At 41.2% G+C, this 72089-nt stretch overlaps 3 protein-coding genes across 3 annotated transcripts; 1 reads left to right on the forward strand and 2 right to left on the reverse strand.

The window, feature by feature from the left end:
• Positions 1-1200: 1200 nt before the first annotated feature.
• Positions 1201-38174, reverse strand: LOC124122349. Its single transcript, XM_048395629.1, has 12 exons — positions 38062-38174; positions 19486-19542; positions 18892-19176; positions 12960-13103; positions 11609-11723; positions 11162-11182; positions 9577-9590; positions 7173-7223; positions 6544-6597; positions 5228-6352; positions 4953-5024; positions 1201-3573 (listed from the first exon to the last, which is right to left on the reverse strand). Exons 2-12 carry the CDS (start codon positions 19517-19519, stop codon positions 2417-2419), a joined length of 3072 nt encoding a protein of 1023 aa, XP_048251586.1. The 5' UTR covers positions 19520-19542; positions 38062-38174; the 3' UTR covers positions 1201-2416.
• On the forward strand, positions 23048-28407 carry LOC124122350 (multiple epidermal growth factor-like domains protein 11). Its single transcript, XM_046485381.2, has 4 exons — positions 23048-23204; positions 25136-26134; positions 26316-26436; positions 26798-28407. The coding sequence occupies exons 1-4, from the start codon at positions 23153-23155 to the stop codon at positions 27105-27107; spliced, it is 1482 nt and encodes a 493-aa protein (XP_046341337.2). The 5' UTR covers positions 23048-23152; the 3' UTR covers positions 27108-28407.
• Positions 38175-39793: 1619 nt separating the features above from the next.
• On the reverse strand, positions 39794-58527 carry LOC124122357 (multiple epidermal growth factor-like domains protein 10). Its single transcript, XM_048395547.1, has 4 exons — positions 58230-58527; positions 41047-42045; positions 40820-40931; positions 39794-40214 (listed from the first exon to the last, which is right to left on the reverse strand). Exons 1-4 carry the CDS (start codon positions 58525-58527, stop codon positions 40082-40084), a joined length of 1542 nt encoding a protein of 513 aa, XP_048251504.1. The 3' UTR covers positions 39794-40081.
• Positions 58528-72089: the final 13562 nt, after the last annotated feature.

Below are 72089 nucleotides of genomic sequence, written 5' to 3' on the forward strand. Positions count from 1 at the left end.
CCATTGTGTGGACGGACTGTTCTAGTCTGGTAACTTGTTTAACGTTGGTACTTCAAAATTATGTGCATGTTCCTTCTACCTTGTACAGCAACACAATAAGTTATGTAAAATCACGACACTCATCAACCAAGTCAGTCTGCCTGATCCTGCTACTCGTCTTTTACGACAAGCATGGGTTGCTTCACGGGTCGTAAATACCTGCATGTTTCGTAACTATGGTATGAATTGTACAAATGGATGAAGAGCGGACTGTTGTTTCCTTGTTTACGTGGTCAGTGTCATCCCGCGAATCTCTGTGTTGCATGTATCATGTGAATAGTATCAATGGACGCCAAGTGCTCTGTGAAGATCGGCCATCTTGTTTATTACACGTGTTTGGCGTGACAATTGTCAATTGTCCGTGTGAGACATTGTGGTATGTGAATAAACATGTGTGTGCTGACATTCCTCTTGTGTAGGGTATTTAGTACTTTATTATCAAAAAGTCAACGTGGGTTTAAAACAGAACCACTGCCACGCAATTGTCTGGTCACAATACTGGGCCCGTAGACTCTGATATCTTCCAGTGACTGCAGAAAGTAGGGCTTACAGTATATCATATAAACATATCACTGACAATCAGTAAGGAGACCAGGTTTCGTGAAAGGACAGAGATCATGTCAGCTGATTCAGTATTAGCTGACATATTAACAAGGCTCAGGTCGTATGATACAATTTGTATTTGTATTTGTCTTGTATTGGCGCTATGCAAATATTCATTAAGATATGGGCCAGGTGGGATCTGTTTCGATGGATGAAAGGAGCCTGATTGCAATTGTTCCCTTACGTTGGCGATTTATTTTAGGTTTAGACATTACGTTCGTGAGTGGGTGAATATTTATAGTCACATCGGTAATATTTCAATCATGTCATGACTAACATTTATTTGACATAAATTGAATTGACCGACGTAGTTTTCTGTGGGTGTTCAATATAAGCTCTGTATCTCCAGTCAACATTTCACATTAAAAAGTAGCCCTCGTTGTTGTAACACATTGTAAATTTACGTATTTTATGATGGTTATCGCAAGAACATTAGAGATGACAATCAATGCCACAAGACCTTGAATGGTAAAGAAGACATATTAAAAAAAGAAAGCACTTATCTATCGTAGCCAACAGGATTAAATACAACATTAGTTTTAAAGAAAACATACACCCTTGTGGAAAACAATTTCTGGTTTATTGTATGTAGTGACGTTTCCATGTAGATTCTTACACAGTTATCACGCAAAGTAATGATGGGTATATGCATGATATGGCGTGACAAGCAGAAGATTGACATTAACAATAATGCGTAATTGATAACAAGAAACACACAGATAATAAGATATAGCCAGATGTACATACAGAATAACGATCAAACAGGTTACATTCATTGACATTGCTCTTTAATTGTATAGAGATCAGTCTGACTCAGGACAGACAATTACGTTAGATGCTGGTAGTTGAATATTGAGTGAGTGACTGAGTTGGGCTTAACGCTGCTTTGAGCATTTTTCCAGTTACATCACGGCGTGTCAGCGTAAAATGGGTGGAAACGCCTACATAATGCAGGTCTCAAATGAAACCCACGAGCAAGTTAATGGTGTTTAAAACCTAGAAACCAGTAAGTACAGGTTTCTGTCGTGGAAAAGGTTTGCAAAATCGCACAGCTAATTGCGCGCCTCAGACGCGCGGGACCACCCGTGCCTCAGTCTGTTGACAGCTAAGCACAATAAAATGTTTGAGATATTGTTATGGTGCAGTACAGGTTACAAATTCGTTTATAAGACCATGCCTCTTTTGAGAACCGATTCATCTAATTCCCCGGATATTACCGTTCATGTTTGTTCGTGGTGTCAGAAATATAAAAACTCGTCACCCCGATTACAAGTGACAGAATACAACATATAGTCCTGTTATGATAGTGAATTGCATATTGACTTCAATCGATTATGTATTTAGATACATGCTAATTCTTAACTTTACCCAACTCTTAAACTCCTTGATTTATACCTTATTGTATCGTACACCTTTTCGGTCACATTAGGTCGTGTATGACTAAGAGTGTCCCATGTAAGCACGAATAATTGTACCGTTCCTCCAATATTATGTTGGTGCTAGGTTTTTGGTTTTAGACAGAAAATATGTTTCAGTCTGCACTTCAGGATACCCACACCTTTTTAACGCAAATCTACAGCTATAAAAACGGATAAATTTAAACCTGAATTTATTTTAAGAAAAACACCTTGCAACATGTTAATTCTGTGGCAGGCAATGTCTTTCTTTTTAACAGTCTGAAACACTATTTTTCAAACATCACAGTTATCAGACCGTTAGCAACATAGTTAATGACTTTCAAATATCTTTGCTTGTAATCATTGCTACACTCAGCCTATTTTGCCTGGATCACTTTCTTAAGGGTGTTGTATAAAGGATGCTGGGGAGTCATTTTTTCCAAACGATTTTGAATTTCAACAACATAGGCTTTTGAGACAAAGATCATTGGTTGACGCTCATCATCAACAGTGGAATCCGTCTGCACATGTTCACAAAGGAACTTGACACTGCAGTATTTCAGCACGAACGCTCTGTGGTTCGTATACAAGGCACAAGCACACGCATCATAGATGGCAGGATGTGCAAATCCTGTTATATCTCCTTTTGTGAAGAAGCTACCACGAAGCTTCCTGATAGCCATAGCAACAGCTGTACGCGTTGTAATACGTGCAGTGTCTTTTATTGTCGTGAACTGATCCTCTAAAGCCCTGTTGTCAGATGGCAGTTCCACTTGGTGCAAGTTCAGAGAACCTTCACACAGAAACATCAGGGCAAGTGCGGCTGACTGATCATTCTCACCGTCAAGAATTGAGACGATTTCTTCCTTTAAATAATTGAAAGGTTTCTCAAAAAACTTTTCCCGATGGGTTTGAAAATTTGGAAAACAAACAAAAAATTGGCATGCTTGAGGAAAGCCTAATATAGACTGTTCGAAACTACAAATCCTTTCCACGTCGAGATCGTTGTGAACATATTTACATAGATTGGCAAATATCTGCTTCTTCTCCTTGCGTGTGTACTGACAAGCCAACTTGTTGAAGTCGAGGAAAGACGGACCACTAAAGAAAAAGGCTCCTTCTTCCCCAAGCTGTGATATTTCATCCTTTTCATTGTAAGTGTTTGCAGCGAATATCACATACAGTTTCTTTTTCTTTTCATTCTGCAGTTTGTGCTGCTTCAGTTGTTGCAAAACGGTTCTCAGATTAGAACTATCTCTCGTTCTAAGGATGTCGTGAAATATGAAACACATGTTCGTTTCATTGATTGCATAATCGTCCACGCTGAATTTAGAAATATCAACAACATAAACTATGTCAAAGCCTTCCTTTTGATAGTGTCTCCCCAAGGTTAACCCTATAGCTGTCTTGCCTCCACCTGCGGCACCACTCATCGTCACATGTCCGTGTTTCTCCAATGTCTCCTTCACTTTCCTGTATATGTCAGTTTTCACAAAGTCCTTTGCAGTGTTACCCATCTCTTTGTCAAGCAAAGCTGAAAATATAGCAAGAGGTATATATTAAAGATATAGGAAAGATAGTCAGATGTGGCTTACTTGTTTCAGTAATATTTAATTCCAAACGAAATAATGTGAAACCCTATTGCTTCCAGAGATTTATATAATCTACTCGAATCATCATATAGTTATCTTAAGACAAACCTTTATGCTAGCAAAGACACATAACAGATATGCGATATGAAATTGAAACTGAGTGATGACACACTTGTTCACGAAAAGAGTAAGCGTGTCCACTCCTGCCCTTCCAGAAACACGTGTCACATAAAAAAAGTAAGTGTTTGTTTCTTCAATTCAACTGAGGAAGGGGTTTCACTGAATATGTAATAGTCCAGCAAGTCAACATTATGATAATTGCAAAGCATTTGATAACTGCTAGTTACATTCAATAGTTTTACTTGACTCTAAAATGTCCATTCTTCTAATATACTGGATTCTAGAGCTCCATAAGAATCAAACAAAGATATTTATATTTTTTGGTCCAACAAATATACCACCAAACCTCTGTCTCAAAGATTAACAATAGGCCTGAAGACAATCAAAGAATGACCTTCTACAGGAGACCAGTGAGGCCACCTAATCTGTTTCATATCGAGATCTATGCACAAGAATTCAGAGTGAGAAAACACTCTCCGCAAGTCAGTATGAAAAGACTTTATGACTTCAACTATCTAATAGGGTTCTTTCCTTTGTGTTGCAATGTCTCTACTTTTGAAGCACAATCGAGCATGCTCTTTCCACCAAGACAAGAGGGATGACTTCAACTTTCAAATAGTCAACTTTCGAGCAGCTCTATTCTTTGGTGTTAACATTTTATATAACTTTTGAGATACAATCGATCATGCTCTTTCTACCAAGAGTTCAAAGAGTGTCATAAGAATTTTGCTCAGAAATTATTTGATCAAGTTTAGAACATTCAAAGCCTCAGTTTTATATAAGATGTGTGGAGAGCATTTCCAACTTTGACGCAACATTCACAAAAAATAAGAAAGATGCAATTCCTTATTGGACTGACTTGCTTTTGCACATGTTTTTGACGGGAACACCTGGTATCATCACTATTTAGTCATAAAAAACACATGCTCACGATATTGTCGTGGATGCACAATCAACTCTTTATTCAGCAGTGCTTTCTAATGAATATGGGAAAGGTTTTGCTGCTTTCACTAATTTGATAAATCTGTTCCTGGAATTTGCCAGCTTAAACGAGAATGAGGTGAAGGTTACTGCCTAGTGATAGCGATGATGCAGGTGATAGATGAAGTTCAGATATTCAACGTGATGTGAAGCGAACAGTCAAAATGTCTGATTTTCAACAGACATCAAACCTTTCCAAAATGTATTATTATATATCGACCTTTACTCATGACACCAGATGTAGTGTCTCCATTTTGTAGCATCTTCGTCATTGAATCGTCATTGATCCTATCTGAAGAATAAAATGTGAAATCAGTTTGTTAAAAATTGTTTTTTTTTATGTATTAAAGGGGCCTGGCTCTCATGTTTATACCATTTTAAAGATGAGGCCATATTTTGAAGAAAGAACATGCCAGAATTGTATGTATACATATATTCTTTTTATAGGTTTTCAATATAAGGTTTACAACTATGAAAAAGCTGTAGATTTATTACCTAATCTTTTAGCAATGACGTCAGTGTAGACGTCTGATACGTGAATAATGGGTCGATAACTGTCCACAGTGGAAGTGTCAAGATGTTGATCATACTGCACGTTCTCACGAAGAAACTTTAAATGACAATGTTCCAAGACTAAGGATGGATTGAGGCTGAATAAGGCACAAGCACAGGCATCATAGATGGTTGGGTGTGCAAATCCTGTGATGTCTCCTTTGATTAAGAAAACACCACCAAACTCTCTGGCAGCATTGGCGACTGCTGTCCGTGTTGAAAAGGTTACAACATCTTGCATTCTTGTAAACTGACACTCCAAAACTTTGTTTTTAGAAGGTTGTTCTACTTGCTGCAAATTAAGTGAATCTTCGCACAGAAACATGAGGATAAGTGCTGATGAGTGATTGTCCATTTGCTCAAGACTTGTTTTCATTTCTTGTTGAAGAAACTGAAAGGGTTTCTCAAAAAAATCTTCACGATACTTTCGAAAAGGTTTCCAGCCCCAAAAAAGTTTACACGTTTGAGGAAAACCTAACGTTGATTGTTCAAATTCACAAATCTTTTTCAAATCGAGAGTGTTGTCAACACCTTGACAACAGCTTTCAAATATCTGCTTCTTCTCCTCGGGTGTGTACTGACATGACAATTTGTTGAAGTCGTGGAAAGACGGACCAGTAAAGAAATAAACTCCTTCTTCCCCAAGCTTTGATATGTCAACTTTAACATTGTAGGTATTTGCAGTTACTATCACATATATTTTCTTATCTTGTTCTGCAATAGATGTGTTGACCTTTTGTTTGAGTTGATGCAAACTGCTTTGAAGATTGGACATGTCTCTTGTCAAATCCACCGTCTTGAATATGTCATGAAATATGAAACACATGCTTTTTCCTTCAACTAAGTTATCATGCACCATAAATTTACAAACATCAGTTACATGAACAATCAGAAATCCTCTCTTCTTGCAGTGTTTCAATAACTGTGAAGCAATAGCAGTCTTTCCTCCACCTGCAAACCCACTCAATGTCACATGTCCATGTTCTTTCAACGTTTGCTTCACTCGCCTGTATGTTTCAGTTTTGACGAAGGCTTCTCCTGCCTTTGACATCTCCATGTCCATTATATCTGTCAATGTACATACTTCATTATATATTTGAGATAAATACTTTTCTCTACACCTTCAATATCATTCATGCTATTATGATATTATTTGTTAGAAAGAGCATATTTTACTTGTGTTAATTGTTAAACATACTAAAGCAATTGTTATATCCACTTTTCATTTTTTATCTATTGTATTCTACTGTTGTATTTACCTTCACTCATGACGCCAGAGTTTATCAGCGGCTCCATCTCCACTGCATCTCCTTCTGATTAAAGAAACAAAATACGGTGTGTTTTTTTAATATGATATTTAACATTTTTTAAATATTTTATCTGCAGTATGCTTTATGTCACCAAGTGTATCAGATTCTGGGTTTAAGAAACACACCTAGTATTGCCTACCTAATACTAATATAATTCCATTTTCATAACTAGATGTTCGAAGTAGCTACATGCCATTGACGTTCAATGTAATTAAGGGCAGCTCTTCAAAAGTGGTTGAGTGATTGAGTGTGTTTTCGAATAGTGAGTGCGTGAAAACGTTGCTTTATACATAATATCAGTTATATTGTGAGTGTGTAAGTTAGGTATATACGCAACTTGTTGACGAACACGATAAATACGTGTTCCTGTGGAAACGTATTGTCATTTCTACTGTTTCAATGCAGCTTTACCTTAGATAAATCACATTCAACCTCAAGAAACGAAGGAAAGACTGTGTAAGTCAATGGACAACATTATATTCTGCTCGAACCCATCCTTATGGTTACATCTATTTAAGCAGTGTTTTGTATTGAATATTTATAGATGCATCATCCCTTGAAAAGTATTCTATATTTACCTTCATCTGTGTCTCCACTGGTTGCCTGAGGTTGCCTGATGAATGCATCACCTTTGAATGGAAAAGTAAATAGCTTCAGATAGTGTTTGCCTTGTTTGTTGTCTAAGCAATATTCCATCTATATGACGGCGGTCTGTAAGTAATCGAGTCTGGACCAGACAACCCAGTGATTGACATCATGAGCATCGATCCTCGCAATTGGGATACGATGACATGCATCAACCAGGTGAGCGAGCCCGACAATCAGATCCCATTAGTTGCCTCCTAGGAAAAGTGTTGGATATTAATACTTTATGGGCGACGAATAGACAACCTTGTGGATTGCTGAAACAGGTTTTGCGTAAAAGGCAAAATATGAACAGATCAATGAAAACCAGTAGTGTGAAGGTCAAAGTTCAGGCCAGGATATAAACAAGTCTCCAAAAACAAAACACATAGCATCATATATACATGGAGAAGTAATAGGACAGATTGACATGACCAATATGGTTGCCATCTATCATACTTGCCATGACGCCAAACGTCATGTACCTCAGAAATATCCACCAAGTGGCAGTAAAATCTACCCAGCCTCATACCATTTTTCACAACAGCTTAAAATGCAAAACACTGAGGATGAAACAATAATATGTTCAGAACGTTGACTCACAAATATATACACAACAAAATGCCTCGACACTGTAGCTCACCTGGAAATGTAGATACATCTCAAACCCAATTGATTTAATAATTGTGATTTCACATATAAATTAGCATAATCATCATTCCTGATAATATTTGTGATCGTGTTCGTGATCATGTAGACGTTTTTATTATTATTCATACATGTACAATTTCTGCACAGTCCGAATATAGCTCTAATCATCAATACCGGGCTGCAAGCGACAAATTCATGCAATGTCTAATGGTTTATTGTTTCCTTCTTTCTTTCTTCAACGCCGCACTAATATCGAGTATGAACCAAACAATCCAGTGATCGATATTGTGAGCAACGATCCATACAAAGCTACCAAGACTGCTCATCCGATCCAGATTGTCGGGGACCTATTTAAATTCAAATCACTGTTTTTGTTTTATATATATATATTGGACCCACCTGGTATATACATGCTTTTTTAAAGCATCACGTTAGCCATACGGAAGACAAACTCACTAAAAATCGCTCACTAAGCATAATGTTTATTTGTTTTTCTTCAATCATCGCCGGTTTCGCAACGCTATTCCGCAAAACAAAAACAAAGATATCCGTATTACTCTGAGTCAGTTTGCTGACTTCATTAGGACTTTAAAGCAGAAGGTCCCACTGTTTTGATTCAATACTGTGCATTATACAAAATGAGGAAGCTATCGGCCCGGAAGCTTCGGAGATATATGGTGTTTCATAGAGTTAGTTATGAGACAATTCACTCAGACGGTAACTTCAATTCGATGTGACTTTTGACATGCGACTGAGAACTTGAAATGTTAACGCCTAATTTGGATGTTTCATATTAACTGTTAATGTTTCCTATACAGAACATGGGAAGACAGTATTTTCTTTCAAATCAAAATGTAAAAGAAATATAGATTGAAGTTAAAACACAATATGGCCGCCACCAAAAGACATTTTGAACATATTAACTGAGATTTGCTGAACCAATTCACCTATGCGCAGACGTGCCGACCATCCGACGTTGCTGAAATATTTTCGAACGAATGATCGAGGAAGCAACAAGAGGAAAAACAACTGATCCCCCGTGAAGATACAGGTTAGTGAGTGAGTGAATTTAATTTTAAGTAACGTCGGCAATATTTCAGCCATAATGTGACTTGAACAAGTTATACAATATTTACCAAAAATACTGCCGACAAAGGACAGTATAATAACTAACAATATAGAAGATACAGGTTAGAATTGGGTTGACTTGATCGATGGCCTACGGATTTCGGGTTAGTATAGTTCCTCAGTAACTTGGACCTGGTGGTCGGAGTCGAAAGCTTGTATAAAGAGTGGGTCCTTATACCCGAACGCATGAAGTTTCCCAATAAAATCACTGGAATATTACTGCGACGTTAAACAACAAACAAACATTGGAAAAAAAATATGTTCTTGGAAATTAATTATTTTTAAATTATCAGTCCCATATTCAACATTGGGATTATTGTGCAGAAAAGTCTACATCCTGGTTCTTGAATTGGTTCAACAATGTTGGGACAGTTGGTACGGCAATGGCGTATTATTAATATTTATGACAAGAATAATAATTCAGAACCCCCAACCTCTCTCTCCGCTGCAGTTTACTTTTAATCTGAACATATCATAAAAGTATCGCATAGAAAACATTTAAACAGCTGATCCAGTGCCAGTGACTTCAACAAGTTCAGTTAGAAAGGTTGCAAAGAAAACGTGAAATATATAACTTACTCGTATCTTGCGGTCTGAAACAAAGTAACAATAACATATCAAGGAAGTTTATATAATAATGTTACTGGTAGTGAATAATGTGCCTCTAAGTTAATGCAACCGATTTTATCCCACTAGTCTTAGACATGTACATTAACAAATTTGTATTAGTAAACAAACCATATTATCGTTTAACAACGTACATATAAATGCTGTTCATCCGTCTCCGTTTTCAGTAAATAGAAGATAATAAGATATTGTGAAACTATGTTCTTGTAAGATGTAATTTGTGTTATCAGTGGTGTAATAACACTGACATGTACATTTAATTCAAATGCAGAAAATTTGAACAAATTACATGGTTACTACAATATGCCAAAGGTATCTGACAAAGATTCTGAATCCATCGAAGGCAAATTACAATATGATGAAGTCGTAATGCGTAAAATGGATGAAGTTTGAAAAAGGTCCCTGACCATCAAGATTTACAACAGAATTTTATGACATGACATTTATAAATAATACTTATTTAATTCATTAAACTCTGCATACCGACACGGTGGACTTTCGGTCAGTCAAAAACAAGGTCTTACAACATGCATTACAAAAACAGGGAAGTCAAAAGAACAAATACTTATTAATTATAGACCGATATCACTAATTAACACATCTTACAAAATAGCATCGGCCTCATATGATCTTGGACTTGCAACAATAGCTGCCCAAAAACTCCCTCCTATTATAAGCGAAGATCAAAAAGGTTTTATGAAAGGTGGATGCATTGGCGAACGTACGAGGCTAGTATTCGACATAATGGATTAAAAAGAACTTCTAGACATGCTAGGATTAGTGACATTAATCGATTTCGAAAAGGCATCATTGACTTGGTACAATGCCTTAAAACCTTTTGTAATGAAATTACATCAAGTGTTCGTGTAGATGGTTTTGCTTTAGAATTCTTCCATATTACAAAAGGCTGTAGGCAAGGTGATCCTCTTTCTCCTGACATTTTTCTCCTGTGTGCTAAAGTTTTCGCCTAAATGTTATGCAAAAATAGACAAGCGAAATTTGATTATACCCACGTTAAACCATGTTTTTACAACAGTTACTAATCCTACTAAAGATATAACAACTAATCTTCAAAGCAAGTGTTTCTCTTTTATTTGGTAGGGTAAACCCGACAGGATTAAAATAACTGTAATGATAAAACAATACAAAGATTACCATTGTACCATTTATCTTAGAAACAATTCAAACAAAATAAATGTCACGGATAAGAAGAACTTACAGAAAACATATAATTTCATTGTTTTTCGGGCAACGAAGTGGTACAACAACATCGGTTTGTACACGCCATTTAATACAGGGTTTAACGCAACAGGTACAGATCGGTTCAGATGCTAGTCTTTAACATGAAATAGGTATAATGACACCATTGCCTTCTACGTTTTGTAACTTCAGCCTACACAGTCGTTATATTTTTATGAGATGAGCAAAACTTTTAGATATATGTATGCAAGTTATCAGATACGTTTATATATGTTTGGTCTGCATACCACGAGCATGTGCACATGGTTGACAGTGTGGCTGCTGAATGTTGTGTTACCTTTTATTCCGTCTTCGCCATCTGCAAAAAGACACACAAAACGAATTCGTTATTGAAGTTTGAGTTACAGTAAACTACGGTTATAATGGACCCAAAGGGACCACTATTTTATTTCGTTATAACTGTAGTTCGTTATAACCATAGGTAAGGAATATATACAGCAAATGGACAGGACTAAGACATGGTTCGTTAAATCCGTCAATTCGTTATAAACGTAGTCTACTGTAGTATATGTTGATCAATATTCCAAACAGATGAGCAGCAGATCGCGGATATTTTAGCCCATAAACCCATGTTTTAGTTGGTCCCTACATTTCACGACTTTTGAGGCACAATTTAGCATGCTCTTTCAACAAACATTTCAAAGAGCATCGTATGACCCTTGCCGAAAAGCGTTATATCATACACGGCCTTAGTAAAGTTTAAAAATGGAGCATGTCGACGTACATTAGGAGCACAATGACTGTGACGAAGACTGCGATAATGGCAATCAGGAACACAGGAACCAGTATGACAGCCAGTCTCTTTGCTTTTTCATTGTTGTGTATATCCATTTGTGATCCTACAAATAGACAAATCATAATTGTTAATACACGGTTACGTCTCACCTTTGAAAACATTCAGGAGTATTTGCCATAATTTGGATAAACCTAATTGCCATGATAAAATTTGTATCGTCAGCTAGGTCCTGTCATTTCATCACTTTATTTCACATTGAAGAATCAAAACTATATAAAACATGTCAATTATAGATATTAACCACACCTATCTACTTTTAATGTACAATGACTTTATTCGTCATTATTTCAATATACATGAACCAAAATGATCAACATTTCTACATTATTTTATCATATCAAATCAATTGACAAACCGTTAGCTGTAAGCAGAAGACAGCGTCACGCCCTACAATAACAATTATATTTGTAATGTCCATGGGTATGGCCACAATGAAGACAATAGCTGCTTGAAAAAAAGCCTGGGGAAGTTTGGTCCAATTGAGCAAGCGATACAGGCTGGTTATTGTAATGTAATTGTAGGCTTCGTTTCATCTGATCCCAGATGTTTTATAGAGGAGAGGTCTAAAGGAACAGACGGGCACGGCATTGCAACAATTTTATACTTCCTCAAACAGTCTGTAGCACTTAGTGCAACACGTGGGCAGGCTTTATGTTGCTGCAACGGGACCTTATGTCACATTTGTACAAAGGGTAGAGCATGATCTCCACCGAAGTCGTCCCGGAAGCATACACAATGATGGCGGTCTACACTAATCTAGGCAGTCTCACGGTGACATGGAAGCAAACTTAGGCATATTTCTGTACGTCGGGGTCGGATGTTTCGACTGTTTCATATCGATGACACAGATGCACCAACCCAATATGGTTGTTGACGAGACGTCACACAGGGACGACCCATTGCAAGTGTGGCCCTGATCATATATTTCAATGAACATTACAATGTCTGGTAACTTCGATTTGCTTCATTCCTGTTTCCAGCACATCGACGTCGCGTGGACGTTGATTTTTTAGTAAGCCATGGCACTACGCATTTTATTGGCTTAACAATCATTGTGTGCTGTTCACATTTAAGAACAATATGTGTGAGCATCATACTCCCAACAAATACCCAAACTTCCAAATTGTTCACCGCACATTATCATGCAAACCACGACCTCAGAGTAGAGGAGATGTATTGAAAGATGCATTATTTATTTATTTATTTTTACTGAACTGTTTTTGAAGCACAGTTACAGGTTTTTTCCGTTGGTATACACTAACCACATACACCTTCGTACCTTTCGTAATGTTGCAAAAGTCTCCAGGATTAGTCTCATTGCAGCTAAGTATACAGACTCCAGTTGTGTGGTGGCATCTTTCCTCCACACAGTTGATGCTGCAGGGGTGTTGACACAGATCGCCATACCAGCCACGACCACAGCCTGGACCAAAAATCAACGAATGGATACAAAAGCCGATATACAGGTATATAAATAATAATGACAAAATCTTTTCCATAACCATAAGAAATAACTGCTGAAAGGAGAGTCGGTTGTACGTTTGTAAGACAAAACAACGAGCAATGTAATAGTGATGATACCAGGTGTTCACGAAATCGTGAGCGTATCCTGTCCCATAAATGGCGTCCCTCACAAACTCATAAAAAGGCAAGTCAATTATTCACCTTAAATAAACATATATCATAAAGTCAAAATAGCAAAATGCATTGGACATCATTCATGTGTCTGATGCGGCAAATTTGAAATATCCTCTACATTGCTTCCCTAATACGTTTTGAAAGCTCTACCCCTCATGCGTTTAGTTTCATATCTTAATGAAATGAACAAAAGTAGAATGACGCTTATTGAAAACTAGTGTCTGTTTGACGCATCTTTATTCACCTTTTAATGATTGGCCAGTTGATCAATGATGACGTACACATGTAACCGCCACACGTTCATTAACAACTTCGGAAATATCTCCCGTCACGTTTATCGTGTCGGCCATTTTGACGTCTTGTACTTGATGTAAATGTATTACGACGCGCTGTCATTGTGACTGACATACTGAGGTAGTTCTTTACAGACCTTTCTCATCTAATGAGGATATGATTTGAACACATGTGCTGCTTAAGATGTTTCTGAAGAGCAAGTTGTGCATCAATACGCCCATGTCACCTCTCTTTTTGAGGAACTATAGCTGGTTGTTGTATGGCTGTCAGTATAAACATGAAGTCACACGTATGTAAATGAAATTGTGTTTAGATCTTGGCCTACATCGTTTGAGGTAAGAAATTGTGATGAAAATATTATAAGAATTGACTTTCACTTTGTGTGAGTTCATTGGAGTATGAACCTTCGCAAGCTCCGACGTTCATACAGTTTACTCTATGAAGGTTCATACTCCAATGAACTCACACAAAGTGAAGGTCAATTCTTAAATATTCACCCTTGGGTGACAGTGGTCAAGTTTTCGAGATGATGAGTGATCCTCACATGAAACCTGATTCCGATTAATGAAATGCGTGAGAGATGCGTAAATACGCTCGTGTCTTCTTACAACCTACCTAGCAACTAGAAATGTTTACAGAGTGCCCTCATAGCAAAGAATATTCCACGTGTTTCCAATTACACACTATAAACGTCTACGATATACCGGACCAGAAGGCTACACACCACACTAGCATATAAATATAGTAACTTCCTGACGTCTGCTTACATTAAATAGTACGACACTCCTGACAATAATCACTGTCCAACCCCAGTGCAATGAGCACTACAGAATCCCCACAGAAACAACGTAACACAGATACTATCATTGTTAAACAATAAAATAGACTAGCAGAGAACATAACACACGCCTTTCAGTATGGAAGTTATGAATACGTTAAATGTTTGGAATACCAGATGTTCAGAACAGTTGTCCGTGTTAATGAAATAATTATCCTCACAAAATGGGACTATATCAACTGAACAGGACACATTAGAAGTTAAAATACTTTCCTTTCACTTATTCTGAAGGAAAATTATGACAAAATAATATGGATGTTTTTGAAGAAATAAACGACGAGTGGGAGTTGTTTTTCTTATAATAAGACACTGCAGGGAAAATAAACCATGATTTGTTCAAAACTTATGTTTATGTCAATTATGTTGTTAAGTACATAATAGATTCTATTTTCTTATTTGTTTTATCATGATTCGATCATGCCCTTACATTCTCACAACATGTTAGCCCTTACCATCTGAAGTTGCCCGAAGAAAGAGGCACAACCTTAAGAGCAGCCAGTCTTGTCAAAATATGTAGAGTGTGGTTCTTGTTTAAAAGTCCTCAGTATTTTACATTTCCAAGAACTATTTGAATATCAATGCAGACAGCAAATTGTGTCTGTGGTCATCATGGACTACATATTTAACTGCTCCCTTCATATGGAGTACATTGCCACAGCATTTGTTTTTACTATACGGTATTTGACTACGAGCTCGGATTTTAAAAATCTGTTCACGCGCAAGAGAAAGCAGTTAGGGGACATGTCGAGTTGCCTCCCTTTAGCTGCAGTCCAACCAGCACAAGACCTGTATTCAGACACCAGGCTCATATTGTCTCGCCTGGACTATTGCACAAGCCCACTTGTGGGAATATCAGGAGTTCAGCTGACCAAACTGCAGAAGGTACACAAAAAGTAACAAGGACAAAGCGTCGGTAACTTATCTTCCCCATCTTAAAGCCATTACATTGGCTGTGAATACTCGAGAGGATTGGTTTCAAAATCCTCTGTCTTGTCCGTCAGTTCCTTCATAGCATTAGCCAAGCCTATATCTCCAATGCAAACATGCTAATAAAATCGCTAATCAAATGACCAAATTCACAAAATATAAACTCAAGTCATTCGATTATCGATCCCTCTCTCGTACATGTGTTTCACTAGGGAATTCAGCCACAACAACGCGACTAGTGTTTAAATCTGGACTCAAAAGGTACCTTTTCAAATGCTACAAATGAATCCAATTGGAATAAAATCAGTTGTCCTAAGGTCGATGTGAAATGTGTGGTCACATCACAATCACACCACAGAGCAGGCCCAATATAAATCAGTTGTATTTATTAGACTTGCGGTTTTGGCAACAGCAATTTGTCATTATGGTAAATAGTTATTTTGAAGTTTCGATCTTGTTGCAACAAAAGAGTTTTGTACTGCCAGTATCTATATTGGACATTTTCGATAGTTATTTGGATGTGTTTAAATTATTTGTAAAACATGTGATTTATACTGTTTAGATGTTCATGTCATAATGTGGAACAATGTCAAACATGTGATTTATACTGTTTAGGTGTTCACGTCAGAATGTGGATCAATGTCAAACATAGGATTTATACTGTTTAGGTGTTCACGTCAGAATGTGGATCAATGTCAAACATGTGATTTATACTGTTGAGGTGTTCACGTCAGAATGTGGATCAATGTCAAACATAGGATTTATACTGTTTAGGTGTTCACGTCAGAATGTGGATCAATGTCAAACATAGGATTTATACTGTTTAGGTGTTCACGTCAGAATGTGGATCAATGTCAAACATAGGATTTATACTGTTTAGGTGTTCACGGAAGAATGTGGATCAATGTCAAACATGTGATTGATACTGTTTAGGTGTTCACGTCAGAATGTGGATCAATGTCAAACATAGGATTTATACTGTTTAGGTGTTCACGTCAGAATGTGGATCAATGTCAAACATAGGATTTATACTGTTTAGGTGTTCACGTCAGAATGTGGATCAATGTCAAACATAGGATTTATACTGTTTAGGTGTTCACGGTAGAATGTGGATCAATGTCAAACATGTGATTTATACTGCTTAGGTGTTCACGTCAGAATGTGGATCAATGTCAAACATAGGATAATTACTGTTTAGGTGTTCACGTCAGAATGTGGATCAATGTCAAACATAGGATTTATACTGTTTAGGTGTTCACGTCAGAATGTGGATCAATGTCAAACAGAGGATTTATACTGTTGAGGTGTTCACGTCAGAATGTGAATCAATGTCAAAGATAGGATTTATACTGTTTAGGTGTTCACATCAGAATGTGGATCAATGTCAAACAGAGGATTTATACTGTTTAGGTGTTCACGTCAGAATGTGGATCAATGTCAAACATAGGATTTATACTGTTTAGGTGTTCACGTCAGAATGTGGATCAATGTCAAACATAGGATTTATACTGTTTAGGTGTTCACGGTAGAATGTGGATCAATGTCAAACATGTGATTTATACTGCTTAGGTGTTCACGTCAGAATGTGGATCAATGTCAAACATAGGATAATTACTGTTTAGGTGTTCACGTCAGAATGTGGATCAATGTCAAACATAGGATTTATACTGTTTAGGTGTTCACGGTAGAATGTGGATGAATGTCAAACAGAGGATTTATACCGTTGAGGTGTTCACGTCAGAATGTGGATCAATGTCAAACATAGGATTTATACTGTTTAGGTGTTCACGTCAGAATGTGGATCAATGTCAAACAGAGGATTTATACTGTTTAGGTGTTCACGGTAGAATGTGGATCAATGTCAAACATAGGATTTATACTGTTTAGGTGTTCACGTCAGAATGTGGATCACTGCAAGTCATGTGATCATGCCTTCTGATCGTGTTTACATTTCCCTTTGATGAACTATACAGGCAGTGAACCAAACATGTATTGATAATTTATATTGCGTTACCATTACAGTTATATTTCCTGTATCATATTTAATGTTAATATAGAAACAAGTTTTGTCCGACTGTTATTTTTCATTTTCTGAACAGTACATCTTGACAGTCAATACTCATGTGTATTTGATAAGCTGATATTTGAGCCAGTCCATTCCTTTACAAAATGGAGCCAGGTTAAGATATATAAACGAACTTACACATATGTATGTCACATGTGACATGTTTTCAATCAAGTTGTTCGTTTTCTTAGTCAAAATGTTGGCGACGGCAAGGTTACAAGGGACGGCCATTGCAAACATCATACCAATTGACAAAACGCAATCGAACACATTTTTAATATATCTTCTTCCTAATAACATGAATTTGCAAATTGGAAACACAGGCACATGGAGTTTACCGTGTTTAACGTATCTACCAAGCGAAAGCAAAATACGTTTTGAAATACACGTTTATAACACACTGAACTTTATTGATATTCATTCTTGACAAAAGACGTTGTTGGTGTAAGGCTGGCTGGTGATTCGACCATACACTGTCCACTTAAGGTGCAAGCTGGCAATAAAGTGTCCTGCTTTCTCCGAGACGATTATAAGAAACAGGCTCTAAAATCAGGTGATTCGACCATACACTGTCCACTTAAGGTGCAAGCTGGCAATAAAGTGTCCTGCTTTCTCCGAGACGATTATAAGAAACAGGCTCTAAAATCAGGTTCATGAAGGCATGTGCATACCCAGACGTCCATTTAAATATTTGAAATCAATGCAAAATCTATCTTCAAACACGTTTCAGAAAAGGCGAGAGGAGCCTTGGAAACGAGCCACTCATGTCATGCTGGCGAAGACCTTTTTGTGATGTCATACGAGTCAGTCGATTTTTACTATGTCATGACATTGGTTGTGATTACAGATGCATTACTCAACCTGATTTCCTAAGGAGATATAGATACACTCATTAGATATACAGTTTATCTTTTGTAGCGGACTTGCACATAAAGAGATATTGTCGCTTGAAATATCAGTCTGTTAAACTCATTTTACCCATCCTGTTTAGCTCAGGTCAGAAGTCCAAACATGGTTTTAAGGGATGGCCGGCTGTTGGGCAGGATATGCTCGACCGTTTGCGAATACCTGGTATCAGCATTGATAGTGATTCATGAACACGGACTTACCGCAAAATCGCAAATGTACATGGACTTCCAATAGTATTATGAACATTTTCATTTTCGCTTCTATTTGTATATTAAGAAAACACATTCTGATTCTACAGTTAGATGATATGACACAATGGTGTACATGTCAAACTTGTAAATGCAAAGTCGAATTTCGAAAGTGATGCCTTCTTCAAAACGACCCGGTTCCGACTATGAACAGAATAACAAAAACATGAACATGAGCGGGGTTTATGTTTAGAGAGGAGAGCCTTGGTCACATTTCAAGTTTCCATTATCATAATGATAATGCGGAAAGTGGTAATTGCCATATATGGCCAATTCGTTAAAACCATCTTACCTCCAGTAATGTTGCAAAAATCTCCCCTATTTTGACCATTGCAGCCGTGTGTACAGTGCCCAGTTTGCTGGTTACATGTCGTGTTTAGACAGTTGACGCTGCAGTTTTGATTACACAGATATCCATGCCAACCACGCTGGCATCCCTCAGAACACTTCCCTGTGTGTCTAGTACAGAACTGAAGATTACTTGGTTGAACAAGTGCACAGTTCTGTGGACAAGTTAGGTTGCAGTGCTCGCCATACTTCCCCCTCTCACAATCTATGTTGCCTTGGACAGCCATGACTGATAAAATAAATAAAAGGGTTATCTTATCATGCCATCTTCGTGAATGAAAACATGTACATAATACACTGACACGGCATCAAATCGGTTGTTTCAATCAAAATTGAAATTCATATGAATCGTTTACAGATCAAGAAAACGCCTTTAAAGTCAAATGTGGATACCTGTATAACGGCAAGTGGTACATACTTTAGATAAATTCTTTTTCAATTTATGTCTCAATGCAGTGTATTTTACTGGTAAAAGGGCTTATGAATTATAAGATCAGATGTTTTGATTTAGAGTTATTTGTTGACATAAGGTACTCACAGGTTGTCACCAGCAGTGCACAGAGTCTCAGCATTGTTCAACCATCACCCAGGTTGCCTGCAATGGAAGGAATGCTTATTGTCACACACATTTGGAATCTCATCATACATTTTCAAGACATCAAAAGTCAATGTGAAGCAACATCCCTACCCTTATTTCTAGAGAACCCTAAACTTCAAAAACGTTCACCATGCAAACTTTCATTTGATACCATTTCGTTTGGTTTAACGCTTTTGACAGCATTCCAGATATATCACGGCGTGTCAGCTTAATGTGGAAGGAGTCACCACAGGAGAATAATTAGCCTTGATTATCTGCCGAAACAGATCAAATCGTGTGTAAAAGGTAATATCGTGATGGAAATTTTATGAATGCATTTTAGTCAAGCTACTTAAGGTTATTATGCTACCAATGTCAATGTAATGAAGATAAAAGTACATCTTTTCCATTCTTAGAAACACGTGCTTAATGCAGTACAATTAAGTTTCTTAGTTTTTTGTTCAATGCCATCAATACAGAGCAGCTTTAATTTTTTAACATAGAAAGTTCCGTGCCTGAATGAATAGATTTTTTCGTATCTGTCCCTGTCATATAATACGGACAAATGATAATAAGAAATACAGAACACTCATAGTTTCTAATAATTAAGGCACAGTTCGACTAACTTCATGCATACATGTCATTCTAGTGTGAACATAATTAGTAAACCGAAAAAACAGGCTTTTTATTCTTACAGATACTGTTCTTGCTAAAAAAACGTGGTGTACTTGTCAAGGACGTTTGGTTTCAGTATCGAAATAAATTGTATTCTTTCTTCTAAGGAAAATGAAAACAAAACAGAAAATGTCGTTTCGCACTGGTGAGAAGGGCGAGTTGACCCAATGTCACAACATTATTTGGAAAACATACAAATACATTGCAGATATGAAAGGTGACACATGAGTGTCAAAGGTTATCTCTCTGGGAAATCTTCCGCAACGGACCAACATGGTCGATCAATCTGCTCTGTGTAATCAAAATTATAAAAATAGCTTTAATATCAACAACATGTGTAGAGTATCACATTGGGACAATGTCCTTACAGTAACTCACAGAATTGCCTTCTTATCTATAAGGGTGAGTGAGTGAGTGAGTTTGGGTTTTACGCCGCTGGTAGCAATTTCCAACAATATCACGGCGGGGAGACACCAGAAAAGGGCTTCCCACATTGTACTGTGCCCATGTGGGGGATAGAGCCCGGGTCTTCGTTGTGGCAAGCAAACGCTTTAACCACCACCCCTTCTCTATTTGGAAATACCAATGAAGTAATATATATTCCTGTAGTAGATGTATTAAATACTAAAATAATGAGCGATTTCGTAGTGATTGTTTCACAGGGAAGATTATTTCACTTATAGCTGGATTTCTCGGACATTTACCATTTTGTTGAAAACAATGAGCAGGGTTATCTATTATCCATGAAATTAATGACTCCTTTTATGTCTGAGTGTTTTTAACTCCATAGAATAGTGTTTCAGTTATAGCACTGCTTTATGTAGGGTGAAAATCTAGATTGTGTTGTGATGAGAAACTAAGGATCATATCTGGAATTTAATTCATACTCAACTCGACGACAGGGCATTGATCGCAGTAGTATTTTGTTAGATCAAAATATTAGACTTCAGATAGCACATATGTGATTTCTGTTTTGTGTCCGTTCTGTGCTTTCGTCTGTCTTGATTTTGTTGTATATTATGTGGATTAAACAAACAACATATAAATATGACATAGTGAATATGAAACTGTGTTTCATGTAAAGTTTAGTAATTTTAATGTGAAATTAGATATACTCTTCAAAAAGGAAACGCAACACATCTTTGGCCATACAAGGACCAAGAGGTGCAAAATGAAGATGTTTAATGTGTTATAGCGTCAGTGACAAATTTCCCGGAAAAAAATGATCACAACAAGGATTTGCAAACCGTTAGTCGGGAAACACGAACGATTCGGAATAACGGACGTCCTGTTCGACGCATCATATTGAGTCGACAACGTCTTCAACAACGACTGCATTGGTGTCGTCAACACGGTTACTGTTACCTTAACTTAGCTAACTACAATCACCAAGTGCTCTCTCCACAACATTTTGGCTCAATAACTTGTACGGTTCCTCGTCTACATGTAGTTTCCTACCTCACACAAATCTGGCTTTGCATTTCTTTTTTTGATGAGTATGCATAAAGCGAAAAACCCTTTCTATATCCAAACGAAAGTTCTACTAAAATCAGAGTCGAATGTGCCAGTCCAACTTGATCATGAGCACGTGTTTATGAATCACTATCAAGTAGGGATGATACCAAATTGTGAGCGTATCCTGCCCAACCGGTGGCATCTGTGACAAACACACACAAAGGCAAGTTTCTGAAGACGGGAACATATGGTACAAGTGAAAATAGGGAGTTGCATCGGGCATAATTTTTTTCACTGATGCGTCAAACTTGGAAATGTCCTCCACGTGCAAATCTCTACCATAAAACATTTTGAAAGCTTTACTAAGGCATTGAATGTTGTTTCCTTGAGCAAGAGTCGTATAAAAAACCATGCAAGATTATATCTCAAAAGTTGTGAAATGTAAACACCAAAGGCTGGAGCTGCTTCACTATTGCTCGACATTCAGTCTTATGCATTTTCAATACATATTCATGAAGACGCCCCCTGGACTGTAAGGTCGTGATTCACGGGAGTGTTAGTGGACGCGGCACAGTTTTGGAAGTTTGCTGTTTCTTGGGGGCATGATACTCACACAGGTGGATTAGCGTACAATGATTGTTTAGTTATCATGTGCTTATTAAAAACACTTGCGATTAACCTTACATGGCATGCTTACACAACGTCTACAGGAATGACAGGCAGCACAATGTTCATCGAAACACAATATCAACTCTAAAGCGACGTTATTTACAGCAGGGCGACACAGATGACTGGCCACGGACCAGTCGTCCACGTGTGACATCACGTAAAGAAGACAACCATATTCGGTGGGTGCATCTACGGAATCGATACCAAACTGCCACATCAACGGCTTGGTAATTACTGGGTTGAAACCAATTCGTGGCAGAACCGCACGGAACCGGTTTAAGGAGCACCACTCCAGGCCCTGACGTCCAGCGATACGCCCAATGTTCCACATCACCGTCAGCAAAAGCATCTGAGGTTTCACAGAATGTGAGTGAAATAAATCAATTGCTGTTTTGGAAATATTCTTATGGTCAAAGCACAAGATGTGTATTGAGTGAGTAAGTGAGTATTGTTTTTCGACGCTTTTAGCAATATTCCAGAAATACCACGATGGGGGACATCAGAAATGTGCTTCACACATTGCACCCATGTTGGGAATCGAACCCGGGTCTTCCCCCTTTAACCCGACCGCCCAGATGTGTATTGATAGAGGAAGATATAAGTGAGACAGATGATCTCAACCATCCTACCATGATTTCTTTTTGTCCGGCTCAGGAGGAAAACGAAAACCATTGCCTTAAACTAATTTGCAAGCAAGTGCGACTGCTTATAAGGACAAACAAACTTCAAACACACAAACACAGCTTTACACTGGACAGTGTGGCACAGCTTACAGTAACAACACACAACTGTATGTATTCCAGTTGGCGTTGAGCTTTCAGAACACATCATGACACTGTTGAAGGTCATGTGTATGGCATATCTGATAACGTTTTCTGAAGGTGAGATTTTTTCTAATTATTATTTTCTCCTATATCGTCTCATAGGGGGGAAATGAGATTACACTCATATCAAACAGATTCACAATCCGGGAAGGACATGCATACCCATTTCTCGAACACCTGGTGTCATCAAGTTTCAGTGATCCATTCATATAATATTCACCACTATTTTGCCTTTTACGCGCAATGAAATTTGTTTTGACATATATCCGAGACGAAGGCATTTCCTGGCGTTGACGTTCAACGTTTACAAATAACGTATAGTTTGATATTCATTTCAAGTCGGTCATGTTTCCGCTGGAGGACTGAAGTCCCCGAGTTTCTTCTTCAGCTCAGCATTTTTCTATAATGTTGAGTCAACTACACTATTTGAAAAGACATTATAAAACCGCTCCTAAAAATGGAACATATTTCTTAAACGTTTTTCTTGCACTTGCACAAAGAGATTCCAAATTAAGATATTGAACAAAATAAGTAATTCGCTATCGTGTCACTGGATGTTCTGGTCTACTGATCACTTGACAGTCAGGCTTGTTTACAGGCCACCGTCGCCTCACAACAGTGGAGCTGTGGAGATATACAACATATACTCAACAACAAAAGTTCCTGTGTTTTCAATATTGTAGTACATGTATGGAATCAAGTCATAAAAACGCAACTGCTACAGAAAAGCATTCATTTCATGCAAAAGTTTTTATGCAAGCCCCATGCATTTCACTACCCATGAATGGGTATAAAAACATGTGCGTTAACGGATTCCATATGCATTGTTTAGCATCGTGCTGAAAACAACCACTCAGAAAAACAACACAATTACGCAAATATTCAACATTACGAAAGCCACGCCTGTCCGAAAATGAGCGTCTGTGAGCCATTGGTATGCATGAAGCAGGATCGAGTCAACGTGATGTTGCAAGACAATTTGACGTCCACAGAAACACCATTTGGTGTTTATGGCAACGTTGGCAACAGACGAATGCAGTCAGAGACCATCCTCGGAGTGGTAGGCCATGCACAAAAGGTAATCGACAAGATAACTGGATTCGAATAACACACTTGCGAAATCAATTCCAGCCAGCAACAGTAACTGCAAGAAGCATCTCTGGCCTTCGACGAATATCTTCATAAACCGTACGTCGTCGCCTCAGATGTGTCAGACGTCCCGCCAGACGTCCCATTTTGACAGTAAACCACCGTCAAGAACGTCTACAGTGGTGCAGACAGCGTCTACGCTTGACGGCCATGCAGTGGGGACAAGCTCTAGTCACTGACGTGTCTCGTTTTCACCTCAGTCACAGCGATGGACGGATTCGAGTGTACCGACGTCGATGTGAACGTTACGCCAACCATAGTGTCATGGAAGAAGATCGATTCGGGGGCGGCTGCATTATGGTATGGGTTGGGATTACAGCAAGACAGAGGACCTGTTTGATAGTGGTAGAGGGAAATCTCAATGGACAGCGCTACCGCGACAAGATCATCCGCCCTGTTGTTCTTACGTTTTTGCGTCGTCATGGCCCAGGCATTACCTTTCACCATGACACAGCCCGGCCTCATATTACTAGACTTGGTCAGGATTCTCATCAGCAAACATCGTTAATGTCAACCCATGGCCGGCTCGCTCCCCTGATCACTCACCAATTGAGCACATGTGGGATGAGAAATATCGGCGGCTTCCACGACAGCCACGTGTTCCACAGACACTCCAGAAATTTCGAAACATGCTCCAGCAGATATGGACAAATTGGCAAATTTAACCATTTGAACACTTACAGAAATCTTTTATCTGTTGCAAACCGAAATTATTTCATATTTGGTACAAAACATATCTTTGCATTAAATCTTATTCAGTGTCAAAGGAACTTTTGTTGTTACATATAGTATATGTTTGCTCTCAATACACAAGTATAACACTCTTAGTTCCTTTTTAGGTGACAAGTGCAAGGACAACCAGCACTGCTCAGACTGTGACAGAAGTACAGGACGTTGTCTCACAGACTGTGACACTGGCTATTTTGATAGGAAATGTAGGTCCATGTGTAACAAGAACTGCAGAAACCGCTCATGCCAGTTGTCAAGCTCTGGCTCAGGTGCTTGCACTGAGGGTTGTGTCCCTGGATATCAAGGTCCTGGGTGCAGCATACGCTGTGGCAGTCCAGGAGGTACCTGTGTAGCATGTCCAGGTGGGTGTGATGGAGGATATTGTCAGCTGGGCTCCTCCTGTGTGTCTGGGTGTGTAGACTCCTACTATGGGACTGACTGTAAGACTTGTTCAAGTAGATGTAAGTCCTGCAACAGGATGACAGGATTGTGCAAGGAGTGCCGCCCAGGATATTTTGGTCCGAACTGTGCATATTTCTGTGATCATTGCCTAGGATCGTGTGCACATGGATGCGCAGAGGGCTGTCTTCCTGGATTCTATGGCACTTTCTGCGACAAGAAGTGCAGTGAACAATGCGGACTTGACTCCAACATTTCTACTAGCAAGCCTCTACAGACATCCAAGGCTGGTTTACGTGACTGCCACAGAGACAGTGGGGCTTGTATCCACGGGTGTGAAGAGGGCTGGCATGGTCAACAGTGCTCTTCTCCATGCAGTCTTAACTGTGTCAACAGACGATGCAAGTCTACAGGTGACTGTGTAGATGGTTGTGTACCTGGACATTTCAGTAGAGAATGTAAACACTGCCCTGTCAACTGCCTTCACAGCACGTGTCACTCGGACAGCAGGAAGTGTACAGACGGATGTACACGTGGCTTCTATGGTGGACTCTGCCAGCACACGTGTGAAGTTTGCATGGATGGTGTCTGTGATCAGAAGACTGGTTCCTGCACCAAAGGCTGCCACCTGACTGGACCGAAGTGTGATTCTACTTGTACATTCAACTGTTCTATTGTGGAATGCCTGAGAATGGAATACTGCAACCAAGGTAATACCTTAGATTTATCATTCAAATCAGGATTCACAGGAGATATCTCACCATTGATACCACATTGCAATGCTATGCAGAGTATTTTGAAGACATCAGTTGTTTGATAAATAACATGTGACAACTCTTACTTCTCTTACTCTAATAAGTTGAAATAATTATCATAACTTCTACATTTCAGGTGATAGTGACAGCGGCATTGTTGACTTGAAGATCGGATTATCAACAGCCTTTTCACTTTTTGTAGTGGCCATCCTGTTGGCCCTGTTACTGTTCTACTGCAAACATTTAAGAACTGGCAAGTGAGTACTTCTAACATATAATCATTGAATATTTTAATTAATCTCAAGAGATATGTGTATGGTTTTAACTAACATCTGATCAACTTTAAACTTCTTCTTTTTTAAACGTGTTACCTTTACCACTCGTGTACGTACTTATGCTCTTCTCCCATGGGGATTATCCAGCAACAAATGCTTATCAGGTGACTTTTCTAAGTGACATGGCTGAATGCAAGTCATCGTACCCCACCGGTGTGGGATGTCGTTTAGAATTGTTGGTGCAGGCTAGACCATTTAGAGGGCTCATCACATATCTGAAATGTTACTCAGCATGATGTTGAACAGCAAACAGAGGGACTTATGCATTTATTCTCTTCCACAGAGATCACAAAGTACAGGGTATCATTCCAAGTGAAGCACCAAGTCATGACGACCAGGTATTGCCTGACTACTGTGAAATCCTTGACGAAGATGTGGACATCATGTGTCATCTACCAGGGATAAGCCAAAAAGAATCGGTACAAGCAACTGCCCCAGCCATGTCTGTCCTGGCTGAATGCTTTGCGCCAGACTCAGATAGCGCAGTCAATGGTGTTGCTTCATCAAATCTGTCAGCTGCTGACGATAACACATACTCCCACCTCAAGCGGTCCAAAACAGTAGAGGACTATGTATCTCCAATCGATGAGTGATGCGATGTAAATAAAATCAACAAAACCCTTTTCCAAATTCAACATAAATTTTACTAAAAGTTAAGTTCATTGTAGGATTGCGACTATATCAAAAGCATGTGTTTATGAATCATTATAAAATAGTGATGACACCGGGTATTCGCGAAAAAGTGAGCGTATCCTGCCCCACCGATGGCATCCATCACAAACACATTCATTCAAAGGCAAGTCAATTGTTCACCTAAACAAACACGGGAACATATGGTACAATCAAAATAGGTAATTGCATTGGACATCATTTTATCACTGATGCTTCAAAGTTTAAAAATGACCGCCACATGTCAACCATAAAACCTTTAGAAATCTTCATTGAGACTTCTGAGCAAGAATCGTATGCTGCTGTTTGAAATCCGTGATGAAGGAACATGCTTGTATCTCAAAAATTGGAAAATGCAGACACCAAATGCTTGAGTCATGTGGAAGGCTTTGTAACTCTGAATCTCTATACAAATATCTGAACATGAAACCGACGAGGCAGTTTAACTTATCTCTTATGTTTCTCGTTCAGGTGTATATATATCAAAACTTATTTTCCGGTGGCCACTGGCAGGAAGGGTCTAGTTGCTCAAACATTCAGCATGTGACTCTGTACATCGATCAGTGTAACTGAGAAGGTCACGTGCTGCAGAGAATGTGTTTGAAGGACTACTGTCTGCCCGCCTCTTTTGTGTGAATGTTGCTTGCTGTCCATACATTGCCTCATTGTTGATATTAAGGAAGTTTATGTCCCGGTTGGAGTTGTTTCATATCAATATTAACGTAACCTCGTGTGTACCTCGTATATTAGTACTTAATGAGGTTTTGTCAATACAATAATTTGAGTGAGCTGTTGACATGAAGGGTTACCCTTGACCAACAATGGTTTTCACCGCTTTTTGCCAACTTCGTTACACAACAAAGAGTTATTTGTTTGTTTTTTTTTAACAAGTGTACACTTTTTTTTAATATTCTGAGCAGTTAATACATGTATATATGATATATCAGTGAATGTACATGCTTATTGACTTTAAACAGGAAAGCAACATTACACTAGCTAAATAACTTAGCTACCTAGCAGTGGGATGTTCATGGGATATCAAGCTGGTAATCAAACACCGGATGAGAGTTTCATTCCATTTTCTGTAATTTGTTTAAATACATGTATGTATCAGAGTTAAAACGTTTGTTTATTAATGTATAAGCTTAAGAATACATCAAAGCAATGTTTATGTCAAGTTGTACTGACCTGGACTGCTGGACTTTTACTTGTTACATTGTTACACCAGAGTTGCTTATTTTCATCATTACCTAATAAAGCTTTGCTTTTACTATGAGTGATATCTTTATATTTGATACCCATCAATTTAATGTGAATCTGTCAAACCATAACACACCCAGCAATTTGTTAAGACATAAGCACCTGTATGGATTTGGTTCAAAGTCAGGACAACATGTTATCTTTATCAACATAATAATACATCCCTCTTGAAATATTGCATCGGCAATTGTAACATAACCATTCTTTGATTACAGTGAGAATAGAAGGGATTTGTAAGATGCAGATAGCCACACCTGTTATATAGAGAATATAACTAGCGTTTTATATCAAATATTCAAACACTGTGATATGCAGATTTTCAAAACGGTTGACCAACGGTCCTGGCATGGTGACACAGTGCGGTCAACAATTATAAAATTGCCACAGAGCTACGAGGAATTATGGATGTTTATTCCGGAGTAAATTAATAGTTTAAGGCCCTATATATCACGAATAACTCGGAGTTTCGTGTCGGTGATTCATTAAGTGAAATCAGTGCTTGAAATTGCCGGGTTTGAGAAAAATTAAACAAACAATTGTTTCATTGTGAGGTGATCACCAAAGTTTAACTTCCATGTAGTTTCAAAACCACTTCCGGACTGATCAGAATGAAGCATGATACATTCTGTTTCATAGTCAATCCCTAAATGTTTCAAATGAATCAGATGAACCACATGTGCAAGTTTCGACTCTCTAGTAGTGTGTGTGGTTAACATGTGTTAAAATATTTCCTGTTTTGTTTAGTCTTTGCTCATATCATATTCTGTTGAAACATAGCATACACACAAACCTTGTAAGCAAGCGCCTCTCTTTTCTTTTTCCAATCGTTTGTTTATCTGTGAAATTAGGATTTAATTCGTTTTAATTCACAAGGAACGCATTTTGCTAAAGTAAATACATACTGCAGAAAACAATACCAGGCATATAACTGGGTCCTGTTCACCGAAACCACAATTGACATTCCTGTTGAAATTCATCATAATATTCATCTTTTGAAAATATATAAGACATTGTTGATAGAAAATGTTTCCAAAATCTTATACCCTAGACTGTGGTGTTTGTGGATTGATGAGAGCAATTTAAGTTTCTCTTGATGGCGGTAAGCACACGTCGGTTAACGCAGGTCGGGCAGCAAATGTCAGTTAACACACGTCGGTAAACGAAGGTCGGGTAGGAAGTGTCGGTTAAAAAACGTCGGTTAACGCAGGTCGGGTAGGAAGTGTCGGTTAACACACGTCAGTTAACGCAGGTCGGGTAGCAAATGTCAGTTAACACACGTCGGTTTACGCAGGTCGGGTAGGAAGTGTCGGTTAACATACGTCAGTTAATGCAGGTCGGGTAGCAAATGTCAGGTAACACAGGTCGGTTAACGCAGGTCGGGTAGCAAAAGTCGGTTAACAGGCGTTGGTTAATGCAGGTCATGTAGCAAATGTTGGTTAACACACGTCAGTTAACGCAGGTCGAGTAGCAAAATGTTGGTAAACAAAAGTTGGTTAACGCAGGTCGGGTAGCAAATGCCTGGTAACACACGTCGGTTAACGCAGGTCGGGTAGGAAGTGTCGGTTAACACACGTTGGTTAACTCAGGTCGGGTAGCAAATGTCAGGTAACATGCGTCGGTTAACGCAGCTCAGGTAGCAAATGTCGGTTAACACACGTCGGTTAACGCAGGTTTGGGTAGCAAATGTCGGTTAACACACGTCGGTTAACACAGGTCGGGTAGCAAATGTCAGGTAACACGCGTCAGTTTACGCAGGATTGGGTAGCAAATGTCAGGTAACACGCGTCGGTTAACGCAGCTCGGGTAGCAAATGTCGGTTAACACACGTCGGGTAACGCAGCTTTGGGTAGCAAATGTCGGTTAACACACGTCGGTTAACGCAGGTTTGGGTAGCAAATGTCGGTTAACACACGTCGGTTAACACAGGTCGGGTAGCAAATGTCAGGTAACACGCGTCGGTTTAGGCAGGTCGGGTAGCAAATGTCAGGTAACACGCGTCGGTTAACGCAGGTCGGTTAATGCAGATCAGGTAGCAAATGTAGGTTAACACACGTCGGTCAACGCAGATCGGGTAACAAATGTCGGTTACCACACGTTGGTTAACGCAGGTCGGGTAGCAAATGTCGGTTAACACATGTCGGTTAACGCAGGTCGGGTAGCAAATGTAGGTTAACACACGTCGGTTAACGCAGATCAGGTAGCAAATGTTGATTAACACACGTCGGTAAACGCTGGTCGGGTAGCAAATGTCCGAATACACACGTCGGTTAACGCAGGTCGGGTAGCAAATGTCCGATAACACAGGTTGGTTAACGCAGGTCGGGTAGCAAATGTCAGGCAACACACGTCGGTTAACGCAGGTCGGGTAGCAAATGTCGGTTAACACACGCCGGTTAACGCAGGTCGGGTAGCAAATGTCGGTTAACACACGTCGGTTAACGCAGGTCGGGTAGCAAATGTCGGTTAACACACGGCGGTTAACGCAGGTCGGGTAGCAAATGTCGGTTAACACACGGCGGTTAACGCAGGTCGGGTAGCAAATGTCGGTTACCATACGTCGGTTAACGCAGGTCGGGTAACAAATGTCAGTTAACACACGTCGGTTAACGCAGGTCGGTTAACGCAGGTCGGGTAGCAAATGTAGGTTAACACGTCGGTTAACGCAGGTTTGGGTAGCAAATGTCGGTTAACACACGTCGGTTAACACAGGTCGGGTAGCAAATGTCAGGTAACACGCGTCGGTTTACGCAGGATTGGGTAGCAAATGTCAGGTAACACGCGTCGGTTAACGCAGCTCGGGTAGCAAATGTCGGTTAACACACGTCGGTTAACGCAGGTCGGGTAGCAAATGTCGGTTAACACACGTCGGTTAACGCAGGTTTGGGTAGCAAATGTCGGTTAACACACGTCGGTTAACACAGGTCGGGTAGCAAATGTCAGGTAACACGCGTCGGTTTACGCAGGTCGGGTAGCAAATGTCAGGTAACACACGTCGGTTAACGCAGGTCGGGTAGCAAATGTCAGTTAACACACGTCGGTTAACGCAGGTCAAGTAGCAAATGTCGGTTAACACACGGCGGTTAACGCAGGTCGGGTAGCAAATGTCAGGCAACACACGTCGGTTAACGCAGGTCGGGTAGCAAATGTAAGTTAACACACGTAGGTTAACGCAGGTCGGGTAGCAAATGTCAGTTAACACACGTCGGTTAACGCAGGTCGGGTAGCAAATATAGGTTAACACACGTCGGTTAACGCAGATCGGGTAGCAAATGTCAGTTAACACACGCCGGTTAATGTAGGTCGGGTAGAATCTGGTAATGTTTACCCTTTCAGAAAACAAAGGGATGTAATCATTATGTCTCTCGTTCTCTCTCTCTTTCTCTCTCTCTCTCTCTCTCTCTTTCCATAGTATGTATAAAGGTGACAATTGAAAGGTATGTTTGCTTGTATGGACACATGAACTTCCTGAATTTAAGAATTTTTTTTTATTAAGTGGTCATTGACATCGTAATCCCCGTCATGTACTTGGAGATACACCTAAATCTTCAAATCAGATTGTTTACTTCGATTCGATACCGCTCTCCGTCAAGATCTGACAAAATCTCCACAGTTGTTGTTGAGTAGAAGCTGATACAACAAACAACATTTCCATTCATATCTTAAGATAACTGATGTTCATATATTTGTAGTTACTAACAGCATCAAAGTACTGGTACACTTTCACAAGAGCATGATTTAAAATAAGAAAGGGCATTCTTTTGGAACTAGTTCTGTGACCAACAGACAGCAGAATAATACACCAGACACAAGGACTGCAGTGATGTTTAATACAAATATTACTTGTCGATTCATACGCATAGGGGTGGTCGGGTAGCCCAGTGGACCCGGGTTCGATTCCCGACATGGGTATAATGTGTGAAGCCCATTTCTGGTGTCCGCCGCTGTGATATTGCTGGCATATTGCTAAAAGCGGCATAAAACCATTCTCACCTCACTCATACGCATAGTGTCATATGGCTGTGTATTTTGTTGTAAACAATAAGAGTAAGAGTGTTACATTGTTTCTGTTGAGATTCGGTAGACGCTCATTATCTTGTGTTTGGACAGTAATTAGTTGTCAGGAATGTGGTACTGTTTACTGTCAACAGTTTTGATACTATATTTAGACTTGTGTAGCGTGAACGCCCGGTATACGGTGGACTGGTGTGGAATATTCTGCAATGTCCCTAGACCGTTGAGGGACCGTGTAGAAATTTCCAACAGCGAGCTAGACTGTATCTAATGGACAATCAATATGTTTATGTATCTCACACTCATTACATTACATCGGGACCAGCGTTCGGGTGAGGTCCACTTATTACCCCTGATTCCCGAACTAGGCCCGCCTCGGAAGCTTGACTGCTGTCGACTCTACCACCACTGTACCCTTGATATCCCTACCTAGGCCCGCCTCAGTAGCTTGACTGTTGTCGATGCTTCAACCACAGTACCCCTGATTCCTACCTAGGCCCGTTTCTGAAGCTTGACTGCTGTCGATGCTACCACCACTGTACCCCTGATTCCTACCTAGGCCCGCCTCAGTAGCTTGACTGTTGTCGATGCTACAACCACAGTACCCCTGATTCCTACCTAGGCCCGTTTCTGAAGCTTGACTGCTGTCGATGCTACCACCACTGTATCCCTGATTGCTACTTAGGCCCGTCTCGGAAGCTTGACTGCTGTCGATGCTACCACCACTTTCCCCCTGATTCCCTAGCTAGGCCCGGAACCTTGACTGCTGTCGCCGCTACCACCACTGTACCCCTGAATCCCTACCTAGGCCCGCCTCGGAAGGTTGACTGCTGTCGATGCTACCACCTCTTTACCCCTATCCCTAGATAGCCCCGTCTCGGAAGCTTGACTGCTGTCGCCGTTACCACCATTGTACCCCTGATTCCTACCTAGGACCGTCTCGGAAGCTTGACTGCTGTCGATGCTACAACCACTGTACCCCTGATTCCTACCTAGGTCCGCCTCGGAAGCTTGACTGCTGTCGATGCTACCACCACTGTCCCTCTGATTCCCTACCTAGGTCCGCTTCAGAAGCTTGACTGCTGTCGATGCTACCACCACTGTACCCCTAATTCCCTACCTAGGTCCGCCTCGGAAGCTTGACTGCTGTCGATGCTACCACCACTGTACCCCTGCTTCCCTACCTAGGCCCGTCTCGGAAGCGTGACTGCTGTCGCCACTACCACCACTTTCCCCCTATCCCTAGCAGGGCCCGGAAGCTTGACTGCTATCGATTCTACCACCACTGTACCCCTGATTGCTACCTAGGCCCGTCTCGGAAGCTTGACTGATGTCGCCGATATCACCACTTTCCCCCTATCCCTAGCTAGCCCCGTCTCGGCAGTTTGACTGCTGTCGATGCTACCACCACTTTCCCCCTATCCCTACCTAGCCCGTCTCGGAAGCTTGACTGCTGTCGCCGCTACCATCACAGTACCCTTGATCTTTAGCTAGGCCCGGAAGCTTGACTGCTGTCGATACTAACACCACTTTCCAACTATCCATAGGAGGGCCCGGAAGCTTGACTACTATCGATACTACCACCACTGTACCCCAAATTCCCTACCTAGGCCCGCCTCGGAAGCTTGACTGCTGTCGCCTGTACCACCATTGTACCCCTGATTCCTACCTAGGACCGTCTCGGAAGCTTGACTGCTGTCGCCGCGACCACCAATGTACGCCTGATTCCTACCAAGGCCCGCCTCAGAATCTTGACTTCTGTCGATGCTACCACTACAGTCCCTCTGATTCCCTAGCTAGGCCCTTCTCGGAAGCTTGACTGTTGCCGCCGCTACCACCACTGGTACCCTTGATTCCCTAGCTAGGCCCGTCTGGAAAGCTTAACTGCTGTCGCCACTACCACCACAGTACCCCTGATTCCTAGCTAGACCCGGAAGATTGACTGCTGTCGATGCTACCACCACTTTCCCCCTGTCCCTAGCTTGGCCCGGAAGCTTGACTGCTATCGATGCTACCACTACTATGCCCCTAATTCCCTACCTAGGCCAGTCTCGTAAGCTTGACTGCTGTCGCCGCTAACACTACTGTACCCCTGATTCCTAGCTAGGCACGCCTTGGAAGGTTGACTGCTGTCGATGCTAACACCACTTTCCCCTGAATCCCTAACTAGGTCCGTCTCGGAAGCTTGACCGCTGTCGATGCTACCACCATTTTCCCCTGAATCCCTAACTAGGTCCGTCTCGGAAGCTTGACTGCTGTCGATGCTACCACCACTTCCCCCTAACCCTACCTAGGCCCGTCTCGGAAGCTTGACTGCTGTCGCCGCTAACACTACTGTACCCCTGATTCCTAGCAAGGCACGCCTCGGTATCTTGACTGCTGTCGATGCTACCACCACTTCCCCCTATCCCTACCTAGGCCCGTCTCGGAAGTTTGACTGCTGTCGCCGCTACCACCACTGTACCCCTGATTCCCTACCTATGACCGTCTCGGAAGCTTGACTGCTGTCGCCTGTACCACCACTTTACCCCTGATTCCTACCTAAGCCCGTCTCGGAAGCTTGACTGCTGTCGATGCTACCACCACTTTTCACTTATCCCTAGCTAGCCAAGTCTCGGAAGCTTGACTGCTGTCGATGCTACCACCACTGTACCCTTGATTCCCTACCTAGGCCCGCCTCGGACGCTTGACTGCTGTCGATGCTACAACCACTGTCCCTCTGATTCCCTACCTAGGCCCGTCTCGGAAGCTTGACTGCTGTCGCCGCGACCACCAATGTACGCCTGATTCCTACCAAGGCCCGCCTCAGAATCTTGACTTCTGTCGATGCTACCACTACAGTCCCTCTGATTCCCTAGCTAGGCCCTTCTCGGAAGCTTGACTGTTGCCGCCGCTACCACCACTGGTACCCTTGATTCCCTAGCTAGGCCCGTCTCGGAAGCTTGACTGCTGTCTCCGCTACCACCACTCTAGCCCTGATTCCCTACCTAGGCCAGCCTCAGTAGCTTGACTGCTGTCGATACTACCACCACTGTACCCCTGATTCCCTACCTAGGCACGCCGCAGTAGCTTGACTGCTGTCGATGCTACCACCACTGTACCCATGATTCCCTGCCTAGGCCCGTCTGGGAAGCTTGACAGTTGTCGCCACTACCACCACTGTAACCCTGAATCGCTACCTAGGCCCGTCTGGAAAGCTTAACTGCTGTCGCCACTACCACCACAGTACCCCTGATTCCTAGCTAGACCCGGAAGATTGACTGCTGTCGATGCTACCACCACTTTCCCCCTATCCCTAGCTTGGCCCGGAAGCTTGACTGCTATCGATGCTGACACTACTATGCCCCTAATTCCCTACCTAGGCCAGTCTCGGAAGCTTGACTGCTGTCGCCGCTAACACTACTGTACCCTTGATTCCTAGCAAGGCACGCCTCGGTATCTCGACTGCTGTCGATGCTACCACCACTTCCCCCTATCCCTACCTAGGCCCGTCTCGGAAGCTTGACTGCTGTCGCCGCTACCACCACTGTACCCCTGATTCCTAGCTAGGCCCGCCCCGGAAGGTTGACTGCTGTCGATGCTACCACCCCTTTCCCCTGAATCCCTAACTAGGTCCGTCTAGGAAGCTTGACTGCTGTCGCCGGTACCACCACTTTCCCCCTATCCCTAGCTAGGCCCGGAAGATTGACTGCTGTCGATACTACCACCACTGTACCCCTGATTCCTAGCTGCGCCCGCCTCGGAAGCTTGACTGCTGTCGCCGCTACCACCACTGTACCCCTGATTCCAACCTATGACCGTCTTGGAAGCTTGACTGCTGTCGATACTACCACCACTGTACCCCTGATTCCAACCTATGACCGTCTTGGAAGCTTGACTGCTGTCGCCGGTACAACCACTGCACCCATGATTCCTACCTAAGCTCGTCTCGGAAGCTTGACTGCTGTCGATGCTACCACCACTGTACCCCTGATTCCCTACCTAGGCCCGCCTTGGAAGCTTGACTGCTGTCGCCGCTACCACCACTGTGCCCCTGATTCCTACCTAGGCCCGCCTCGGACGCTTGACTGCTGTCGATGCTACCACCAATGTACCCCTGATTCCCTACCTAGGCCCGCCTCGGACGCTTGACTGCTGTCGATGCTACCACCAATGTACCCCTGATTCCCTACCTAGGCCAGTCTCGTAAGCTTGACTGCTGTCGATGCTACCACCACTGTACCCCTGATTCCTATCTAAGCCCACCTCGGAAGCTTGACTGCTGTCGATGCTACCACCACTTTCCCCCTATCCCTAGCTAGGCCCGGAAGCTTGACTGCTGTCGATACTACCACCACTGTACCCCTCATTCCTAGCTAGGCACGCCTCGGAAGCTTGACTGCTGTCGATGCTACCACCACTCTCCCCCTATCCCTAGCTAGGCCCTTGTCGGAAGCGTGACAGCTGTCGCCACTACCACCACTGTACCCCTCATTCCTAGCTAGGCACGCCTCGGAAGCTTGACTGCTGTCGATGCTACCACCACTTTCCCCCTATCCCTAGCTAGGCCCGGAAGCTTGACAGCTGTCGCCACTACCACCACTGTACCCCTGAATCCCTACCAAGGCCCGTCTCGGAAGCTTGACTGCTGTCACCGCTCTATCACCACTGTATCCCTGATTCCTACGTAGGCCGGTCTCGGAAGCGTGACTGCTGTCGATACCACCATCACTGTATTTTTTTGTATTTGATACTGACCACTGCCATCTTGTTATATAATCACGAGTTACATAATTTGGCAAATATGAGTCCCCATATCCACACACAACTCCTTGCAGTTGGTAATAAATAGGCATATCAGTCCAGGAACCTTCTAGACACAACATTGCTCCTCGTCTAACACCTATACACAGCATTGTTCAACGTATAAAGACAGTCTGGTAATATGAATACCGATAACAGAAGGTCCATTGGGCAATCACAACAGTCGTGTCAAAACGACCTCGGCAGTACAAAACATAGCGAGCCGGAGACGAGTGGTAGTAAACCCAACGGTGGACGCATAAAAACCATGTACCCCGAGTGATTCAACTACAACGAATATATATCGCCGGTAACCACACGTCGGTTAACGCAGGTCGGGTAACACAGGTCTGATAGCACATGTCTCTACATGGATTGACTTACTTCAAATGTTCACAACGCTGCATATCGAGGGAGGCATGTAAGCGGCCAGTCCTATCAGTTAAATGGATTAGCTTTAGAATGCCGAATCCGGTCATATTTACCCTTTCCGAAAACAAAGGGATGTAACGATTCTCTCTCTCTCATTCTCTATCTTTCTGTCTGTCTGTCTGTCTCTCTCTCTCTCTCTCTCTCTCTCTCACCCTCTCTCTCTCTCTCCTACCCCATCACTATCCGTACCCCTTCTCTCCGCTACACACTGATTCTCTAATGCACGTATATGACGTCACATGTATTTTTGTGGGTGGTTGAAAACAAACTGTAACCACTCAGAAATATCACAACCGTCTTCGTTGATATTGACAGTTAATTCATCTCGGGCAGTCACACCGTAACTCCTTGCACATTATATGTTTTTGTCACAATGAATGTTTTATCACTTACCTTGGCGCTAATAGATATCCTCTAAAAACAGTACATATCAACCAAAATGGCGGACACCGCGTCGCTAGTGATACAACACTTCACATGCAGTGTGTGACGGCCTCGTGATATGCGCCTTTACATTACAACTGGTTTGTACCTGCAGTTCTAAAGATAGCATTGTCAACGCATGAGTCATGCCAGATAGAAATATCTCCATGGCCTATTTGTTCATGAATGCAAGTCATGTTTATGTGCGGATTGTTTTGACTGTTGTTTCTGGTGTCCCCAGCCGTGATATTCCTGGGATATTGCTAAAAGCGGCGTAAAACCATACTCAGTCACTCTCTCTGCTATTAGTGGGTCTGCCACGTCTATAATAAGACGAGTGAGTGAGTGAGTATGGTTTTACGCCGCTTTAGCAATATTCCAGCAATATAACATCAGAAATGGAGTTCACACATTGTACCCATGTCGGGAATCAAACCCGGGTCTTCAGCGTGACGAGCGAACGCTTTAACCAGTAGGCTACCCGACCACCCCCTATGATAGATAGATGATGATAGACAACCTACCAAGTCAGTAGTTACCTCTACCGACCAGCATAGATCACTGGGGACCTGATGTAATCTGACTCCCCACGTAGTCGGGCTGTGATGATAGACAACCTACCAAGTCACTAGTTATCTCTACCCTCCAGCAAAGATCACTGGGGACCTGATGTAACCCGACCTACCATGAACGTACTTGATCATAGTTACATTGCATTTAAGTCGGACTATTAAATAAAAACAATGTTTCCTAGAATTTATATTAGTTTCGATATCGTATATAGCGATGACATTCACCGACACACGGGGAATATCCAAGAATGGATAATGATTTGTACTTTCTATGCAACGAAATACGGCACTGGTTACGTCAAGCTATCTAGGTTAAAACATGTCGTGTTTCGATAAATGACCTCGGAAATAGAAATATTTACCTAACATGAAACTTGTGATTGTTTTCAGTGTTTTATCAGAGAAAATAAACAGTGTGTATGCCCAATACTTGGCTGGGTAAACGAAATGCCGGCACAACATGCACAAGACTGTGTTATGTCAATAAGACTTTATTAGCAGTGTACACAGGGCCACAGCGATCACCCGTCACAACCAGTACCTGATAAGACAGGTCAAGTTGACATGGACTGTGTTACATTATATTACTTGTGACATTGAGCAACGCGGTCACCCTTCCAAGGACTCTCCGCGACCGACGTTGCTTAACTTCACCTGATTTGTGACCTTTGCGTTGTGCATGCCACCACGTGAATTACTATCAAATAGTATTCATGTCAGGTGTTCGCAATCAAAGGAGCGCACCCTGCCCTATCGATGCATCTGATCTCTTCAGAGAGTGATAACAAACTGGCAGCTGTGCTGTGTCACCAGATATGTTATAGGGCGAGTAAACTGGATCGCATGCAGCTATGAACAAGGTTCATTGTTGGAAATGAGGAAAGCTTAAAGTCACATTGGTTCCAACCCTGAAAATCCGGGGTAGAATAGGTCTTCAGCAGCCCATGCTTGCCGTAAAAGGCAACTATGCTTGTCGTAAGAGGCGACTAACGGGATCGGGTGGTCAGGATCGCTAACTTGGTTGATACACGTCATCGATCCCAATTGCGTTGATCGATGCACATGATGTCAATCACTGGATTGTCTGGTCCAGACTCGATTATTTCCAGACCGCCGTCATGCAGCTGGAATATTGAGTGTAGCGTTTAACAACAAACATAAAAACAAACCCACCATACCGTTGACCCCCTTGTGAACCAATATACCCGGAAGTGATGCTGGAATCTGAACCAACGATAACCGAATCCTGACACAACTAAGGGACACAACTAAGGGCGCCAAGGTCTGTAGATATATCACAAGAAAGAAACAGCTTGAACCAACAACTACAGATGTCCCACATCGAAAGTGAAAGTGTTTGAGCCAACACAACACCACTATTTGATGTCGTTCACATCTATTTCATAGAATGTAGGTTCCTATAGAAACACAATCTCAGGGCCCATCTCCTTTGCATCAATTTCATGGTATATCTTTTCCGACTCGGGCTCCTCATTGTCTCCCGGTTGTGGTACCTGCTTGTCATCCAGCTCTCTCTCCTGTGGACCTTCTCTGCAGAAACAAGAAATGCTTTGAGTGACTTCAGTGACTAGTTCGGGGGCCTTTCTAGTCGACATTCTACAAGAATCCCCATCAGTTATTACATACATTTAGAATTAGATATCCTTAAAGTGATACACTTGAGTGCCATTTTGGAACAGTATTTCACAGAGTATCAGCTTCCTATTGGAAGACAGACTGAGTTGCCGCAGATCCTGGTCATTTTGGATACGAAGATGATACTCACAAACCGAGGCCCATATTGTGATGGAACAACACTGTTACCAGGAAGTGATAACGCTATGAATATATACAGTAACTGTGCTATATTTGTCACATAAGATCGCATAGACAAAACATGTTCTTCTCATTGGAGCCGACTACATGTGTAGTTTACAACGAGTGACCTGGCTCATCGAGCCCCTGAACCTATATTGTCACATTTCATGTTGTCCATTGCATGATTTTAACCCTAATATAGCTGTAACACTTCGACTGTCCGGTCTGATCTACCTGCATATACTAACACCACGTGGTACTGTCCGTATGAGAGAAGGCACTGAAAGGGCAGCCCACTGTGATTATTACTCCTGGATATCTACACATATCACCCTTACCTTGGCATCGCCACACGCTTGCGGCAACAGATCCCCACTGACACCATGCTGCCTACCACCAATAGAATTAACGATGTCGATAAGGTGGCTATCTGTATACCGCTGGTGTCCTCTGTCAAATAAAAGAAAATAGGTAAATAGGAATATAATATAATAACACACTCAGTTGAGCCGATTACAGATTTAAGCCACTGGTAATCCAGGTAGGATTGTACTATTATAGTTACCTTGATTGCAGTGTTCCACTTTCAGGCATTCCGCTACAGAACAGTTGAAAGTACAGGTAGAATCACACTTCGGTCCAGTCAGGTGGCAGCCTATTGTGCAGGTGCCAGTCTTCTGATCACAGACACCATCAAGACATACTTCACACGTGTACTGGCAGAGTCCACCATAGAAGCCACGTGTACATCCGTCTGTACACTTCCCGCTGTCCGAGTGACACATGTTGTGAAGGCAGTTGACAGGGCAGGGTTTACAGTCTCTGCCGAAGTGTCCAGGTACACAACCATCTACACAGTCGCCTGTAGACTTGCATCGTTTGTTGATGCAGTTAGGACTGCATGGGGAAGAGCACTGTTGACCATGCCAGCCCTCTTCACACCCGTCGATACAATCCCCACTGTCTCTTTGGCAGTCACGTAAACCAGCCTTGGATGTCTGTAGAGGCTTGCTAGTAGAAATGTTGGAGTCCAGTCCGCATTGTTCACTGCACTTCTTGTCGCAGAAAGTGCCATAGAATCCAGGAAGACAGCCCTCTGCGCATCCATGTGCACACGATCCTAGGCAATGATCACAGAAATATGCACAGTTCGGACCAAAATATCCTGGGCGGCACTCCTTGCACAATCCTGTCATCCTGTTGCAGGACTTACATCTACTTGAACAAGTCTTACAGTCAGTCCCATAGTAGGAGTCTACACATCCAGACACACAGGAGGAGCCCAGCTGACAATATCCTCCATCACACCCACCTGGACATGCTACACAGGTACCTCCTGGACTGCCACAGCGTATGCTGCACCCAGGACCTTGATATCCAGGGACACAACCCTCAGTGCAAGCACCTGAGCCAGAGCTTGACAACTGGCGTGAGCGGTTTCTGCAGTTCTTGTTACACATGGACCTGCATTTCCTATCAAAATAGCCAGTGTCACAGTCTGTGAGGCAACGTCCTGTACTTCTGTCACAGTCTGAACAGTGCTGGTTGTCCTTGCACTGCTCGCCTAAAAATGATTGGAAACTATCTTTACTTCTTCTTATTTGACATGCATGCACAAATATTTTAATGTAATCTTATTCGATTTAATTTAATTATCAATATTATTAATTTCGTTCCTTGAAATTACACAAACATAACGGATAATATGGTGTGACATATGGTATGGTGTGACCATTTAAAGCAATGACCTCGAGAAAGAAGAATAAATGGTTTGTCGTTTTACCTTCAGCAAACAGAACCAGAGATGCAAGACACAGAATCAGCAACACAGTCATGGTTCTTCTGAAAGGAAATAGATCACAGTACATGACCCTGTACGTGTCCATACAGTAACCATCAGACACACTTGTCATGCGCTGTGCGTAAAGAAGACAACGATATCAAGATAAGGTTGATCTTACTGATTTGTGTGGTCTAAATCCTTTCAGCTGCGCTATTTGATTCCCCCATACAGGGAATAAGAATCACACATGATACTCGTTTTGATAATGCATAGTTTCCTTGTGGTTACCCTGCGGCATGTTAGTGTCCTTGCACCATGTAACCATCTCCGTCACATGCATGTATGCGCGAATCTATAACCATTTGCGGAGATTGATGCTTATGATGCCAATCACTGGATTGTCGGGTCCATGCTATTATTTACAGACCGCCGTCATATAGCTGGAAAGTTGCTGAGTTAGGTGTTTAACAACAAACAAACAAACAAACAAACAAACAAACACACAAACAAACACTATGTTTTGGACAGGTTATTTTCTTACTGTCATAACTGATAATATGCAGTGGGTTGTCCACACAATGACAAAATGAGTCGGTACCATTGAGGGAGTTTTTTCAGCAGCATCGCAAATGGCATGACGTCACTTGTCGCGCTAGCACAGAATCCAAAACGTAGACATGCCTATAATAGCGAACTGTTATATATAAATCTCGGATCACCATCCGGAAGGAATATCTTAAAAATCCTTTTATTTCATATTCAGACCGCTGCCGCGGAACTGGGATAATTCTGCACTCGATGTTAAACAACCAAAACAAACACACATGTCCTATTAATGCCTGGGTGCAATTTTCTTCCTCACGAAACATCAACATCTGCTCACCCGCGAATAGTATTAAACAATAATTACTCACTCACTTTACTTTTGGTTGAGTGGTGAGATTCAGTCTAGAATAGTGATAGTTTTCGAGTGCACATCGGGATTTCCTCCCACAGTGTCATACAACTGAAAAAGTTTTCTAACCTCTGTCACTAAGCTCAGAGCGTACATAAACCAAAATGTATACTGACCCTCCGTTTACTATAATAATTCGATGGAGGTGCAAAGTTGAAATGCGGATTGTAAACACTGAAATTGTCTTTCTGCATGTTGAGTCCTGCTTTCCCCAGGAATAGCAACTTTTTCTGTAAAATTATTGAACCAGTTGATATTTGTTTCATACGCGGCATATAGGTCGTTGTGGATGTGTTTCTGTAGCAGGTTGTTTGTTGTCTCTCATTTCATCCGCGCGACAAAGTCCGTCTGAATACAAATACTTCCGGCACAGATTGAAATACCACTGCGTCAAAAACCCTCACCGTATTCGACGTACTAAGCGCCCTGCTCTAATAAGCGTCCACGGCGATATTTGCTAATATATTGGCTAGTGAACAATCCCAATTAGCACCCTTCAATGTATACAGGACTTACTTATTCATGTATAATACGCACGCGTGTGTTATATGCTCCCTTAATTAAGGACAATTAAATTCTGGAATAATATATCTGGCGTGTATAATACGCGCATACTTTTCTTTTGTATCATTTCAGGCTGTCAGCAAAAAACCACGAAATTTACGATCTCCCAACTGTTTTATCAAAATTATATTTCAATAAGAGCCCCCTATTTCTAATTTTGAGAGCGCCCTGGGCGCTTATTAAGTCGAATACGGTCACTAAGCTCAGAGCGTACATAAACCAAAATGTATACTGACCCTCCGTTTACTATAATAATTCGATGGAGGTGCAAAGTTGAAATGCGGATTGTAAACACTGAAATTGTCTTTCTGCATGTTCAAGATTAGTGTGAAGTTCTTTCTAAGAAAATGTGCTATGATCCAACGGAAGCGTTGTGAAGGTGAAACGTGTGCAAGCATGAAGTGAATTGTTTACTTTCAACATTCAGTCTGTTTGTGAAATAGAAATACGTCCCACATAGATTATAGCAGTTGCGATGCTATGTCTTTTTCTATCTATATTTCTGTGCAAGCATGTGATGTTGGATACCGCACGACTGTACACACCGTGGTTAAGATATCAATATATGACGTCTTGATCCATGCGTCAGTTTTCGAGGCGGTAGGGTAGCCTAGTGGTTAAAGGGTTCGCTCGTCACGCAGAAAACCCGGGTTCGATTCCCAACATGGGTACAATGTGTGAAACAATGGTTCAGGTTCCCCCGCCGTAATATTCCTGGAATATTGCTAAATGTGGCGTCAATCTGTACTCACTCACTCAATCAGTTTCCAGAAATGCCCCATGTCAGCCATTATTCAACTCGACTTGACAGCCTGTACATATAACACAGAACAAGCAAACTAGTTAGAACAGAGTCTCATATCACGCCATTCCAATTTCTCTTGGCCTTTTGACAATGTGACTTTCAGAGGGCCCTACTGTTAACCATTGCTGCACAAGCCCAATTTGTACTGCATATTAATCTTGTGGTCAGTTTCAGTATGCAGCCTTGTCAAGTCGGTGACTGGTGGTAACAGGGACAGTCATCTATATCTGTGTATCACTGTGACGTAATGAAAGAGTCGTGGTTTCCCTGGGAATAGCAACTTTTTCTGTAAAATTATTGAACCAGTTGATATTTGTTTCATACGCGGCATTTAGATAGTTGTGGATGTGTTTCTATAGCAGGTTGTTTGTTGTCTTTCATTTTATCTGCGCGACAGAGTCCTTCTGAATACAAATACTTCCGGCACAGATTGAAATTCCACTGCGTCAAAAACCCTCACCGTATTCGACGTACTAAGCGCCCCGCTCTAATAAGCGCCCACGGCGATATTTGCTAATATATTGGCTAGTGAACAATCCCAATTACCACCCTTCCGATTGATCAATGTATACAGGACTTACTTATTCGTGTATAATACGCACGCGTGTGTTATATGCTCCCTTAATTACGAGCAATTAAATTCTGTAAAAAAAATATATCTGTCTTGTATAATACGCACATACTTTTCTTTTGTATCATTTCAGGCTGTCAGCATAAACCTAGAAATTTACGGTCTCTCAACTCTTTCATCGTGATATCTGATCATATATTAGCATTTGAAGGGCGAATCAAGTATCTACACCTCTACACACACTGGAGACAAGAGTGCACTTATCTCGCTGCCCTAGCTCTATTCGTTCAACTAACTGATGAAATGTGCTCTCTGGTAATACTAAACAGTTTACATCCCTGAAGAAGTGTGACGTTTACATCAACAATCACTCTTTCTATCCGGTATATGTCAGAGCACACGTCGCATGTTATTCAGGTGTAGCTCTCGGAATCCTACAACTGACTGCTTTTTGCACATATTTCTTAAGATTATGGAAATAATTTAATTTATATATTTTTCTTGAATGGCTCGATTGATAATATAACAATCGTCTTTCTGTTTTATAGTTGACCAATGTTGGCAAATAATGACATATGTGAAAAGATGCACGACCATACAATGAACGGTGAATATCATTTCCTGAACATGAATTGTGAGTTGAGTTATTGAGTTATAAGAGTTATTTCCCTTTAAGCACATATCACCATGCTACCAGCTGTGAGTGTATTGGAGCAGTATTTAACGCCGTTGTCAACTGTAGTCAGGTTATATTGCCGCCCGTCACATTAATGATGCAGGGGTCTGACAGTCCTCCCACAAAGTTACAAAGTTTCGAGTACAAATATTCGGATGACTAAACAACAAATCGACACTGGACGAATCTGGTTTTGGAATACACGATCAGTTAATCCGTGCAGGGATAAGGGAAAAGGACACATCGTATGTCCTTACAGTAGTGGACTCAAGTGTATTCACACATGCAACATCAGTTATGTAGTCAGGTGGTCTCATGTTTAGTGTAATCTCAGTGAGTGAGTGAGTGAGCTGGGTTTAACGCCGCTTTACAGTAATCCAGTTACATCGCGGCGTGTCAGCTTAATGTGAGAGGAAAGCTCGAAGTGATGCAGGTCTCAGACGTTTACCACTTCGGTGAAACCCACGAGCACGGGTATGGTGCTGACAAACCTTGAAACATAATCGGGGCGAACCGGGATTCGAGCCCACAATCATAGGTTTCTGGCGTGCCCAAGGGACACAACTTTGTACTTCGAATCGCGGCGCTTTAGACGACAGGGCCACCCGTCCCCCCTAGTGTAATCTCACGTTTCAGAGAAATGCAGACAAATTCAACATCGGGTGGATGAAGCTGTAAAGACTAAATGTAAATGTCAGAAGGAAGTAAGACAATTGGCAATCTACTGCAGAATGATAGGCGTACATTTCGTGTTTGGTCACACCGACACTTAATCAATTTATCCTGACATCTGAGCCCCTCAGTCGTATCTGATTGAACTGCTTCTCATTATTCAATACTTACATCATATCATTACTGATTACAAACACGTGTGAACTGTTAGTGCAATAGGTACAGTCAAATTCTCATACTTAACTCATGGAACAAAATAGTCATAAGTCAAATGTATCTGTAATGTAAAACGTATGTTGTTACAGTGGCCTCCATCAACTAGAAATAAAGATGCATTGACTTATCAATCAGTTCCAGATCAGATTGTTCGGCACAAGAAGCTGACAAAGATCCGTCTGTCCATTTACAGCTGTTGTCATGATGGTGTCCAGTTGTTGTTTCCACGACTATCAAAGTCAATCAAGGGAATGACCTCCACTTTAACATGTCAAGAGAAAGTTCAAGACCAACAAATCAGTCACCAGTCCGCTTCACATCAACGCATCCTTCCGTACTGCCACTCCCGAAATAGGCTCCAGTCGGCTGTCAGGGACAGGATGAGGTGGTGAGGTGAAAATGAGTTTAACTTAGCGTCCAAGATTATTGCACTTATATAGTGCTAGCTCACTGAGATATTATGCCGCAGTTTAACATGAATACCCCACTCAGACACAGTATACTGACTCCGAGCCGACCCGTCCTTGCTTTAACCCTTAATGCCGAGCACCAGACAGGGTAACAACAAGTACCATCTTTTAACGTATTTTGGTATGACGCGGCCGGGGATCGAACCCCGACCTACCGCTCTCCGGGCGGATGCTCTACCAGTAGACCACGGAGGCAGCCAATGACGGTGGAATCAACCAACTCACGCTGCACCCGCTCATACAGGACGCCTGTAAACACGACATCTACTTTCCGCACGGCGAATCATAAAATGTGACTAGTCACTGAAGCAAAATTGCCACATAGCAATAATGGTCATACTCTGTGACCTTGACACCAGTCACGTCGCAGCCGATGATGCAGGTCCGTCAAAATGACACCTCGAGCTGGTCGTCTAGAGCAAACACCTCAAAAGCGTAAACGGTTCCTCACTGTCTGGGCTAATATCCTATGCAATCCTGGTATTGCCGAAGATGTAGAGGTGGCAGTAGTGGTTCTTTCACGTAAGTGACGCAGCCGTATGAATGTGTCCTGTGCTCTAGTTGTGTTGACCCGTGTGTCTGATAACGGTTCCATAGTCTTGTAATGGTGCTTTTTGCCACGTGGAAAATTTGGCTACAGCTGAAGATGATTCTGCTGTCTGCAGTCGACTGATGGCGCTGTTGCGTTGGGCTTCCGTCAGTCGTGGCATGTTTTCCCCGTTCACTTGCTGTAAGATTGCGATGCCATGCAAATGAAAACTCAACGTTGTTATAGCCCAACAATTGATGTTGCACGTGCATGTCATGTTGGAGTGTTTCGGCAACAGGCTCCCACGTGGTTGTGTTATTTACGATTCCGATACAGTTTCACCAAATGGTGCAGTACGTAATTCTCTCTACATAAATCAGTCCCAGTCCATGCAGAAATGGCAAAATCATGTTTCCTATTAATGAATTTCTGTGCAGAGTCGCATCCCTTGGACAGGCTAGAAACCGGTGATTTTTGGTTCGAATTCCGGTCATTCCGGTTATGTGTCTAGGTTTTTCAGCACTACTCTTGGGATTTACGTCCAACTCATGTTCATATATTCCATGGCAATACATTCTTCATTGTGATATTTTTTAGAAGTGTTCAGACTTTTTTTCTTTGATAGGTAACCTTTAGTTATGATCAAGTGGTTGTCAGTTACAGATATATTGGATTCACAGGGTAATACATTTTCATGGCTCTTTGTTCCTTAACAAATCACTCCGGTGTTGGAATTAAGTTCTAAATGGTTCTAACGTATGTTTTACTCTCATGTGCGTGATACTGCTTCACGACCAGCATGTTGTGCCTGAAACTCAGTGAATTAACTATGCTATCAACCAGCATCCACGACTTGGTTTGGTCTGCTCCAAAATGACTCCATCGATTCATTTATAGGTTGATGGGTGTGATGTAATAGATCGGCAAAATCTACGTCATGAATCGAAGCAGCAGGATTGGATGGTCGTGTGTCGTTTTATACACCCGATCTTCACCTAAAAAGAAATATGAAATATGAACAAGAGCATGACATTATTACCGGTGACCCACTTTGACAACATAGCGTGTTCACTGACAGCAGTACGCAGGATTTTATGGGTGACTTTTGTTGATTAAGGGATGGTATTTTAATAAATGTGTCATGTAAGTAATCAGATATATTCTGACAATCTGCGTATTATTTTTTTAATGTTTTCCATTCTAACCAAGGGAAATAGCCAGTGAAATGCACAACTTTGTATTTTGATAATGTGGTATATATGCTATGCAGGCACGTTGTGGTATAGGGGAGATAACCCTGTTTGGCAACTCTTCACTCTTCAGAGCGACATCACAACAATAACTGGATTTCTGATTCAATCTCGAGACTTTAGTTTTCTTGGAGCGCATTGAGACACCTACTAAACAGCTTACTTACGTACTAATGCAGATGACTATATCAATGTTCGACAGGTTACACTTGAATTCAAACATAACACTGGTCCAACAGCCGATCCATGAAATCCTGATTCATGATTTATTAAAAGTAACCAACAACAAAAGAAGAAAACGTTTCATAAAACGAACACCCGCACTCATTAATAATCTCTACTCCCGGCATCAGTGGGATTAAACTTACAAAACGACCGTCTGCTTATGTTTATTCCCATATTAAATCAGGACCTAAATTTTAGTTTGAATATCTGAGGAAGTCTTATTTCGTGTTTAATGTTAAACATGCCATCACCAGTTCCCCTTTCCCCCGACCTACCTGTTCATATAGAATGCAGAGCCACCTGCCCGCATGGTTGATGTGCTTGCCAGCGACCACGCTCCCCTCACCCGACCTATCTGTTCATATAGAATACAGAGCCACCTGCCCGCATGGTTGATGTGCTTGCTGGCCGGCGGAATTGACGCCGGTGTTTTTATCAAAATATTGAAAAGGGAGAGAACATATACTTCGCCGATCAGAAATATGTCTTTGTAGTTAAATTTTCGTTGTGTTGATTGTAATCTCTGCAGTATGGTTAGGTGAATAGCTAACGGGTTATTGCATTCATTTCCCAATGAATGTAAGATATGAAGCGATGTGCGTTTATTACTACGGAATGCGGGTGAATCCCACTGTAACAGTTGAGGGAATTGACTTTCTGCTCGTCATGCACATGACATTTAGCGAAATTCATGCATATTCTTTGTCAAAACTAACCTTTCCAACCGAGCGGGCAGTCCTACAAGGCGCCGGGATTCGCTGTTGAGAGTTGCCTCCTTTTGGCACGCCAGAAACCTGTGGTTGTTGGTTCGAATCCCGGTTCGCTCCGATTATGTTTCTAGGTTCGTCTGCACCATACCCATGCACCTGGGTTTCACCGAAGTGGTTAACGTCTGAGACTTCAGGCTTTCCTTACACATTAAGCTGACATGCCGTGATATAACTGGAATAACGACGTTAAACCCAACTCAGTCACTCTGCGACCGAAGGCCGAGAAGGAATGAAACAGTAAACGTGCAGGATTGTTTCCATGTGTTTTGACCCGCAATCCCTGGGTTCCACAAATTTCATTTCTTGGGTTTTATTTCTAACCTGCATTTTTTAACTGTGTCTCCCCGTTTACAGGGAATTAATGTTTGAGTTTTGCGGGAACTGACCATGCCATTTGTAAGAGTTCCTGTTGGTTACAGCCTGACTGTTGCTGATCTTCACGCCTCTTGCCTTAATTCACATGTCCTATGAACTTCGTTTTGATGCTTCTCTCTGTTGATTGGCTATTGACTTTGTGGGTGTGTCAAGTTTTTTGCATAAATTAAACGATCACCTGATTCATGTCACGCGACTGTATGTATAGGGCCCGTAAGTAGGTCACGGGACTACGCGATACCTTACGTTATTTTAGTACTTCCGGTGACAAGCATCTTTTCACGGCAATGGCAATAGCAGTGTTACGTCAGACAGAGCCCGGCTAATCATATTCGCTACACGCTTGTGCAATTTAGAAAACCATGACATGTCACACACCTTAAAACACTCGAGTTAGGTAGCATAATTAGAAAGTGCATGCTTGTCAAAGCAGTCCAGTGTTGTCAAGACGTCCTATGATCGAAGTCAAACTGGCCGCTACGCATTCATAAATTGAGGTAAGTTTTCACTTTTCGCCTACTTCTGATAGACTGGTATAATTGTCAGTGTTTATAAATCAAAACTTTCTTGTGTATGCCTGATGCTGCTTCATCTTTTGGCTGTACAGCAGACACGTTGCTATATGAGTGCAATAATCTTGGACGCGACGGTAAACCACATACTTCATACATTGCATAGAACCCCATTGTCTTCTTCATAAGAAAAACGTGTTTCAAAAATAGATTTCTACTTATTACTAACAAATTTCTGGATTGAAAATTATGTACTTAATTAAAGGTGGATGGCAGAGTAAAATGACCAAATATTATCACAGGCACTGTTTCATAAATAATCTAGCATCACACAAACAAGTAACACAACCGCCGTAATCATAAACAGTGTCCACTAATACTTTAAATACACGTCTGAACGATAGTATTGCAATGGTTTGTCAAAACTATTCTAAAGGTAAAGAACAGAACACATACCTTTACGACCGGTTGTCAGTTGTCAGTCAGGAACCGATAAACCTTGCAGGAATGACAAATAACCGGTCGTCTTATTCCGAAATAAGCCAACATCGGTGACAACCAAGAGTAGAAGTATACTTGGTCCCGTCAAGCAAAGTTAGCTTTGGCAGTCGCGCATTTCGAAAGCAGAACTAGTTCATGAGGCATGTCACTGGAAATGGTGGTACCGGAGGTAGCGGAGTAGATTCCTATTCTGACATCTCGAACGTTAGATCATTTCATCATTTTTGTCTGCTTTGATATATACAACTTTTTGGTAAAACTATTGTAGATAAAACGTGTTTTTGTTGTCGAATTTAATTATATCAATTGAATGTGGATTATTTTTGGTTCATTGAGGTATGATGTGCTACGCTGATTCATACAGTTTGCACATCGGTTTTTCCAATTTTTACCCAAATGTACTGGTAACAAATTTACAGTCAATCCTTTATTACATTTCAGCATGAATAATTTTTACATATTGAAAACAACTCCATAGAAAGGAAATATTCTGTCTTGGTTAACTCCGTGGGCCACCTGGCACTAAGGGTGTGTGTGCAGATGTTAGGTTATAAACCCCGCATTGCGCCGCCCTGTGAACTATCGGCAGAGAAAACACCCGGTCAATTTAACAGTACTCGTGACGTCATCAGTAGTGTGACGTCACCGCCATTGTACATTTGCTGCCACGACTGCTCGGCGAACCGCTGCTCAGTCTGCCTCCGACTTGTACCAAGTTAATATTAACGATCAGACTGTCTTTCTATAGCTTAGACTCGAATATGTTCTGTTAATTAGCAATATAAACAGAAAGACAGTCGACACTGTTATTTCATCTTAAGTGTCGTGCTAATTTGCCATGACACAGTCGATGGATATATGTAATTCTTGAATTAAAAACTTCCTGACTAAACGTGAGTTGTCTAACACCAATACCTGTACAGTGGGAACAGTAACTCTTTCTAACCAGTCTGATCAGATTTCTTTGGCAAATTGGTTATCCGATACCAAAATAGTTACATATATGTCACTGTTGTCCCCTAGCACTATGGGAATGTGAGCAGATGATACGTCATAAACCTTGCATTGCTCCGCCTTGTGAACCACCGATATCGGCAGAGAAAACACCCGCTCACTTTGTTGTAATAAGGCCTTGGCCGCAAATCAATACTAATGACTTCACTGCCATTCTACATTTGATGCCACATCATCTGGGCGAACCGCTGCTTAGTCTGAGGTCACAGAGTGCAGCGAGATGTAAACTAACAGAGAATAATAATCACGAGATGCGATGTCTACATACCAATCGCATGCACCCACTCAGTAAACGATTGTCTTACCTGATCATGAGAAGTTACAAACACAACAAATGACAAAATTTCCCAAAATCAAAACATTTATCTTTAAATCAACAAACATGTTCATCTTAAAAATGAAATATAAACCATGACGATATGTAATCTATAATTACACTCGGTTAACAATTGTTTTTCCTGATCCTGAGGATTTACCAACACAACAAATGACAAAATCAAAAGATTTATTTCCAAAAACAACCATCATTTTCATCTTAAAACTGGCATAGAAACCACGAAGACGTGAACGGCACACCACGTCACTGTCAGTGACATCGTCCAATTATTGAAACACCGCAGCCAGAGATGTGAGCATGTCACCAGCAATACTGAGTCGAGTTGCCCCCATTGTACCAGACACAGCAAAACAAATATAGAGATTGATTCTAACTATACACATGGATATTTATTAATGAACACCTAAATCATAGACCTATACTTCTGTGACTTAAAAAAAAGCTAGTGTCTGGTTGATCATTGTGACATGTTGCATCTTGCTGTAGAGCATGACTTTTATTCTGGAGACATGTAATGCATGTGCAATGAGAAGCAAGGCACGGGCAATGTCAAACCAACAACATTGATGAAGTAAAGTTTGAGATCATTACACGCCACACTGTCTCTTTTCAGTTGGTAGTGCGTATTCACGAACCTAATAGTCATGATACAAAGTCAGTTGTCAGAGGCAACAAGATGGCATCTTAATGGCATGATAAATGAAGGAGTGTCCTTCAGACAAATTGGACGTCAACTTTGGTGCAGTCCTGACATCATTTCAAAACTCAGGGGTACCAATGGTGAGAAGTGCTGGCAGACCCCGTAGGACAACAAGAAGAGAGGATAGGGTATTGTTGAATCTGGTTACGCGCCGCCCATGGACTTCAGCACATCTTTAAAGCTACAAGAAATCGGCTGAAAGCAGCAGGATACAGGTCCAGAAGACCCATACAGTGAATTCAACAGTCTCCTGCTCACAAATTAGCATGACCTGCCTGGATAATCAATTTGTTCGCAAGAGCACTGCTTCATGGCGGAGGATTCACATACATACACCATATAATTTTGGTGAGGTTTGTGAATCCATCCACGAACTATTTTTACGAACGTCATGCTGTTCAACAGCATTCATGATGAATTTGAAATCAGTCCTAAATTACCTTATTTTGGGCCCACTCTAAAATATTTTTTTAAGGGAAACATTCTTAGTTATTGGGAAATCACCAGTTATGATATGACCAGCAGGTGTATGGGAGAAACGGTAAGTTTGGGAATCACACATCGTGATTTTTAAAATATTTGTTTTTCCATTTTGAATAATATTGTCCTGGAGACTCTCCATTTCATGAAACGTAATAGAAATTAGCCCTGTGTGGATTTCAGTGGACGTAGAAACTGAAGATAAGTTTACCACAAAATCCTGTTGAAAGAATAATTGAGTTACAAATCAGTTATTGCATCGTTGCCATAGTATTTCATCAAAAATTCTTTTACAAAACTGCACATGACTGTTCAAAGAAAATATGTATCACAGAATCTGGTCAAAATGACACTTTATCTATTTCTCCCCAAGAAAACAATGAACAAATGACAAATTCGTGGTGAAATAAATACGATTTCTTATACTTCATGGTTTCTATAAATGTTGCTGTCAAGTCAAGGTGATGTGGCCACAACTGTTTTGGATATAAAATATTCAGATGACCTTACACACAAATGTATTTGGAGAAACAGTCTTCATTCGGGCTGACAAAGGTTGTTCATGTGTGACATATTTTCTAAAATTACTTCATAGGACTCTGAAGTTGTTGAATCGCTCTGGCACTGACTGCTCACTTGTGACGACAGTTTCTAATATTACCTTTCAGGAATGTGAATGGGCAGGTTGCCCAATCGTGACATATCTGTTTACGAATTTGACAGTTTAAATGGAGAAAACTTGAATTTGCAGCAGTGCAATTTTAGATTTTGACTTCACAAATTGTCCAATCATGTAAAAAGCCTTGAGTCTTTGGGAGGAGTTAATTGAATGCTTGAGTTCACAGGTCTACAAATCCTATGAACATTATTTTGATTGCAAAATTCGCACTGAATATGATCAGCAGCCAATTCAGTACCAACCGTGACTTGGGTTTCAACAAAGTGATACACATCTAAGATCTGCATCACTTTGTGCTTTCCTTCCACTTTTAGCAGACACCTCGTGATATAAATGACACAAGTAAACCCCAAATGACTCACACTCCTCATCTTACACAACTCAACATACACATAATGCATGCGGTCGTGGGACCCCTGAAGATCGAGACTGGAAATATTTCGAACCAAATATTAATTCAACATTTTGTGGAAAACCTTACAGATTTTATTTAATAAAAAATGCAAGACCAAAAGTAAGAGGCGACAAAAATGACAAAAAAAATATCCTCCAATGGGGAATCCAGTGATTGACGTGCAAAACTATATCAAAGATTAGTCCGGCGATTGGTCTTTTGCCTTCGAGGTATTTATGGCTTCACTGAACTTTTTCTGTCTGTTGATCCATTTTATTTCTGATATTATTACACATTGTCCATCCCTTTTGACAACTTATGCCATATCTGTGACACTATTGAAGATGCCATCCATTGTCTACTCAGGGGATTAAGCCCTTGCAGACATTCATTGTGTTGAACAGGACCGAGGGCAGCAGTTAGTTTATGGCAGCCAAACAGGGATGTTAGTCTTAAACCGCTAATAACAGATATTAACTTTTCTTTTGATTATTCGAAGAGTCAAGAGCAATGGTTGTTTCACACACTAAGCAATGTTTGCAATGTTATTTTTGTAGGATTATCAGAACTAGCAACACTTCCTGATGCTTCTTAGCATCACAAGATATGTTACATACTAGATAGACAGTGCAATCAAGTCTTGTAATCTGGTTATGGAGCGTGTGATTTCAGCACTTTCACTTGGACATTTAAGTACTTTCTACGAATGTGATGACTTTTTCTCATTTGTACTCTTCATAGATCGCGTACAAGGTTTGCAAAAAGGTGAGCATATCCTGCCCCAAAGTTTACAACCATCACCAACACATGCAAATGCAAGTCATTTGTTCCCCTGAAAAGTCAAAATATGGAATTGCAATGGACATCTTTTTCGTTAACCATACGTCAGATGTGGAACTGCGCTCCATGTTTCTACCCTAAAACTCTTTGAGAGCTTCACCGAGGCCTTGAATTTTGTATCCTTGACATATCTTGTAATATACATGTACTTTTATAAGGCAGTACAACATTGTTGTTCTGCCACGGCCGGCTGTTTCTCCAGACCTCTCCGCAAAAGACATATCTGGATTGACAGGACCAGAACCAGCCAGTAAAACCAATCTTTGTTGACATTCGGAACAACCCCAAACATGTGAACATGAGCAAGTGCTTCACGTGATGAAAAATGTGCACCCGTATGAAAATATGAAATTATGGAAAACATGAGCAGGATTGTACTCTCTCATCACATGAAACCATCTAAACAATGAACATGCCTTGACTAACCACAGAGCAGAGGGAAAGAGCAATCGGTATGTTGCAAATGGGAGTGATGCAGGAGCACGTTGCCAGTGTCATGGGCTGCTACAAGTGCAACATTGCCAGAAATTGTCACACGTCGCAGGCAAACTGGCAGAACTGCAGACAGGCCGAGGAGTGGAAGCCCAAAGGTCACCACCCAACAGGAAGACCGGTTGAAAAGAAGACGAAAAAGTCCTCGGCAGTTATTCAGACCATTTAATGTCAGTTTGTTCATCATCACAGTCATAGGCAAGTCATGGCAGTTTGTCAACACACGCACACGGACAGCAAGTGGTTACATAAAAAAGTATGAACCGGGTGGATACAACTGTCAAACTGAAACGGAATGGCAGACAAACGAAATCACACCCAGCAACATGTACACTGCATAAGCAATAGGCAAACAGCTTTACTGTTCTTACTTTTATCGAACAGCATTCATTCATTACTTTATGACAAAGCCGCCTCCAAATTTGGAACAACATTTGGAAAAAAGAATAAAGTAATGCCCTTTTGGCATAGTCAAAATTATCATAAACATGATTAAGGGAAGCTGCATTAATGTCAATTCTGTTCAATGATGCACTTAATCTCCCGTTCCCATGCAACACCGAAGTGTGGAGCACTTGGTGGATTAAACCGAAAGGAGATTTTGCTAGCTATCGATTCAGTGAAGGAGTCATTGCTGCCCATGCCTCCTCAAGCTCTACCTGACCGCCCCAAAAATTTGTGCCTCTGTCACATAAAATTTCATAAGGCTTGCCACGTCTTTATATGAAACGTCGAAGTGGCATCAAAAATTAATCAGTGTCCATTCTGTCCAATATGTCAAGATAAACAGCTCTTGTCGTCATACATTTGTAAAGAATGCCCCATCTCTTTTCCAATCATCGAGCAATCTTCACCATCAGAGGGCCAAAACAGTCAATTCCAGTTGAATAAAAAGCTGGCTTAAATAATCGAAGTCGTGCTGATGGCAAATGGAAAGCACTGTCGTTGTTCAAGGCTGTAGATATGCATTTCAGTTTGTGTTCTAGTATCAGCATCATCAGCCGCCCCATGAAGCACCTGCATAGTCTTAGTGACAAGATCATTCCAATCTGTACAACTGTTGGGATCAACAGGTAGATCAACTTTCAATGCAGACAGCATGCACCTTGTTTTCATTTCAGTGTCATCTACAGTGTCTGGCTGAATTTCAGTCGGCCACTGGTCAGGAGATAGATGTAAGAAGGTAGGACCATTTCTCCATCGGGATTGATCATCACTTATATCTATCAATTTCTTGCCTTTCAAGTCATCTGCTGGATTGGATGCCGTGTTGATGTAACACCACTGAGAGGATTCAGTAAAAGTCTGTATTTCCGCTACACGTGTTCCCACTAACACTTTATAACGGCAACAGTCAGATTTGATCCATGTCAATACTGTTGTTGAATCACTCCAAAGCATGATTCTGTGGATTGACAGTGTAAGTTCACTAGACAATACATCTAACAATTGAGCTCCTGCAAGAGCTGCACATAACTCCTACCGGGGCATGGACAACTGGCGCTTTGGTGCGACTCTCATACGTGCTTGCAGAAAACTGACATGAATATCACCATCAACAGTCCTCATGTATGCAACAGCTCCATATGTCCGCTCGAAAGCATCACAGACAATATGAATTTCCCGCGTTGTTCCTTTCAGTTCCCAATGTAGCATAACAACGTGGAAGTCGCACTTCACTGACATTTGGAAGCTGCAACTCCCAAGTCATCCATCTGTCATATAGGACACCTTGTTGAATAGTTGCATCCCATTCTCTCTTAACCGCCCACAGGTCCTGAACAATACACTTAGCTACGGCTAAGAAAGGCGCCAAAAATCCAATAGGATTGTATTGGCCTGCAAGTATGTGATAAATCACTCTCAATGTCAGTGAAGCATATTCTGTTAGCTTCTGCTTGTAACCCAGCTCATCAGTGTTGATGTACCACAACAAACCTAAGGTTCTCTCAGACTGATCCTCTCCAGCCCTGTTCAGCCACATCTCACACGAATCTGAACGGTCCTCGGATGGGACATCTTGCACAACAGAAGCATCATTACTGGTCAACTGTCGAACATGAAATCCTCCATCATCCAACAGATTCCCGATATCATGGAGCAAGGCTCTAGCATCTTCACTAGTTGGCACACTGTCCAGGCAGTTGTCGACATAGAAAGCTTCCATAACAAATCTCTTGACATGTTCTTTGACCTGTGGCTCTTTACATGCCTCTGTAGGGCGTAAGTAGCACATACTGGACTGCACGTTGTTCCAAATGGCAGTACTTGCCATTCATAAATGTCTGGTTCACTATTAACATCTCATGTCACGCCACAGAAAACAGAGAAGTGATCTGTCCCTCGGAAAAAGTCGCACTTGATGGAACATAGCCTTTATGTCCCCAGCAATGGCAACAGAATGCTGTCGAAATCTTAAAAGAACTCCAAGTAGGGATGGTCCCAACTTCTCCTAATTTCTTTTTGAGATTTTTACCATCATGTTCATAAGAGCAATTAAACACCAACCTGTGTTTACCATTTTGTTCCACAACATGATGAGGAATGTACCATGACTCGGAAGTCTTCCTGTCTTCCTCGTCACTAATAACTTGTACTAGTCTATCTAACTAACTTGTGAACAAGATCACTGTGAATTTCTGCCCTTGCTGGATGATTAAGTAAACGCGCTCCATACGTTGTTGGGATCATATCTTCTTTTGAAGCCTCAAACACTGTGTCATTGAATCTCAACAATGGAGTTTCATATCGGTAAACACCATTCACTTCCACTCTTTGAGTGTCAGTTTCTAGAATATGCATGGCAAGGTTATCCTGCTTTGACCTTTTCAAATCCTTCTTTAAATAAGGCATCACATCCATTTTCCACAATGCCTGAACGTCACTTATGAGACTAGTAGATTCCAATTCAATGAAAAATACTGTTTGGGTCCTAACAAGCTGCTGCACATTGTGTGCTCCTTGAAGTGACTAGCCCAGTCTGGTATGCACAGCGATTGAGAACCACTTGGTCCACTTCTAACTGGCTCTTGAGGTACGATCAGTTCAGCCAAGTCTGAACCAATCAGAATGACTGGTTTAGCATTGTCAATATGGGGCAAAGGTAAGTCTCTGATATGTGCCCACTGTTTCTTGAGTTCAGCCACTGGGTATGTATATTCAGATAAAAACAAGTTGCTCGATGTGAAGGCATTTAGCACATTGTATCTTGTTTCTGGCATATCCTTTGCAGATACCTGAAGATTCACAGACTGTCCACTGCACAGATATGGCTCACGCCGAATTGTTGTAAGCAAAATGGTATCTGGTTTCTCCGAAAGATCAAGAGACTTTACAGCGGATTCAAGAATCATGGTTCTTTGAGATCCATCATCAAGGATTGCGTAAGCATTCATGCTTCAGCCTTGTCCGTACAAAGTAACCTCAACAACTTTCAACATGGTACTAAAGGGCTTGGGTGGCTGATCAAGATATACTTGTGCATGCGAGGAAGATGTCTTTGAAAACATCAGTCATATGCAGTCATATGTCTGCATGCATCAGGTAGGGCAGTAAGATGCAACTCGGTACATAGTTGACCATGGTGTCTTAAGGTTACAGTCCTCTGGTTTATGTTTTCTTGCACATCGAAAACATCGATCTCTCAACCAAGTTTCAACTTCCAGGTCAGAAAGTATCTTAAACCCTGGGCATTCAGAAAATGATCAGCTGATATACATTTAGGACAGTAGCCCTTGTACTTTGGTTTGACCTTGACTTGTTGACCCTGTTGTCTGCCATTTAAAGCATTTTGCTGAGTGTAGAATGTTGATGCTGAACTTGTTTCCTTACTTTGTAGACAACTGTTCGTCGAAACATTCGCTCATCAGACTTCATGGAGTCACTCCTTGGCACTGCTTGATGAGACAATCTCTTGGCCCTTGATTTTAGCTGTAACCACTGGTCAAGGTGGGTCAAATTGTATGTTGCCTTAGAACCAGAATCATACCATCCCTGTTTGATACAGTACTCTGTAAAGTTATCACGCCTCCCATGTGGAAGCTTGGTGATCAGAGTTGACACATGAGAAGCACAATACAGTTCAGCTCAACTCTGCATGGATTTCAACATCCCAACTAACGACTGTATACGTAAGGCAAAGTTCTCAAAGGCATCATAATCTCCAAACCTAATTGGTCTCACTCTGAATCAGTTGTCCCGCACTACCATATGTGCGTTGCAATTCCTGCACAGCTTTTTTGTAAGGAGTAGGGTGAAACATGAAGGCCTCAGCAAGCTGTCTTGGTGTATTACCAAGTTTATCCAATAATAGTTGATACTTGTAAGTTTCAGTCAGGTGAGGATGAACGTCAACTAGTGTCTCGAGTGCCATCTTCAGTAAGAAAAAGTCTCGTCCCATGCCACTCTTGAATTGTGGTAGAGTAGGTTTAGGAATTCCATACACAGATGAAATCAGCATTGCATTCATTGGCAATTCAACACATCCGAAACATGTATGGGCTGAGGTAGCAGGTGATTGATTGACATGGGAATCCTTATTCTGTCTAGGTGTAAACACATCGGCACTTGGACGGAGAGTGTGATTATGGTCTACATATGAATGTTCAATTTCACGCTTGATATGTCTATCAGTGGTGGGTTCACCTTGGTCACTAAACTGCGCAGGGTATGTTACCTCAGTGTTTAGTGCCCTGGGATAGGATGTCTCACTGACTACTGGCTCCTTTATCATTTATGAAATTAACATTGCTTCTTTATACCTATTCTCAGCTTCTCTTAAGTTTCCTGTGACATCCTACTTTCCTTTTCTTTCTTGATACTCCTCTCTAATCTTTCTAACCCATGTCTAGTTTCAGACGCTTTATCCTCCATATGCTTAATGTGAACAGCTATATCTCTATATTCTTCTAACTGCTTCTTAAGTTCATCAAGTTCATGTTTACGTTTTACTGTCTCAAGCTCAGCAGTTTGCTTATCACTTATCTATTGACAAAACGGAAGAACTAGTAGAACGTGCACTTCCTAAACTTATTTCCGATCGTGTGGTCATTATTTCATCAAGTCCATGATTCATGCCAACTACATAATCTGACAAAGAGGCAGGTGGTCGTCTGCGCCTGGACGAAAAGGGGGGAGTGTCCGTCTTGCGAGCGCGACCGTGTTTTACCGGGAATATCATTGTCATCACTGTCAAAGTTAATAATTAGGCACTGTACTTACATATCCGGCTCGGACCTTGAAAAGAAAACGAAGAAGTCCTCGGCAGTTATTCAGACCATTTAATGTCAGTTTGTTCATCATCATAGTCATAGGCAAGGCATGGCAGTTTGTCAACACACGCACACGGACAGCACGTGGTTACATAAAAAAAGTATGAACCGGGTGCATACAACTGTCAAACTGAAACGGAATGGCAGACTAAGGAAATCATACCCATAAGCATAAGCAATAGGCAAACAGCTTTACTGTTCTTACTTTTATCGAACAGCATTCATTCATTACTTTATGACACCGGTATTTACGTGTGCTTCTTCTTATGTCCAGATTCCTAACTGTGACGTCATCGTCTGCTAATAGCCTTGGACATCCAGTCAGTAGAAGGACAGTTGCCAGACGGTATGGTCTCCGTACCTATTGACCACTCAAGAGCACTCAAGAACAACGTGACCGTATTACAGTGGCCAGCCAGATCACCGGACCTGTCGTCCACAGAGTACCTCTGGTACCAAGTTGGTCGCCATTGACGAGGGATGCCTTGAAACTTGCACTGGAGAAGGAATTGCGTAGGATCCCTAATGGGAATGTCAAAAGACTCGTATTAGGACCTGCATCGTACCTAGAGGGGATCACATCCAATACCGAGCCATGTGTACAGCAGGAAACATTAAAAAGAGATCGACGTCGATTCTGTCGCTGTGATCGAATACTAGGCAGTGTACCCCACATGATTAACATGTCTGCAGGACTTTAAGGTTTTGATCTTGTCATTTTCAAATACCGTTTTGAAATATATATATATTATAATAAATATATATATATATAATTTATAATAAACATCAACTATTTTGTATACATATAAATTGGAATTTCGAGATATATTGCAGCAGCCTTTGGATTCTTAATTTTACAATCCTTGAGATACACTCAAGCATGTTCTTTCTACGAACATTTCAAACAGCGTCTCACTATCCTTGCTGAAAAGTTGATTAAGCTAGTTGACATTCCCCTCTACAAAACCTCTCTTGACTGATTTCCAATCTATCCCGATCCCATATGGTCACAGCTGGACAGAATAGCTCCGAAAGAGAGTTTGTGACCTTGCTGATTGTGTATCTTCACGTTCTCTGTATTAAAACAAACACATTGCATAGTCTCAAACAACGGATTGGTATCTATATATTTGTTCTCTTGTCTCTTATGTTGGTAAGTGTGATCACTGTGTACTTCCTTATTAAAAGTGTATGTTAGCTTCACCTTCTCCCTCTTATGGACATTCTACAAACACAAACAATATTCACGTCATAAATATTCTTTAAGTCACATTTTTCGACTTTCGGAAACTGTGTTAAGTTACAATCTCGAATTTCGTTGGTATTTAGGATAACATGTTTTGTCCTTCTTGTCATGGGTCAGCGTCTGTTTTTTTTTTTTCTCTTTTGCAAATATAAGTTTTATGTCTTTACCAAGGTAAACATTGAAGTCATAAATACCAGTCACTTCAGGATATTTATGACTTCAATGTTTACCTTGGTAAAGACATAAAACTTATATTTGCAAAAGAGAAAAAAAAACAACAGACGCTGACCCATGACAAGAAGGACAAAACATGTTATCCTAAATACCAACGAAATTCGAGATTGTAACTTAACACAGTTTCCGAAAGTCGAAAAATGTGACTTAAAGAATATTTATGACGTGAATATTGTTTGTGTTTGTAGAATGTCCATAAGAGGGAGAAGGTGAAGCTAACATACACTTTTAATAAGGAAGTACACAGTGATCACACTTACCAACATAAGAGACAAGAGAACAAATATATAGATACCAATCCGTTGTTTGAGACTATGCAATGTGTTTGTTTTAATACAGAGAACGTGAAGATACACAATCAGCAAGGTCACAAACTCTCTTTCGGAGCTATTCTGTCCAGCTGTGACCATATGGGATCGGGATAGATTGGAAATCAGTCAAGAGAGGTTTTGTAGAGGGGAATGTCAACTAGCTTAATCAACTTTTCAGCAAGGATAGTGAGACGCTGTTTTAAATGTTTGTAGAAAGAACATGCTTGAGTGTATCTCAAGGATTGTAAAATTTATACTCCAAAGGCTGCTGCAATATATCTCGAAATTCCAATTCATATGTATACAAAATAGTTGATGTTTATTATAAATTATATATATATGTATTTATTATTATATATATATATTTCAAAACGGTATTTGAAAATGACAAGATCAAAACCTTAAAGTCCTGCAGACATGTTAATCATGTGGGGTACACTGCCTAGTATTCGATCACAGCGACAGAATCGACGTCGATCCCTTTTAATGTCTCCTGCTGTACACATGGCTCGGTATTGGATGTGATACCCTCTAGGTACGATGCAGGCCCTAATACGAGTCTTTTGACATTACCATTAGGGATCCTACGCAATTCCTTCTCCAGTGCAAGTTTCAAGGCATCCCTCGTCAATGGCGACCAACTTGGTACCAGAGGTACTCTGTGGACGACAGGTCCGGTGATCTGGCTGGCCACTGTAATACGGTCACGTTGTTCTTGAGTGCTCTTGAGTGGTCAATGGGTACGGAGACCATACCGTCTGGCAACTGTCCTTCTACTGACTGGATGTCCAAGGCTGTTAGCAGATGATGACGTCACAGTTAGGAATCTGGACATAAGAAGAAGCACACGTAAATACCGGTGTCATAAAGTAATGAATGAATGCTGTTCGATAAAAGTAAGAACTGTAAAGCTGTTTGCCTATTGCTTATGCTTATGGGTATGATTTCGTTTGTCTGCCATTCCGTTTCAGTTTGACAGTTGTATGCACCCGGTTCATACTTTTTTTATGTAACCACGTGCTGTCCGTGTGCGTGTGTTGACAAACTGCCATGCCTTGCCTATGACTATGATGATGAACAAACTGACATTAAATGGTCTGAATAACTGCCGAGGACTTCTTCGTCTTCTTTTCAAGGTCCGAGCCGGATATGTAAGTACAGTGCCTAATTATTAACTTTGACAGTGATGACAATGATATTCCCGGTAAAACACGGTCGCGCTCGCAAGACGGACACTCCCCCCTTTTCGTCCAGGCGCAGACGACCACCTGCCTCTTTGTCAGATTATGTAGTTGGCATGAATCATGGACTTGATGAAATAATGACTACACGATCGGAAATAAGTTTAGGAAGTGCATGTTCTACTAGTTCTTCCGTTTTGTCAATAGATAAGTGATAAGCAAACTGCTGAACTTGAGACAGAAAAACGTAAACATGAACTTGATGAACTTAAGAAGCAGTTAGAAGAAGATAGAGATATAGTTGTTCACATTAAGCATATGGAGGATGAAGCATCTGAAACTAGACATGGGTTAGAGAGATTAGAGAGGAGTATCAAGAAAGAAAAGGAAAGTAGGATGTCACAGGAAACTTAAGAGAAGCTGAGAATAGGTATAAAGAAGCAATGTTAATTTCATAAATGATAAAGGAGCCAGTAGTCAGTGAGACATCCTATCCCAGGGCACTAAACACTGAGGTAACATACCCTGCGCAGTTTAGTGACCAAGGTGAACCCACCACTGATAGACATATCAAGCGTGAAATTGAACATTCATATGTAGACCATAATCACACTCTCCGTCCAAGTGCCGATGTGTTTACACCTAGACAGAATAAGGATTCCCATGTCAATCAATCACCTGCTACCTCAGCCCATACATGTTTCGGATGTGTTGAATTGCCAATGAATGCAATGCTGATTTCATCTGTGTATGGAATTCCTAAACCTACTCTACCACAATTCAAGAGTGGCATGGAACGAGACTTTTTCTTACTGAAGATGGCACTCGAGACACTGTTTGACGTTCATCCTCACCTGACTGAAACTTACAAGTATCAACTATTATTGGATAAACTTGGTAATACCCCAAGACAGCTTGCTGAGGCCTTCATGTTTCACCCTACTCTTTACAAAAACTCTGTGCAGGAATTGCAACGCACATATGGTAGCGCGGGACAACTGATTCAGAGTGAGATAAGTGCCTTGCTTAACAGTCCACCAATTAGGTTTGGAGATTATGATGCCTTTGAGAACTTTGCCTTACGTATACAGTCGTTAGTTGGGATGTTGAAATCCATGCAGAGTGGAGCTGAACTGTATTGTGCTTCTCATGTGTCAACTCTGATCACCAAGCTTCCACATGGGATGCGTGATAACTTTACAGAGTACTGTATCAAACAGGGATGGTATGATTCTGGTTCTAAGGCAACATACAATTTGACCCACCTTGACCAGTGGTTACAGCTAAAATCAAGGGCCAAGAGATTGTCTCATCAAGCAGTGCCAAGGAGTGACTCCATGAAGTCTGATAAGCGAATGTTTCGACGAACAGTTGTCTACAAAGTAAGGAAACAAGTTCCGCATCAACATTCTACACTCAGCAAAATGCTTCAAATGGCAGACAACAGGGTCAACAAGTCAAGGTCAAACCAAAGTACAAGGGCTACTGTCCTAAATGTATATCAGCTGATCATTTTCTGAATACATGCCCAGGGTTTAAGAGACTTTCTGACCTGGAAGTTGAAACTTGGTTGAGAGATCGATGTTTTCGATGTGCAAGAAAACATAAACCAGAGGACTGTAACCTTAAGACACCATGGTCAACTATGTACCGAGTTGCATCTTACTGCCCTACCTGATGCATGCAGACATATGACTGCACAGAAGGTGATGTTTTCAAAGACATCTTCCTCGCATGCACAAGTATATCTTGATCAGCCATCCAAGCCCTTTATGTTGAAAGTTGTTGAGGTTACTTTGTACAGACAAGGCCGAAGCATGAATGCTTACGCAATCCTTGATGATGGATCTCAAAGAACCATGATTCTTGAATCCGCTGTAAAGTCTCTTGATCTTTTGGAGAAACCAGATACCATTTTGCTTACAACAATTCGGCGTGAGCCATATCTGTGCAGTGGACAGTCTGTGAATCTTCAGGTATCTGTAAAGGATATGCCAGAAACAAGATACAATGTGCTAAATGCCTTCACATCGAGCAACTTGTTTTTATCTGAATATACATACCCAGTGGCTGAACTCAAGAAACAATGGGCACATATCAGTGACTTACCTTTGCCCCATATTGACAATGCTAAACCAGTCATTCTGATTGGTTCAGACTTGGCTGAACTGTTCGTTCCTCAAGAGCCAGTTATAAGTGGACCAAGTGGTTCTCAATCGCTGTGCATACCAGACTGGGCTAGTCACTTCAAGGAACACACAATGTGCAGCAGCATGTTAGGACCCAAACAGTATTTTTCATTGAATTGGAATCTACTAGTCTCATAAGTGACGTTCAGGCATTGTGGAAAATGGATGTGATGCCTTATTTGAAGAAGGATTTGAAAAGGTCAAAGCAGGATAACCTTGGCATGCATATTCTAGAAACTGACACTCAAAGAGTGGAAGTGAATGGTGTTTACCGATATTAAACTCCATTGTTGAGATTCAATGACACAGTGTTTGAGGCTTCAAAAGAAGATATGATCCCAACAACGTATGGAGCGCGTTTACTGAATCATCCAGCAAGGGCAGAAATTCACAGTGATCTTGTTCACAAGTTAGTTAGATAGACTAGTACAAGTTATTAGTGACGAGGAAGACAGGAAGACTTACGAGTCATGGTACATTCCTCATCATGTTGTGGAACAAAATGGTAAACACAGGTTGGTGTTTAATTGCTCTTATGAACATGATGATAAAAATCTCAAAAAGAAATTGGGAGAAGTTGGGACCATCCCTACTTGGAGTTCTTTTAAGATTTCGACAGCATTCTGTTGCCATTGCTGGGGACATAAAGGCTATGTTCCATCAAGTGCGACTTTTTCCGAGGGACAGATCACTTCTCTGTTTTCTGTGGCGTGACATGAGATGTTAATAGTGAACCAGACATTTATGAATGGCAAGTACTGCCATTTGGAACAACGTGCAGTCCAGTATGTGCTACTTACGCCCTACAGAGGCATGTAAAGAGCCACAGGTCAAAGAACATGTCAAGAGATTTGTTATGGAAGCTTTCTATGTCGACAACTGCCTGGACAGTGTGCCAACTAGTGAAGATGCTAGAGCCTTGCTCCATGATATCGGGAATCTGTTGGATGATGGAGGATTTCATGTTCGACAGTGGACCAGTAATGATGCTTCTGTTGTGCAAGATGTCCCATCCGAGGACCGTTCAGATTCGTGTGAGATGTGGCTGAACAGGGCTGGAGAGGATCAGTCTGAGAGAACCTTAGGTTTGTTGTGGTACATCAACACTGATGAGCTGGGTTACAAGCAGAAGCTAACAGAATATGCTTCACTGACCTTGAGAGTGATTTATCACATACTTGCAGGCCAATACGATCCTATTGGATTTTTGGCGCCTTTCTTAGCCGTAGCTAAGTGTATTGTTCAGGACCTGTGGGCGGTTAAGAGAGAATGGGATGCAACTATTCAACAAGGTGTCCTATATGACAGATGGATGACTTGGGAGTTGCAGCTTCCAAATGTCAGTGAAGTGCGACTTCCACGTTGTTATGCTACATTGGGAACTGAAAGGAACAACGCGAGAAATTCATATTGTCTGTGATGCTTTCGAGCGGACATATGGAGCTGTTGCATACATGAGGACTGTTGATGGTGATATTCATGTCAGTTTATGAGAGTCGCACCAAAGCGCCAGTTGTCCATGCCCCGGTAGGAGTTATGTGCAGCTCTTGCAGGAGCTCAATTGTTAGATGTATTGTCTAGTGAACTTACACTGTCAATCCACAGAATCATGCTTTGGAGTGATTCAACAACAGTATTGACATGGATCAAATCTGACTGTTGCCGTTATAAAGTGTTAGTGGGAACACGTGTTGCAGAAATACATACCCTTACTGAATCCTCTCAGTGGTGTTACATCAACACTGCATCCAATCCAGCAGATGACTTGAAAGGCAAGAAATTGATAGATATAAGTGATGGTCAATCCCGATGGAGAAATGGTCCTACCTTCTTACATCTATCTCCTGACCAGTGGCCGACTGAAATTCAGCCAGACACTGTAGATGACAGTGAAGTGAAAACAAGGTGCATGCTGTCTGCATTTAATGTTGATCTACCTGTTGATCCCAACAGTTGTACAGATTGGAATGATCTTGTCACTAAGACTATGCAGGTGCTTCATGGGGCGGCTGATGATGCTGATACTAGAACACAAACTGAAATGAATATCTACAGCCTTGAACAGCAACAGTGCTTTCCATTTGCCATCAGCACGACTTCGATTATTTAAGCCAGCTTTTTATTCAACTGGAATTGACTGTTTTGGCCCTCTGATGGTGAAGATTGCTCGATGATTGGAAAAGAGATGGGGCATTCTTTACAAATGTATGACGACAAGAGCTGTTTATCTTGACATATTGGACAGAATGGACACTGATTAATTTTTGATGCCACTTCGACGTTTCATATAAAGACGTGGCAAGCCTTATGAAATTTTATGTGACAGAGGCACACATTTTTGGGGCGGTCAGGTAGAGCTTGAGGAGGCATGGGCAGCAATGACTCCTTCACTGAATCGATAGCTAGCAAAATCTCCTTTCGGTTTAATCCACCAAGTGCTCCACACTTCGGTGTTGCATGGGAACGGGAGATTAAGTGCATCATTGAACAGAATTGACATTAATGCAGCTTCCCTTAATCATGTTTATGATAATTTTGACTATGCCAAAAGGGCATTACTTTATTCTTTTTCCAAATTCTGTTCCAAATTTGGAGGCGGCTTTGTCATAAAGTAATGAATGAATGCTGTTCGATAAAAGTAAGAACAGTGAAGCTGTTTGCCTATTGCTTATGCAGTGTGCATATTGTTGGGTGTGATTTCGTTTGTCTGCCATTCCGTTTCAGTTTGACAGTTGTATGCACCCGGTTCATACTTTTTTTATGTAACCACGTGCTGTCCATGTGCGTGTGTTAACAAACTGCCATGACTTGCCTATGACTATGATGATGAACAAACTGACATTAAATGGTCTGAATAACTGCCGAGGACTTCTTCGTCTTCTTTTCAACCGGTCTTCCTGTGGGGTGGTGACCTTTGGGCTTCCACTCCTCGGCCTGTCTGCAGTTCTGCCAGTTTGCCTGCGACGTGTGACAATTTCTGGCAATGTTGCACTTGTAGCAGCCCATGACACTGGCAACGTGCTCCTGCATCACTCCCATTTGCAACATACCGATTGCTCTTTCCCTCTGCTCTGTGGTTAGTCAAGGCATGTTCATTGTTTAGATGGTTTCACGTGATGAGAGAGTACAATCCTGCTCATGTTTTCCATAATTTCATATTTTCATACGGGTGCACATTTTTCATCACGTGAAGCACTTGCTCATGTTCACATGTTTGGGGTTGTTCCGAATGTCAACAAAGATTGGTTTTACTGGCTGGTTCTGGTCCTGTCAATCCAGATATGTCTATTGGGGAGAGGTCTGGAGAAACAGCCGGCCGTGGCAGAACAACAATGTTGTACTGCCTTATAAAAGTACATGTATATTACAAGATATGTCAAGGATACAAAATTCAAGGCCTCAGTGAAGCTCTCAAAGAGTTTTAGGGTAGACACTTGGAGCGCAATTCCACATTTGACGTATGGTTAACGAAAAAGATGTCCATTGCAATTCCATATTTTGACTTTTCAGGGGAACAAATGACTTGCATTTGCATGTGTTGGTGATGGTTGTAAACTTTGGGGCAGGATATGCTCACCTTTTTGCAAACACCTTGGCCACGATCTATAAAGAGTACAAATGAGAAAGAAGTACATATTCGTAGAAAGTACTTAAATGTCCAAGTGAAAGTGCTGAAATCACACGCTCCATAACCAGATTACAAGACTTGATTGCACTGTCTATCTAGTATGTAACATATCTTGTGATGCTAAGAAGCTGTACATCAGGAAGTGTTGCTAGTTCTGATAATCCTACAAAAATAACATTGCAAACATTGCTTAGTGTGTGAAACAACCATTGCTCTTGACTCTTCGAATAATTAAAAGAAAAGTTAATATCTGTTATCAGCGGTTTAAGACTAACTTCTCTGCTTGGCTGCCAGAAACCAACTGCTGCCCTCGGTCCTGTTCAACACAATGAATGTCTGTAAGGGCTTAATCCCCTGAGTAGACAATGGATGGCATCTTCAATAGTGTCACAGATATGGCATAAGTTGACAAAAGTTATGGACAATGTGTAATAATATCAGAAATAAAATGGATCAACAGACAGAAAAAGTTCAGTGAAGCCATAAATACCTCCAAGGCAAAAGACCAATCGCCAGACTAATCTTTGATATAGTTCTGCACTTCAATCACTGGATTCCCCATTGGAGGATATTTTTTTGGTCATTTTTGTCGCCTCTTACTTTTGGTCATGCATTTTTTATAAAATAAAATCTGTAAAGTTTTCCACAAAATGTTGAATGAATATTTGGTTCGAAATATTTCCAATCTGGATCTTCAGGGGTCCCACGACCGCATTCATTATGTGTATGCTGAGTTGTGTAAGATGAGGTGTGTGAGTCATTTGGGGTTTACTTGTGTCATTTGTATCACGAGGTGTCTGCTAAGGTCGAAGGAAAGCACGAAGTGATGCAGATCTTAGATGTGTATCGCTTTGTTGAAACCCAAGTCACGGTTGGTATTGAATAGTCTGCTGATCATATGCAGTGCGAATTTTGCAATCAAAATAATGTTCATAGGATTTGTAGACCTGTGAACTCAAGCATTAAATTAACTCCTCCCAAAGACTCAAGGCTTTTTACATGATTGGACAATTTGTGAAGTCAAAATCTAAAATTGCACTGCTGCAAATTCAAGTTTCTCCATTTAAACTGTCAAATTCGTAAACAGATATGTCACAATTGGGCAACCTGCCCATTCACATTCCTTAAAGGTAATATTAGAAATTGTCGTCACAAGTGAGCAGTCAGTGCAAGAGCGATTCAACAACTTCGAAGTCCTATGCAGTAATTTTAGAAAATATGTCACACAAGAACAACCTTTGTCAGCCCGAATGAACACTGTTTCTCCAAATACATTCGTGTGTAAAGTCATCTGAATATTTTATATCCAAAACAGTTGTGGCCATATCACCATGACTTGACATCAACATTTATAGAAACCATGAAGTATAAGAAATCGTATTTATTTCACCACGAATTTGTCATTTGTTCATTGTTTTCTTGGGGAGAAATAGATAAAGTGTCATTTTGACCAGATTCTGTGATACATATTTTCTTTGAACAGTCATGTGCAGTTTTTTAAAAGAATTTTTGATGAAATACTATGGCAACGATGCAATAACTGATTTATAACTTGGTTATTCTGTCAACAGGATTTTGTGGTAAACTTATCTTCAGTTCCAACGTCCACTGAAATCCACACAGGGCTAATTTCTATTACGTTTCATGAAATGGAGAGTCTCCAGGACAATATTTTTCAAAATGGAAAAACAAATATTTTAAAAATCACGATGTGTAATTGCCAAACTTACCGTTTCTCC

The sequence above is a fragment of the Haliotis rufescens genome, unplaced genomic scaffold (genome assembly GCF_023055435.1).
Source record: "Haliotis rufescens isolate VD_foot unplaced genomic scaffold, xgHalRufe1.0.p SCAF_14, whole genome shotgun sequence".
Classification (NCBI taxonomy): Eukaryota; Metazoa; Mollusca; class Gastropoda; order Lepetellida; family Haliotidae; genus Haliotis; species Haliotis rufescens.

Coding starts and splice junctions, on each gene's coding strand:
- LOC124122349 (XM_048395629.1), bottom strand. CDS start 19,519: ATGCTGAGACTCTGTGCACTGCTGGTGACAACCT. Junction 19,177..19,485: donor TGCACTGCTGGTGACAACCT/GTGAGTACCTTA, acceptor TTATTTTATCAG/TCATGGCTGTCCAAGGCAAC. Junction 6,353..6,543: donor CTCTGGCGTCATGAGTGAAG/GTAAATACAACA, acceptor GTACATTGACAG/ATATAATGGACATGGAGATG.
- LOC124122350 (XM_046485381.2), top strand. CDS start 23,153: ATGACACTGTTGAAGGTCATGTGTATGGCATATCTGATAACGTTTTCT. Junction 23,205..25,135: donor TCTGATAACGTTTTCTGAAG/GTGAGATTTTTT, acceptor GTTCCTTTTTAG/GTGACAAGTGCAAGGACAAC. Junction 26,437..26,797: donor AAACATTTAAGAACTGGCAA/GTGAGTACTTCT, acceptor TCTCTTCCACAG/AGATCACAAAGTACAGGGTA.
- LOC124122357 (XM_048395547.1), bottom strand. CDS start 58,527: ATGTGCTACTTACGCCCTACAGAGGCATGTAAAGAGCCACAGGTCAAA. Junction 42,046..58,229: donor TCAGTCTGAGAGAACCTTAG/GTTTGTTGTGGT, acceptor AATCATTTTTAG/GCGAGCAGTGCAAGGACAAC. Junction 40,932..41,046: donor AGTGGAACACTGCAATCAAG/GTAACTATAATA, acceptor TTTATTTGACAG/AGGACACCAGCGGTATACAG.